We start from the raw sequence: 70389 nt of genomic DNA, 5'->3' as shown, positions 1-70389 counted from the left end.
AAGTGGTGGACTTCAGTTCCTAGAATTCCCCTGGCTGAAGAATTCTGGGAAATGAAATCCACCCGTCTTCAAGTTCCCAAGGTAGAAAAAAACTGATTTAATTGAAAACCCACTCCCTTTTTTAGCCAAGAGGACTAGAAACTTGAACCGGGGTGGTGCAGTGGTTAGAAAGCAGTACCGCAGACTAACTCTGCCCACCGCCAGGAGTTCGATCCTGACCAGCTCAAGGTTGACTCAGCCTTCTGTCCTTCCAAGGTCGGTAAAATGAGGACCCAGATTGTTGGGGGAAAAAGGCTGACTCGGCATATAAGTCTAAGTGCAAGGGAGGGAGGGAGGGAGGGAGGGAGGGAGGAAGGAAGGAAGGAAGGAAGGAAGGACGGACGGACGGACGGAAGGAAGGAAGGAAGGAAGGAAGGAAGGAAGGAAGGAAGGGCCATGGTGGCAGAGAGGATGCAGTGGCCTGAAGTTCTCCCATGTCATCATTGGGTCAAGTGGTCAGAAGACAGCTAGTCCTCAACTTATGGCTACAAATGGAGCCCATCGTTTTTATTTGGGAGTTTTGCCCAATTTTATGACCTTTCTTGCCACAGTTTGAAGGTTTGAAGGTTTTATTTGACTTGTATGCCGCCCTATTCCCGAGGGACTCAGGGCGGCTAACCAAACCAGTTGTTAAGTGGATCATGGCAGCTGATCCATGAATAACTCGGTTGTTAGTTGAAGCTGGCTTCCTCATTGGCTTTGCTTGTCGCAAAAAAAGGGCGCTGGGAGAAAAATCCAGATCCAGTCGCAAGCCGGGAATAAAATGAAAGAAAGAAAGTCTGTTTATGGATAAACAGAACCTCCAACAGCCTGTGGTTCTGGACAGTGGTGAAATTAAAAATTGTTTACTACTGGTTCTGTGGGCGTGGCTTGGTGGGTGTGGTGTGGTTGGGTGGGCGTGGCAGGGGAAGGATACTGCAAAATCCCCATTCCCTCCCCACTCGGGGGCCAGCCAGAGGTGGTATTTACCAGTTCTCCAAACTACTCAAAATTTCCGCTACCGGTTCTCCAGAATCTGTAAGAACCTGCTGATTTCACCCCTGGTTCTGGGGCAGCTGACAAATGAGCTTGATTATCACAGAGTTTCTTTTTTTTTTTTTAATATATATATTGTAGTGTTTATTCTCTTTTAGCATTACAAAAGAAAACACAATTATATTGTTCTGGTAGTTAAGTTTTTTTTTTTTTTTTAATGTATATTTTATTATGTTTTCATTCTATACAATCACATATTCACTGTGCTTGATCAGGGCATATAACATTGAATAATAAACACGGCCCTCACTTATATAGAAAATGCCCTCTACAATACAAACCCAGTATACCACCTTGGCCTGCCATACACCCTCTTTCAACCCCCTCCAACTTTCATTCTTCCTTCTCACACACCCCTCTACGCCTACTTCCCCTCCCCTTCTTTCTAACCCTATCACTCCCTCTCCATTCCCTCCCTCCCTTCTCCTCCTCCTCTCTCTCACCCTCTCCACCCTCCTTCTTCTTTCACTTGACTCTTTCCTTCGGTATCTATTACCTTCCAGTATATTCGGTTTGTACTATTTTCGCACTAACATTGAAAAGCCACAGTATACAAATACAATCATGGAATTTAACACATATTGTATTTCCCACCTCCCCCCTCCCCCTAATTCCCCACCTCCCTTCCCTCCCCCCGACTTCCCAAAGACCATACGTGGTATAATTTTTGAACAATCACAGTCTGAAATATCTCTACATTGAACTCAGCTTCTTACTGTTACCCAAATTTTAAACAATTTAAATTATTACTGATACTAAGCATAAGCTATCTGGAGTTTTTTAGTCCCATATTTACTTTTTATGTAATCAATCCACTTTTTCCAGTCTCTTTTGTATCTCTCGTTTGAATGTTCTTTGAGATATGCTGAGATTTTGGCCATTTCGGCTAAGTTCATAACTTTCAAAGTCCATTCTTGAATTGTGGGTAAATCTTTCTTCTTCCAATACTGCGCCACCAAGAGTCTTGCTGCCGTTATTAAATACAGGATCAAATTAGTCTCTGCTACTGTAAAATCAATGCATATACCCAGTAAAAACAGCTGGGGGGTAAATTTTATCCTTCTTTTAAAGATGTTTTGCAGGATCCACCATATTTTTATCCAAAATGCCTTAACATTACGACATGTCCACCATATATGAAAATATGTAGCATCACAAGAACCACATCTCCAACATTTAGGTTGAACATTTGGATACATAGAGGCAAGCTTTTTAGGATCTAGGTGCCATCTATAAAACATCTTATAAAAATTTTCTCTCAAGTTTTGTGCTTGTGTAAATTTCACATTTCTTACCCAGATTCTTTCCCATGTTTCAAGCATTATTGGTTCCTCGACATTCTGAGCCCATTTTATCATACAATCCTTAATCAGTTCCGTTTCAGAATCCATCTGTACTAATACATTATATATCCTCTTTATATGCATTGAGCTTTGATCTCTTATTTGTTTAAACAGATTATCCTCAACTTTTACAAAGCCAGTTTTTTGATCTGTTTTCCACCTAGCTTGTAGTTGACCATACTGAAACCACGTTTGAACTACCTTCTCTTCTTTAAGTACCTCTAAAGATTTTAGTTCCATCACCCCTCTTTCTGAGATAAGAAGTTGTCTATAGGTGGTTCTATCGTGTTTTTGTTCTACATTCATATTTTCAATTGCATGTCTAGGAATTGCCCACATGGGCACTTTATCATTTAGTTTATGTTGATATTTCTTCCAAACCCGCAATAAAGCATTTCTTAAGATGTGATTTTTAAATTTCTTATCCGTTTTTTTGTTAAATAACAGGTAAGCATGCCAACCATATAACAAATCATATCCCTCGATATTCAAAATTCTGTCATTAGTTAGATGAATCCAATCACTAATTGCAGATAATGCCACTGCGTCATAGTATAATTTTAAGTTAGGTAATTTCAATCCTCCTCTTTCACGTGCATCTTGCATTATTTTCATCTTTACCCTCGGCTTCTTTCCTGCCCACACAAATTTGTTGATACCCTTCTGCCATTCTAAAAGATTCGCATCTCTTTTAAGTATTGGTAACATTTGAAAAAGAAATAAAAATTTTGGTAAAATGTTCATTTTTACTGCCGCTATTCTACCCAGCAAGGACAAATGCAGTTTTTCATAGGTGGGAAAAATTGCAGAGGTGGGAAAAATTTTATTGAATAGTTCTCTGAGGGGTTCTACCATTTCTAACTGTAGATATTTATAATAAACAGCTGTTAAACCATCTGTGCCTGGTGCTTTCCCTAACTTTAATTGTTTAATTGCCTGCAAAATTTCCCCAGAGGTTATAGGTTGGTTCAGCTTATGCCTATGTTCTTCTCTGACTAGGGGGATTTTCTCTTTATCTAGGTATTTGTCTATATCTCCGTCCTTAATTTTATCCCCTTTATACAACTCTGTAAAAAATTCCCGAAATACCTTTTGAATCTCTTCCTGTTGAAACACTTCCGATTATCACAGAGTTTCTGAAAGGCTGCTGGGGATTGTGTAATGTCTGAAATGCCCTAAGGAGATTAGGCAATGTAGTGAGCTCTATGTCTTCTGCTAAATGGTAGTGGGTTAATCCTTGTTCCGTCCGGAAGGCTCATGTCCTGTTCTTAGAATTTGGGTGGAAGACAATATAGATTTTAATCCCATCCCTGGAGGTAAAGGTGTTCGGTTTTGTGAATAGGCCGGCCCAATCTTTCTTAAGGGGCACAAATTAAGAAAGACTACTTTCTGTCTTGAAAAGCAAGCCTACTGCAATGCACTCTACATGGGGCAGCCCTTGAAGAGTATTCAGAGACTTCAACTCGTCCAGAATGCAGCCGCGCGAGCGATTGTGGGTGCACCTCGGTACACCCACGTTACACCTATCCTCCGCGAGCTGCGCTGGTTGCTGATCGGTCTCCGGATACGCTTCAAGGTGCTAGTTGTTACTTATAAACCCCTTCGTGGTATTGGACCTGGGTACTTGAGAGACCGCCTGCTGCCAATTACCTCCCAAAGACCCATTAGATCGCACAGGGTTGGTCTCCTCCGGGTTCCGTCTACTAGCCAATGTCATCTGGCTATTACCCGGGGGAGGGCCTTCTCTGTGGCAGCTCTGGCCCTTTGGAACGAACTCCCCGCAGAGATTCGGACCGTCACCTCTCTCCAGGCCTTCCGAAAAGCTGTCAAAACCTGGCTGTGTCGGCAGGCCTGGGGTTGATGAGTTCCCTTCCCCTCTTGACTCGTGTGGTTGTTGCTATTTTAAATGTTTGTCTTGTACTTGTGTTCCCTTTCCCCTTTTGAGTTGTTCGCCGCCCTGAGTCCCTCTGGGAATAGGGCAGCATATAAATAAAACAAATCTCAATCTCAATCTCAATGTTTCTTCATTTCTCTTTTGGGGAAATATAATATTCTGCCTTTTAATATTCCCAAAATATTTTATTCTTCTAGTGGGGGAGGGGGATCCCCACAAGGGGATCGCCTGACTCTGGGACACTACTGCAACTGTCATAAGTGTGAATCAGTTGCCAAGTGCCCTGATGATGAACACGTGATCGTGATGGGGGATGGGGCCATGGTCCGGTGGTGGCTTCCGGATCCCGTTACAACCGGTATTCTGCAACGGGGCCAGGCGCCCACCACTTGCAACCGCGGATCCGTACCCACCGTCTGCGATGCTCCAGCTGCTCAGCGGAGCGTCGCACAGGCGCCGTACACTCCGTGCAAGTGCGCAAATGGCCCAATCAGATCAAATAGCGGTAAGGAGACCAAGTGGGTAGGTGGGCCCTCTGGAGCCCATACCGGGGCGTACCGGTCGTATCCCACCAGGGCCGTGGTCGTATCTGTGGAAAACGGTCCCTTTTCATTGCAACATTGAACCGTCACTAAATGGTTGTAAGTCGAGGAGTACCTGCAGGCGAAGGGAGAGGAAACAGAGTAGAAACAGGCCTGTAAGGATATCCGCACTTACCTCTAAGCGTCCTCACCACTCCCAGGTTGTTTAAAAGAGGGTGGGAATTATCGCAAATCCCAGGCCGATGAAGGCCAGAGCTTGGGAGGGGTGGAGGGGTAAGGATGCCAGGCCAGAAGGAAGAAAGACTCGGCTGAGGGAGGGAGGGAGGGTAAGGATGGGCACAGCGAGCGCAAAGAGGCAGCCCCCCCCCGCCCCCATCTTCCAAAGCATGCACAGCAAAAACAATAATTTTTTTTTTTTTAAATCATTGTCCTGACATGCCAGCATAAAGACGGGGCTGTTGCAGCCTCAATGGGTCCTTTGTGAGGCAGGACAAATGGCAATCGATTGCATAAAGAGTGGCGGCTCTGGATCCGTGCCTAAAAATATATATATTGCATTAGCCAGGAGGGGGGGGGAAGGTGGGGCAGGAGAAAATGACACAAAAATGTTCAAGGATAACATGACCTCTTAATACCCCCTGCCAGGCACCTCCAGGCCTTTTTCTCTTCCGTTTCAAGAGGGGATCCCTGTCCCCCCCCCACTTCCCCCCCAGCCTCTGAGCACCCCCAGGACAGGCACTGCGAGTGGGGAGAAAGCCCGAAGGCTTCCTTTGACAGTCCTTGCTTTTCCTGCGAAAGGGCTTGTAAAGCAACACCCGAGCTGGGATTTCAGTTTATTTTAAAATTTTAAAAGTTAATCTTCTTTCCTTTCTCTCCCTCCTTCCCTTTCCTTTTTCTTTCATTTCTTTCCTTCCATCTCCTTCCTTCCCTTCTTTTTCTCCATTTTTCTTTCTCTCCTGCTCCATCTGTTTTCTCTCCCTCTCCTCTTATCCCTGTTTCTTCCTTCCTTTCTTTTTCTCTTTCCTTTTCTTCCTTCCTTTCTATATCTATCTATCTATCATTGATCTATCTATCATCTATCTATCTATCTATCTATCTATCTATCTATCTATCATCTATCTATCTATCATCTATCTATCTATCTATCTATCCATCCATCCATCCATCCATCCATCCATCCATCCATCCATCCATCCATCCATCTATCTATCATTGGCTGGCCGCCAATTCCATCACGACTCCGGGTAGCCTCCAGGGGTGGATTCTAGCTGCTAATAGTGCTGGTTCGCTCAGGGACATTTGCGTGCACTTGATGCATGCTATGCGCGCATGCACAGTAGTGAAAAAAAATGCTTTCCCCCCCTTCAGAACTGGACTGCGCATGTGGTGGGGGAACATGCAGGCAGGCACAGCTCCATTCGCAGGAGCAGAAGACACTTGTCCTCGCGGGTGAAACTCCACTTACGTGAGAGGTGGGCACTTGTGTGCAAATATCGATTTGTTTGAGCAGCCGGTGTGCATGTTATGCTCTCACATAAGCGGAGCTGTGCATATGGCCATGCACGCTTACCATTCACAAGAAGCAATCTCCTCTCCCCACCCCCACCCCCGTCCCCCTATACACACCAGACCACCAAGCCAGAAATGTGTGGGACCATTGCCTTAGACAACAGAGTTGGAAGGGACCATGGAGGCCTTCTAGTCCAACCCCCTGGTCAAGTAGGAGCCCCTATATACCATTTTAGACAACTGGTTGACCAATCTAAAGCAACACAAACGAGGTCATTTTTACAGGAACCACACTGGGGAAGGAGCATCTCATTAACAGAATATCAGAGAGTTGGAAGGGACCTTGTAGGTCATCTAGTCCAACCCTCCCTCAAGGAGGAGACCCTGCAATGTTCCTGACAGAGGGCAGTCCAGCCTCTTCTTGAAAGCCTCCAGGGATGAAGCTCTCACAACTTCCGAAGGCAACTTCTCTTCCATCGGTTGATTGTTCTCACTGTCAGAAAATTCCTCCTTATTTCCAGGTTGAATCTCTCTCCTTGGTCACTTTCCATCCATTCTTCCTTCTCTGGCCTTTGGGTGCTTTGGAAAAATATCTTGACCGACTCCTCTCTGTGGCAGCCACTCAAATATTGGAAGACTGCTCTCATGTCTCCCCTGGTCCTTCTCTTCACTAGACTAGCCATGCCCACTTCCTGCAACCCCTCTTGATATGTTCGTCGCCATCATCTGCTGTCCTTTTATCCTTCAGAGCAGAGTGATCGTGGCATTTGAAATCTAAACAGCTAATCAACTCCAGAAGATGCAGGGAGGGAGAACCACACTTTTAAACATTTGCAGGTGTTCAGTACGGCAAATGGCTATTGCGTGCAGCAGACAAGAGTGCCGTACACCATGTCACAAAAAGAAAAGCTAAAACAGGACTCCGGGCATGGGGAGGGGCGCTAAGGGAATCGGGGGGGAGCTGGTCGGGGTAAACACACCTGGACTCAATACAAATGTAGGTCTGAACCAGAATGCACACATTGGGGGAAGCTCGGAAAGGTTTGCGTTTCATTCCTTCCGCGGCTTTCGACAACATTGTGTGGGAAAGAATGAGTGTTGTTGCCATCTGGGAAATTCTTTGGTTAATTTTGCCTTGTTCTGAAGGTGCACTCAGGGCAACTTTGCTCCCATGTCAAATTATTCATCCCTACCGACAGCAGTCGGGGATGTAACAGTGTAAAACAAGAGAGTTACACAACAAGGCTGAAGGTCGCCCCGGCACCAACTGGATTAAAGGAAATATTTGGGGGATTCCCGGCCCAGAACAAAGCCTGCCATTGCCAGCAGGATCCTGCCCCTCACCAGCCCAAGAAATGTCCCTGCAGATCTGAAGAATGGAGCATCCTAATACACGGAAAGTTTTTCCCAGTCGGTCCACACCTGGAGTTTTGGAAATGGTAAAATCCTACGCTACCAACCCCCCTCCCCAGGGGGAAGCAGGTAGGACCTTTTCTGACCCACAAATCCTGTTAAAAGGTAGAAGCTAACACTGACAAAAACGTCTACCCTGTTTCCCCGAAAATAAGACCTCCCCAGATAATAAGACTAATCGGGCATTTGAGTGCATGCGCTAAAATAAGCCCTCCTCACAAAATAACCCCTCCCCAAAATATTGCAACACAGCAGCAGCCATGAGGTGATCACACTCGTCGGCTCCTGCACCTCAAAAATAACAAGATCTCCCCAAAAATAAGACCAAGCACTTATTTTGGGGGGGGGGCATCAACAGAAAATAAGACTCTGTCTTATTTTTGGGGAGACATGGTACTTTTTAAAATGAAATGTTGATGGCAATTATGAAAGGATCTCCCAGGTTGCCGGTGCCTTAGACGGAGTGGCTTGATGGGCGACATGTAAATATAATAAATAAATATAAATAATGCATCTCTCAGGATTCTTAGCAAGGGGGATCTGGAGCTACGCTGGCTGGGCATCTGGAAGTTGTAGTCCCAATACTGCTGGAAGGCCTAAGTATTAAAACGTTAAATGGTGCTATAAAAAAAATTGAAGAGGGTAAAAAGCTTCTCACTGTGGCCTTCTTCAGCCCACACTAATTTACTGAGCCTCAGACATTTGACACAGAAAACTAGGTTCCGGCACTGTACAAGATAACATTGAGAGTTTGGGCCTGCTAGAAACCAGGAGACAGTGAGGTCTAGTCCCGCCTTAGGCACAAAAGCCAGCTGGGTGTCTTTGGGCCAGTGACAGGAGATGGTGAGTTCTAGTTTCGTCTCAGGCATGAAAGTCAGTTGGGTGTCTTTGGGCCAATCACCAGGAGACGGTGAGTTCTAGTTTCATCTCAGGCATGAATGCCGGCTGGGTGATTTGAGGCCAGTCACCTTCTCTCAGCCCAGCTCACCTCATGGGGCGACTATTGTGGGGAAAATAGGAGTAGGAAGGAGTAGATACGTTTGCCACCTTGAGTTATTTATAAAAATAATAAAGGTAGCATAAGAAAATCGAAATTATTCTTTCTTGAAAAAGAAACAGATTGTGGCATGAATGGCTCCTCCCTTGATCCTTTCTTTCCACCGTGATCTCTTCCAATGTCACCTTTTGGCTTCCATCCATCTCCTTCTACATGAGGCTCAGAGGAAGCCACTCCGGCAGCCCAGCAGGAATCACAATGCCACCAAAACCTGTGGCACAGAAGCCACTGCACTGAAACTAGGCTTGGTTGGCAAGCAACTCTAAAACTCTATCTGTTTCGGTGATCAACATACAGTACTTTCTAGCCAGACGCCACTGGAAAATCATCTCCTCTTTTATGAGTTTCTTTTTCCTAGTAGGGAGCACCTTAAGACATGAGGAGGAAGGTTCAGATTCTGCTTTTCACTTAGTGGGAGGACTGGTTGACAATGAACATTTTATTTAAACATCACATTGTATGAATGGATTATAAGAGGAGTCTCTCTTTACAAGCACCTTGGTCCAAACTCCTAAAGGCTTAATTGCAGAATAATTATTTCACAAGCCACCAGCTTACTCTCTCTTCATACTTTTTCCCCCCTTTGTCCAGTTGCCCAGTGCCTCTCTCCTCTCTTAAGTCATCACAGTTTCTCTTAATTTTCCATAGTGGTCTTTGGCCTTAATAAAGATCTGAATGGATTGGATCCCTTAGCTTTCTGCACGTGTTCCCCAGAAGGAAGGGCGCTTTTCCTCTTTTACTTTAGGAGGAAATGCCTCCTAAAGGATCCAGTAAACTGACATCGCACCTCTTGATCCAAATAGGATTAGAAATGAGCTAAACTGGAGTCAAGTCACCATGAAGGACTTGCTTCGCCGACTGAGAACTTCGCTGCAAAAAATCATTCCAGCCACCATCTTGCTGCAAATGTTCCTTCTGAGACTTTGTCACTTGTTAGTTTCCAGAAAGCTGCTAAAAACAGAAATGTCAGTCTTTCCAAGAGTTCATGCAGACTCATCTATCGTTTCCTTTTATATTTATATGGTGTTTTTTAGGCTGAAGTTTATTTTTAATCAAAGTCTATATGTTTTATATTTTTTTGTACAACCTATCACATAACCTGCTGAGGCTCATTGGACTGAGGGGATACAAACGCAGGGAGTAAATAAATGTACCAAAAAAGGCCAGGAGTGACTCACTGCAAAATCTCGCATGGCACAACAGTGCCTCCTACAGTATCTGATAAAGTGATTTCTTGCTGAGGTCTGACAAATGGAATCTTTATTTTTCCAAAACCTGTGACAGCCTAGGCATCCAAAGGTGCAACTGATGTTAAAATTGCAATTCATCCAGCTTCTTGGATGAGAAGCTAAATGTCTTCAAAGAAAAATCAGAAAGTCACCTCATTTCCTCTTGAAAAAGCATATTTGGGTTAAGATTGCACCATTATTTCCACTAGATTGAACAGGAAGACAAATTAAGCTTCCCAAAAACTTTCTGATTTCAATGGTCTACAAGGAAAAAGCCTCGGAAATGAAAGTAGCTTAATTTTAGCAGAATTGGGTCACTAATAAAGGAAAGTTTAAGCCCTAAGTATTAAATTGGCTCATATCCAAGATACAGCTTCAGGTCAAAACTGCATTAAAATAATTCAAAACTACAAGGTGTGTGTGCAATTATGCTCCATACCTTTTCTGCAAAATGTGATATATAGCAATCTGAATGGTGCCACACTATCATCATAACTTTCCATTCATTTATTGGTTTTTCATGTAACCTTTTCATGTTTTTTGCATGAAAAACTGACAAGGTCCAACATCAGATCAAACACGGTTCTCTATTCGGTCTCTAAACCACATTTTTTGGCGTTTCTCTTGTGAAGTGCAGTAGGATCATCCCTGGGGAGATTCTAACAATAATTGGCAAGCATGGACTCCATTTCCCTTGGTATCTTTTCTCCATGCCTGTGATCCTGGTTGATTCTCTTCCACATGCTCATTCCCACTTCGGGGGAAAAGGGCGGCATACAAATGAAATAAACATTCAAACTTCCTGTCCCAGAATTCAACAGGAAGTAGTCAAAATGCGAGTGCAAGAAGTGAATTTTCAGTGACATGTTTGCAACAAGTGCTTTATAGGACCTAACGGTTAGGTCCAAATTTTCCACATTTTTCCAGTCATCGGCCTTGCTGTTCCCAAGAAACTGTTGCCACAGACTTGAAGGCTTCCCATGCTTTCCTTTCCTTGCCGCACAACGGACAATCCAGCTTGTCATCTTTGCAAGAGGTTCCACTGTTGTAATCCGAAGCCCGCTAGCTCTACCTTACTCTCAGGCAATTACAAATACCTGACCAGGTCATTTAGTTCACTCTGTGAAATGAGATGTGGTTCAGGAGCAGCATATGGTGGGCTACAGTTTGGTCCACTGACCAATGTCCAGATCGGGCCCAGATGGGCTGCATCCTGCTCATTGTCTTTATCATCATCTGAGTCTAGAGAGTAGGATTCTGGTGGGTCTGGAATTGGCAAATCCTCCCCGTGGGGTACAGACGCAGGGCGGATGGAATGTTTGGATATTCCACGGGCCCCTTCTTTCTTGAGATCCCTTTTGCAATTCAGGGAGCCATGCAGAAATAGCAATACTATGATTGGTGGGTTCCCTCCACACCATCGGGACTGCGAAAGGCATGGATTTTTTTTCTTCCTGTTTAGCCAATGACACAGATAGGTTGCACATATAATGCAACAATAATGAGGGGTCCAACTCTTGTCCTGATCCCCTATTTTGCTCCCAAAATATAAGTGGTAGGCCATTTTTAACCACTGCTGTTAAATTGCACTTTGGGGATGCAAATGTAACCTCACCACAAACATAACAGAAGTTATCTTCATTGTTTATAGTTTTGAGGCATGTTGGCTTGTGAGGAAAAATATCACGTAATTGTTCCTTGGAAATATTAGGCAATAACTCTTTCACAAGCCACCAGATGTGTTTGATGCTTAGATCTGACAAAAACAAATGTACCTTGCAATAAAAGAATAAATTACAGTTAAGTAGTAATCTTTAATCTCAAAGTGAAGACAGATTTATGCGCTTCCATGTGGCATAATTAGACAGCTCCCTCCCTTGTAGGCAAATACAGTGGGGCAAAAAAGTATTTAGTCAGCCACCAATTATGCAAGTTCTCCCACTTAAAATGGTGAGAGAGGCCTTTAATTGACATCATAGGTAGAGCTCAACTGTGAGAGGCGAAATGAGAAAACAAATCCAGACAATCACATTGTCTGATTTGGAAAGAATTTTTTTTGCAAATTATGGTGGAAAATAAGTATTTGGTCAATATCAAAAGTTCATCTCAATACTTTGTTATATATCCTTTGTTGGCAATGACAGAGGTAAAATTGGTCTGTAAGTCTTCACAAGGTTTACACACACTGTTGCTGGCATGTTGGCCCATTCCTCCATGCAGATCTCCTCTAGAGCAGTGATGTTTTGGGGCTGTTGCTGGGCAACGCGGACTTTCAACTCCCTCCAAAGGTTTTCTATGGGTTTGAGATCTGGAGACTGGCTAGGCCACTCCAGGACCTTGAAATGCTTATGAAGCCACTCCGTTGCCCGGGGGGGGGGGGTGTTTGGGATCATTGTCATGCTGAAAGACCCAGCCACGTTTCATCTTCAATGCCCTTGCTGATGGAAGGAGGTTTGCACTCAAAATCTCACGATACATGGCCCCATTCATTCTTTCCTGTACACGGATCAGTCGTCCTGGTCCCTTTGCAGAGAAACAAAGCATGATGTTGCCACCCCCGTGCTTCACAGTAGGTATGGCGTAATTTGGATGCAACTCAGCATTCTCTCTCCTCCAAACACGACGAGTTGTGTTTCTACCAAACAGTTCTACTTTGGTTTCATCTGACCATATGACATTCTCCCAATCCTCTTCTGGATCATCCAAATGCTCTCTAGCAAACTTCAGATGGGCCCGGACATGTACTGGCTTAAGCACGTCTGGCACTGCAGGATCTGAGTCCTTGGCGGTGTAGTGTTACTGCTGGTAGCTTTTGTTACGTTGGTCCCAGCTCTCTGCAGGTCATTCACTAGGTCCACCTGTGTGGTTCTGGGATTTTTGCTCAACGTTCTTGTGATCATTTTGACCCCACAGGGTGAGATCTTGCGTGGAGCCCCAGATCAAGGAAGATTATCAGTGGTCTTATGTGTCTTCCATTTTCTAATTATTGTTCCCACAATAGATTTCTTCACATCAAGCTGCTTGCCTATTGCAGATTCAGTCTTCCGAGCCTGGTGCAGGTCTACAATTTTGTTTCTGGTGTCCTTCCACAGCTCTTTGGTCTTCACCATAGTGGAGTTTGGAGTGTGACTGTTTGAGGTTGTGGACAGGTGTCTTTTATACTGCTAACAAGTTCAAACAGGTGCCATTAATACAGGTAATGAGTGGAGAACAGAGGAGCCTCTTTAAGAAAAAGTTACAGGTCTGAGAGCCAGAAATTTTGCTTGTTTGTAGATGACCAAATACTTATTTTCCACCATTATTTGCAAAAAAAATTCTTTCCAAATCAGACAATGTGATTGTCTGGATTTGTTTTCTCACTTTGTCTCTCATAGTTGAAGTCTACCTATGATGTCAATTACAGGCCTCTTTCATCTTTTTAAGTGGGAGAACTTGCACAATTGGTGGCTAAATACTTTTTTGCCCCACTGTACACTTACCTGTGTATAAATGTTCATTGTGATATATCTTGAAAACTTTAGCCAACCAGCACCATTATCATCTGTTTTCTAATACATGTACTCAAAATATAGAAGAATACATTTTATCTGAGGTCAATTATTTCTCAAAATTTGCAGACCAGTGTAATCAGTGGAACGACTTGATTCCAGAAGTTGTGAGTGCTTCATCACTGGAGGCTTTTAAGAAGAAACTGGACAGTCCTTTGTCTCAAATGGTTATAGGGTCTCTTACTCGAGCAGGGGGTTGAACTTGAAGATCTCCAAGGTTCCTGTAAGGACTTGCCTCTTCTCTCTCTTCAAGAAAGCAGAACTCTTCAAACAGGCATTATTTCAAATGGACCAGAGGAATGCTGTTGATATAGTTTACTTGGACTTCAGCAAGGCATTTGATAAGGTAGACCATAACCTACTACTAGATAAAGTAAAAGAATGTGGGTTAGACAGCATCACCACCAGATGGATTCGTAACTGGGTGACCAACCGCACTCAACGTGTAGTCCTTAATGGGACCACATCTACATGGAGGGAAGTATGCAGCGGAGTACCCCAAGGCTCTGTTTTAGGCCCAGCATTCTCCAACATCTTCATCAATTATTTGGATGAGGGAATAAATGGGGAACTCATCAAATTTGTAGATGACACCAAGCTGGCAGGAATAGCCAATGCTCCAGAAGACAGGCTTAAAATACAGAAGGATCTGGACAAACTTGAACATTGGACACTATCTAATAAAATGAAATTCAATGGTGAAAAGAGTAAGGTTTAGGCAAGAAAAACGAAATGCACAGGTACAGTATAGGTGGTACCTTGCTCAATAGTAGTAACTGTGAGTAGGATCTTGGGAGTCCTAGTGGACAACCATTTAAATAGGAGCCAGCAGTGTACAGTAGCTGCGAAAAAAAGCCAACACAGTTCTAGGTTACATAAACAGAAGTATAGAATCAAGATCACGCTGCTCTGCCCATTCCTCTGAACCTGAGACAAAACAGATAGCTCCAGGCCAATTCCTCCCTTTCCCAAGCGGTACATCAGTGACAGGAAGACCAGAAACAGGAAAGAGGTTGTAAAGGAACATCCAGGACCACCTCCCCACCAGAATGGCAGCGTCCCAATAGGGACCTGATAGTCCCTTTGAATTCTGTTATTCTATGGCAGCTTTACCAGCTGTGGTCTTCAATTCCCAGAATTCCTGAGGCAACCATGCTAGCTCAGGAATTCTGGGAGATATCAATCAATCAATTAGAAGAGAGTTCCATGATTAGTTTTCATCCATTGTTTCTTGTCCTGCTTTCTGGTGCTTTGGAAAATAAATTTGACCCCCCCCCTCTTCTTTGGGGCAGCCCCTCAAATACTGGAAGATGCTCTCATGTCCCCCCCTGGTCCTTCTCTTCACTAGATTAGCCATGCCCAGTTCCTGCCGCCGTTCTTCATATGTTTGAGCCTCCAGTCCCCTCATCATCCTGGTTGCTCTTCTCTGCACTCTTTCTAGAGTCTCAACTTCTTTTTTTATATCGTGATAGCCAAAAACCGGACGCAGGATTCAGTTTGGTGGAGAGATGAATACCAGCTGCTCAGGCAGGAGACCCTATAAGCCAAATGGCTGTCCAGCCTCTTCTTAAAAACCTCCAATGTTGTGGAGCGCCCACAACTTCGATTTGTTCACACTGTTGGGACTCTCAGGTCATAAAATTGCCGTAGTTGTCTTCGGCTTGGCGTCCACTGACACACGAAGCCGTTCTCTTGTAAACAAACACACATACACGTTGCAGGAAGAGCCTTGCTAAGACGAGTTCCCCCAGGCGGGGAGGGCAAGACCCCCTCTCCAGCAGAAGCAAAAGGGGGGACTGTTTTTCAGTCTAGGCCGCTTTAAGATGGGTGGACTCCCCCTTTCCCCGGCTAGCTGGAGAATTCTGAGAGCAGAAGTGGGAAAACAGCTGAGTAAGGAATTATGGGAGTGGGAGTCCACCCATCTTAAAGCTGGCCAGGCTGAGGGGGAGGAAAGGAAAAAAAATCGCTGATCCAAAAGGCTGCTTCATTGGGCATCCCTGCTTGCTTTGGCCGCCCCTTAGGGAAGACGGGTTCTCCCTCCACGCTGACTCCGCTGCGGTCTTTAAATGCGGAGTCAAGTCTCCAGCGCTCATGTTCCTAAGTTCAGGATTAGCGAGGCGCCTTCGAGGCGTCGCGAGCTAGAGTTTACCTCAAAAAAAAAGTTTGGCGCCTTTTTACCGACTTCCGGTAGGAGTCCCGCCCTCCTTGCCGCACGGTGCTCACATCCGGCGGGTCTTGTCCCCCGTCCCCCCGATTGGCTGAAAAGGGAATCAATCGAGGCGGGGCCTGAGGGGGGGGGGGACGAAGCCGTGAGAGCTATTTCTTTCTACGGAGAAAATATTGGCTCCCTTTTCTTCTTTTGTGGCTAATTAGATGTTAATTTGAATGAATTAAATTTAGTTGCTGAAGAAACGTGTGTTTCCCCGCGCTGAAGCGGGGGGCGGGGTGAGGCGCCCTCCCGCGCTTTTCCAGCCTCGGAAGCCCCGCCCGCGGCCACCGTTATCCCGGAATCCAATTCCTAGAACGGCGCCTTGGTGAACATCCGGGGGAGGCGCTCTAGGCTTCTTCCCAGGAGCAGCGGCGCTTCCGGATAGGTCGGGAAGGCCAGGCAGGCAGGCCAGTCATGGAGGCGGCCGGAGTGGCCCCCATCCGAGCCCAGTGAGTACGAGAGCCCCGGGGCTTTGGCCTACCTCTCCGACCGGGCCGAGGTCCACAGAGGCTCAGCCTTTTTTCCTTCGCAGCTTTAGGAGGCCCCCCCTGGGCAGCTCCTCAGAGTTACGACCTGCGGGAGGAGGGCAGGCCTTGGTGGAGCCCTTCCCGGCCTTGCGGTTGGGTGTGGCGGGTCAAGGAAGCCCCCTGCCCCTCTTTACCAGAGCCCTATGGAACTGCCTCCACGAGTGGATGGGGTGGACTAAATAGAAGGGCTCTTAAGGTCCCTTCCCATGAGTGGGGGGTGGGGTGGGGTGCGGTAGAGGTCTTCTAGTCGAGCCCCCTGCTCAAGCAGGAGAGCCTATCCCATTTCAGACAAGCGGCTGTCCAGTCTCTTCTTGAAAACCTCCACTGATGAAGTACCTATTACATCTGGTGGCAAGCAGTTCCACTGGCTAATTGTCTTCACTATTAGGAAACTCCTCCTTAATTCCAAGTTGCTTCTCTCCTTGATTAGTTTCCACCCATTGCTTCTTGTTCTGCCCTCAGGTGCCTTGGAGAACAGCTTGACTCCCTCTTCTTTGGGGCAACCCCTGAGATATTGGAAGACTCCCATCATGTCTCCCCTGGTCCTTCTTTTCATAAAACTAGACACACCCAGTTCCTGCAAACCTTATTTAGTCTGTTTTAGTCTCCAGGCCTTTAATCATCTTTGTTGCTCTTCTCTGCAGTCTCAGGCGGCCAAACTTTCTCTTCTCACCCAAGGAGCTTCTTCAATTCAATCTTCAAAGCTGAAGAAGAAGCTTCTTCGATGAGAAATGAAACACCTACAAAGAAAAACGAAGTCCAGTTGCCTTTCGAAAAAGCACCTTTGGGACAGTCACGCACAAAACCTAACCGTAAAATTTAAAAAATCCTTGGGATTTGCCCGCTTGATAGATTGGGGGGGGGGGGGAGGGATGGAGACTGGATGGAATATAAACTGGCAAAAGGCATTTAAAACCCTCCAATTAATAGAGCTTGGATGCAGTGGCTCAGTGGCTAAGATGCTGAGCTTGTTGATCAGAAACGGCCGTTCGGCGATTCAAATCCCCAGCGCCGCTTTAACGGAGTGAGCTCCCGTGACTTGTCCCAGCTTCTGCCAACCTAGCAGTTCAAAAGCACGTTAAAAATGCAAGTAGGAAAATAGGGACCACCTTTGGTGGAAAGGGAACAGCGTTCTGTGCGCCTTTGGGCGTTGAGTCATGCCGGCCACATGACCACGGAGACGTCTTCAGACAGTGCTGGCTCTTCGGCTTTGAAACGGAGATGAGCACCGCCCCTTAGAGTCAGGAACGACTAGCACGTATGCACGAGGGGAACCTTTACCTTTAATTAACAGAGGTGTTACAACCTTTCTCCCTTGAGATACCGCTGCACGAAGGAGGACTTCCATGCCCACCTTGAGAAGGAAGAGAAGCCGAGGAAAGATCCAGATGGAGCCAAGAATGCTCTTCAGGGTGCTGAGCGAGGGGAGCCGCCTGTCAAGCTGCAGAAGCTGGAACTTGATGGGGCCCGGGAAGAGAAGCCTGCGGAAGTGGCCGTTGCCGGTGAGAGAACCCCAGAGCCTCCGGGACGGAAGAGACAGCGAGGGCAAAACAAGAACCGTCATTGCATGAAGCCGGCTCACTACGAGAAGCAGCGCTTGTGCCCCTCCATAGTTCAGGTAAAGTTGTCTACATGTGACGCACACCTGAAGATGAGTCCAATTGCCGGGCCTTGAAACGGCTTAGCACTTACGTTCTTTGGGTGGTTTCGAAACAGACAAAGGGGTTCGGTTGTAATGGCTACATAGAGGTAGTCCTCACTTAACAACCAGTCACAAATATTCTCTATAGTCCTCGGCTTAACAACCCATTCATGTATTGATTGTTCAAAGTGACAAGTGTCAGGAACCCAGTCAAAAAGGGAAATGCACAAAGCCCATCTTCGAAAACAAATTTCGGTAGACATCAAATGGGCAAAGTCTGTTGTAATTCCGGATCTGAGACAAACCGGAATGACACCACATAATATTGTAAGTTAGAAATGTCCCTCAAAAGTCACACTCTCCAATAAACACTCCATCCACATTGATCGGTGTCTTCAAACTCCACCTTCCGTTCTCACCAAGAGCATCCTCTGTTCCTACAGGAAGGAAGGTCCCCTATCCAAAACAATCCTCACTATCCATTCGCTCCTCCCCCACTCTCACCACCACCTTAAGAATGTGGCGAGCTCGAAAAAAAACCCTTACATAGTAAAGAGAAAGAAAAGGGAATAAATGAGTACAATAGAGAGCTAAATAAAATGGCTACACATATGTCAAATTCGGGCTCGACAACAAGAAGCTTAAAATTGACTTGTGGCCATTTTTCACACTTATGACCATGGCAGCCATCTCCATGTGATCCCACCTTGCCACTTATGACACCTGGCAAGTGGTGTGTATCTAGGAGGGTTGCAGTGTCCCAGGGTCATGTGATCATTTTTTGCACCCTTCTGAGGGGAAACCATATTTACTTGCCGTATTTTTCGGAGTATTTATTTATTTATTTATTTATTTATTTGTCTTGTATGCCGCCCACTCCCGGAGGACTCCGGGCGGCTCACAAAAGACAAGGGAAAGGGGGGAACGAGACAAAGACAACACATTAAAAACAAAACCAACATTCACAATTTCCGTGGAGGCAGATGCTTCTCAGCTCCCCCCAGCCTGCTGGAACAGCCAGGACTTGGTGGCTTTGCGGAAGGCCGGGAGGGTAGTAAGGGTCCGGATCTCGACAGGGAGCTCGTTCCAGAGGGCTGGAGCTGCAACGGAGAAGGCCCTCCCCCGGGGAGTTGCCAGCCGACATTGGCTGGCAGATGGAATCCAGAGGAGACCCAGCCTGTGCGATCTAATTGGTCTGAGAGAGGTAATTGGCAGGAGGCGGTCTCTCAGGTACCCAGGTCCGATGCCATGTAGAGCTTTATAGGTAGCGACCAGGACCTTGAAGCGGATTCGGAGACTAATAGGTAGCCAGTGCAGCTCGCGGAGGATAGGTGTACCTTGGTGCACCCACAATCGCTCGCGCGGCTGCATTCTGGACTAATTGGAGTCTTCGAACACTCTTCAAGGGCAGCCCCATGTAGAGCGCATTACAATAATCCAGTCTTGAGGTCACAAGGGCATGAGTGACTGTCTGAAGGGCCTCCCGATCCAGGAGTATAAGACATACCAAGATTTTGAAGAGGTAAAAAGAAAAGTTTTTGCACTCTGCAGGCCTCCCAAACCCTCTGCACGCCTCATTTTTTGTGTGAAAAACGGGGCATGCAGAAAGTTTGAGAGGCCTGCAAAGTGCGGCGAGGGGAGGTGGCAAAAATGAGCAAACAATGGCCCATTTTTTGCAAAAACGGCCCTTTTTTGCCCAAAAAGGAGCATGCATACCCTTTAGGAGGCTTGTAGAGTGCTCCTGGGGGCTGGAGAGGGCAAAAAGGAGAAAACGACTCGTTTTTGCCCTCCCCAGCCCCCAGGGACACTTTACAGACCTCCTAAACCCTCTGTGCATCCATTTTTGCGAAGAGGGTGGGGTTTCGAGAGGCCCAAAATTCAGTGTATAAGACGCATCCAGATTTTCAACCTCTTTTGGGGGGGGGAAGGTGCGTCTTATACTCTGTAAAATATGGTAACCCTGCTCAAGCAGGAGGGCCTGTACCAGTGACGGCAAACCTTTTTTGCCTGGCATGCCAAAAGCGGGGGGAGCACAGAAGGGTTGTGCACAGGTGTGCCACACTCACAATGCTATGTGCCCGTGTGCATGCGCACAATCAGCAACCCAGCCACCCACCCCGCCGCTTTTGCCACGGTTTTTTCACCTTTCCCCAGGCTACAGAGGCTTTCTGGTGCCTCCGAGTGCCTGAATGACCCCCTAAAAAGGATGCAAATGACCAGCTGTCTGCAAGGAGTATCAATCCTTCCCTTCCCCCAATGAATGTCAGAGCTGAAGAAGCTTCTTGGAGGAGAAGCGAAACGTCCTCCAAAGAAAAACAATAAAAGTCCAGTTGCCTCCTGAAAAAAGCAGCTTTGGGACTATAAAATTTAAAAAGTTCTTAAATAGAAGGAAAAAAAACCCTTAGTTTCCGCCAGTTTTCCCCATCCCCTCTCTTTTTTCTCCCCAAAGGAACGGCTGGAGAAATGCTTCTACGGCTCCAGCTGCCGCTTCCTGCACGACCTTAAGGAGTACATGGCCGCCAAGCCCCCAGACCTCGGGGGCCGCTGCCTGCTGTTCGAGACCTTCGGCCGGTGCATCTACGGGGCCACCTGCCGATTCGCAGGAGCCCACCTGGGAGAAGACTACAAGAACCTGGTGAACGCCGAGCTCCTGAAGCAGTGGGAAGGGAGACTGGCGGTGAGAAACGGCCTCAGCAAGGAAATCCAGCGACAGCTGCGCAAGAAGAAAATGACCTTCGCCAGAGCCGGCGAGTACCTCCGTTCCCTGGGCAAGAGCCACCCGGCCAGAAGGCCCGACACCCAGGCTCCACCGGTGGCGGAGACGGGGATCTCGGACTGCTCCGCTTCTGGAGGGGCAAAGGATCCTGGAACGGCCAGGTTGGAGGCACCAAACGGTTCTAACCCACCAACAGAAGGAGTTGGTTCTGCTTCGGAAACCACGAGTCCAATTCCTCCAGCAGAACCGGCTCCGGCACGAGTGGGTGCGGTGACGGATGAAGACACGGTGAAACTGAGGCCGTCTGAGAAACCCAAGGTATGCCCAGGAAGTGAGCTAGGCTGAAAACAGGAGAGGGATCTGTCGGTCCATTTACTATTTATTTAGCCAATCCATTTATTTACTTCCCATCATTTATCTATTCTGTCTTTTGGTCAATCTGTCTGTCTATCCCGTCTCTCTATCATCTATCATCTAACTTTTATCTATGTATATCTGTTCTGACCACACACACCCCCCTTGGCCCACACCAAAATACTCCGAGCCAAAGATACTTTATGGAATTTATTAACAGACAGACAGGTCCTTGGCAGCAATCCAGCACAGATAAGGCTTGGCAGCAATCCAGCCTGCCAAGCTCACAATACTGTTCTCCAACATTAGTTAATGCGTTGACTTCTGCAAAAGGGGTGTGTGCACAAGCAGTCCTTTTATAGTCTGGAGAGGAGCCTAATTACCACCAGCTGAGTGCAATTACCTCCTGTAACTGCGTAACTGTTCTTTACGCTTATTAGCTCTCCGGTGCCGGGCATCCAGGACCAACTCCCTTGTCTCCTCCCCCCTGCTCCAATGCATGACGTCAGGATCACACTCCCTTGTTTCCTCCTCACTGGTCCAAGACTCAGGCGCCTCCTGGTGGCCAACCAGCCTCTCTGCGCCCTGCTCGCAGTCGGAACCCTGTCCAGGGTCCTCCACATCCTCCAGAGCCGACTCATAGAGCCCCTCGCTGTCGGAGTCTGGTGGCAGCTCCAACGGCTCCTGCTGGGTCACAACATATATCTATGCCTATTGTCTCACTTATCTATCTTCTAGATGACTGTCTCTATCATTTATTATCTAACTTTATCTCTCTGTCCGTATCATGTCTATTATCTGTCATTTAACTTTTATCTGTCATCTAGGTCTGTCTGTCTATGTGCCTCATCTGTCGTTTAACTAATCTGTCTCACCTCTATTATCTCTTAGATGATAGATAAAAGATCTGTTATCTACCAGTCTCTGTAACCTATTCTCTATCTAGCTATATCTCTATTATCTCTCTATTTAACTTCTATCATCTCTCTTTGTCTCATCTCTATTATCTGTCTGTCTGCCTAATCTATCTATTGTTTAACTTACCTATCTGTTTCATCTCCATTATCTAACAGATGATAGATAAAAGATAGATAAGATTATCTGTCTCTATCTATTGTATATCTAGCTTTATCTCTATTATCTCTCTATTATTTAACTTTTATCATCTATCTCTGTTTATGTCTCATCTCTTATCATAGGTTATAGGTTATAGGTTTATTCAACTTGTATGCCGCCCTATTCCCGAGGGACTCAGGGCGGCTAACAAACCTGGAGGGAAGGAACATCATACAAAAGGGGAAGAACAAAGACAAACAACAATACAAAACAGTTTTAAAAGGTCTTAACTAGCACTCGAATTCCAGAGGGGATGGAACTCAGCAACCCCAGGCCTGCTGGAACAGCCAGGTCTTAACGGCGATATGGAAAGCATGAAGGGTGGTGAGGGTCCGAATCTCGACGGGGAGATCGTTCCAGAGGGCCGGAGCAACCACATTTCTATCTATCCATCCATCCGTCCATGTAATTTAGAAACTGCCCACTTCCCTCACCGAGAGTTTTAATTAAGTTTAGACTTAGCTTTGTTGAGTAGGAAGCAGATGCTCCACAATGTGCAATTTGGTCTTCACGTGTTTCTCTTTTCCCGTGTTTCTCTTCCAGCTGGATCTGCGTGGCAAGCTCTACTTGGCCCCTCTGACCACGGTAAGGAGGTGTGGAAGTTTGCCAGCACAAACGCTAGAAAGCTCGGGGTGTGAGCTCAGGTTGACGTGTTTATGGGGAAGCCGAGAGAGAGGAGGAAGCAGGAGTCCCAAAGGTGTTTTTTTTTTCCAAGAAGCAACTGGACTTTCTGGTTGTTTCTTTGAAGACGTTTCGCCTCTCTCTCCCAAGAAGCTTCTTCAGCTCTGACTGGATGGTGGGGAAGGGAAGGATTTGCAGACAAAGCTGGTCATTTGCATCCTTTTTAGAGAGTCGTTGAGGCCACCTGGAGATTTACCTGTGTCCTCGGGGTCACCTGAGTGGTGCAGATAGAGGTGGAGCCTTCTTGGAATTGCTGATGACCATTCTCTATCTCCAGTCTACAACACGGTCCATTCAGCAGTTCCAGGGTAACCTAGAGCAGTGTTTCTCAAGCTTGGCCACTTGAAGATGTCTGGACTTCAATTCCCAGAATTCCCCAGCCAGCGAATGCTGGCTGGGGAATTCTGGGAGTTGAAGTCCAGACATCTTCAAGTGGCCAAGCTTGAGAAACACTGACCTAGAGGACACAGCTAAACCTCCAAGTGGCTTCAACAACTCCCTCGAAGGATGCAAATGACCAGCCTAATTAATTAAACCATATTTAAGTCACTCTCTCAGCTTTATTGATATCCATGATGTGAATCCCTCCTGGCTTGCCTTAACCTCCCTCCCTCTGCCTTTCCGTCTCAGTGCGGCAACCTTCCCTTCCGTCGGGTGTGCAAAGGCTACGGGGCGGACGTCACCTGCGGAGAGATGGCGGTGTGCACCAACCTCCTTCAGGGACAGTCTTCCGAATGGGCGTTGCTGAAGCGCCACGAGACCGAGGATCTCTTTGGGGTTCAGGTAAAGCTTCCTGGCACAGGATGGGGACTGGAGGGGGTGGGGGGTGGCGAGAGAGAGCATTGGCTCAGGTTGAAGCTCAACCTGCTTCTGGCAGAAGACGCCTTAAGCCTGAAAAAGGGAGAGCAGCAGAAACGGAGGGTCCCCTTGGAGACGGTTGCAGGAATTGGGTCTGGTCTATTTTGATAACAAGAAGGACAGGGGAGGGGAGGGGGGGGAGAGCTGACTGCTAGGATCTCCTGCTTGAGCTAGCGGGTGGACTAGAAGATCTCCGAGGTCCCTTCCAACTTGGTTAATGTGTTTAGGGGCTGCCTGCTGCTGTCAGCATTCCAAATAGCAGCTGAAATTAAATCAGAGTCCGAGGCAAAGGATTCCTCAAAGTTACAGTTTATTAAGAGAGCCATGTTGGCACATCTGGGAAAACCCGAATCTGAAAGCTTCCCGGTTTCCCCCACCCAGTTGGAAGCTCAAGATCTCCCCCCCGCCACACCCACAAGTTCCACCCCATGGTCCAATCTCCCACTGCCACGCTGGCAGCTTCCACCCATCCAGTTCCGGTCAGGTGCAGAGATGCAGAGACAAAGGATGACCTTGGCTTTCTAGAAAGAATGTTGTTATGGCTACATGGCATCTAACTCCGTACAATCCCATTTCCCCACCATAGAAAAGGCATGGCAGAATAATAGAAAGCGTGGGAGGCCAAAGACCCGAAAGGAAAGATGGCCGCAGGCCTGGGAGGCCCCTGGCTAACTTTTGGCGTCTCCTCTCTTTGCAGGTGGAAGGAGCCTTCCCAGACACCATGACTAAATGCGCCGAACTCCTCAACCAAACCATCGAGGTGGACTTCGTGGATATCAACGTGGGATGCCCAATTGACCTGGTCTATAACAAGGTAAAGTGGTCATTTTGGACCCATGTAACGGCTGCCTTTTATGGGCTGGCTTTTAAAAAGCCATCCCGGCGGGATGGACGTGAAAGAGGATTCATCTACTTTCCAATTTGGGCTTCTTCGTTTCTTGACTCCCTCAGGAAGTAGAATGGAAATCAGTTTTTTTCTTTTTTTAAAGGAAGCATCGGTACCTGTGCTTCTGCGTAGGTTGAGGTTGCAGCATAAAGGCCACGGTGGGCAATGCTTTTTTATGCCGCCGTAACTCCGTATCTTGAAACCTCGAGAAGAACGGCAAAACGGCTGCCAAGGAGAAGGGTTTCCAAAACGGCTGCCTCGCAGACAGCAGTCACCCAGTACTGTGCCAGCGTTCCAAATATCATGCAGAATTAAATCAGAGTCCAAGGCAAAGCTATCCTTAAAGTTCCAATTTAATAAGAGAGACATGTTGGCAATGTTCTGTGTAAATCCCAATTCTGGAAATGACATCAGAATCCCACCCAGTTAAAAGTTCATGATCTTGTCCCCACACCCACAAATCCATCACATGGTCCAATCGTCCTTCTTCCACGCTGACGTCTCCACCCAGCTTCTTCTGGTCAGGTGTGAAAGTGCGGAGACAAAAGATGACCTTGGCTTCTAGTAAAGAATGACAACAATACATTCCACAATCCTACTCCTTTCTATTCCCCCCTCCCATCAACTATACTAAAGAAACAGCATAATGAAATAAGAGAAAGTGTGGCAGGCCAAAGATCCTAACAGGAATATAATTGCAGGCCTGACATCCTGTTTGCCAGGCGCATTATACCATCAGAAGAGGAAAACTCTGGGCTTCTTGGTGCTCTCTGAGCTTGGTGGTTTTTTGCCAGACGTTTCGTGACCCCACTAGGGAATATCATCAGTGCTCGGGGAGGGTGGATTATTGAATGGAGGAGGAGAAGGAGAGGGAGAAGAGGGGGGGGGAGGACTGTGGGGTCCTTGGTGTTCTCTGAGCTTGGTGGTTTTCTTGCAGACGTTTCCTGACCCAGTTAAGTAACATCATCAGTGCTGGAAGGAAGGGGATTTGGTTTATATATTATTGGCTTCTCCTGTCCTCCCACGGCCAGGGTCCTTCGGCAAAGTCAACAGGGGGGAGCCAGAACCACTTAACCGTGTTGCTAACAACTTCAGTGGTCCGCTTAACATCCGTGGCAGGAAAGGTCGTAAAATGGGGCAAAACTCACTCAACAGTGGTGTATGCAGGATGGGAATCTGACTCTGCCCACTGCCAGGAGTTCGATCCTGACCGGCTCAAGGTTGACTCAGACTTCCATCCGCCCGAGGTCAATAAAGTGAGGAGCCAGATGGTTGGGGGGTGAGAGGCTAACCCCATAAACCGCTTAGGGGGGCTGTAAAAGCCTTGTGGATAAGTCTTAAGTGCTCAGGGCTATTGTTATTAACAACTGTGTGGCTTAGCAACTGTTGGGCTCAATTGTGGTCATAAGTCGAGGACTACCTGCATTAGAAAGTGGGAGAGGCTGGATTCTGTTCCCAGCTGAGCCACGAAAGGCAGCAGGCTGACCTTGAGCCAATCCCTCGCTCGCTCGCTCTCGCTCTCCGTCCAGCTCAGCTCACAGGGGGCCGGTTGGGGATGGGAAACAGGAAATAAATCCTATTTATTAATCAATAAATACTCTAGGTTCACTGCCTTGAATGGTTGATAAGAAAGGATAGAGGAAGCTTAGCAAATAAATGAATCGCCCTCCTCTCCTTTCCCTCCCCAGGGCGGCGGATGTGCCCTGATGACCCGCACCAATAAGTTTGAGCAAATCATCCGCGGCATGAACTCCGTAAGTCAGCGGCCATCTCTCCGGCCGATTCCCTCATCCTGTCTGCTTTCCCTAAACCCTTGAAAATCAATCAATCTCCCACCTCTCCCTCTCTATCTCCTTTCCTCTCTCTCTCTCCCTCCCCCTCTCTCTCCCTCTCTCTTCCTCTCTATCTCCTTCCCTCTCTCCCTCTCTGTCTCCCCCTCTTCTGTCTCCATCCCTCTCTCCCTCCTACCCACTCTCCCTCCCTCTCCTTCTCTATCTCCTTCCCTCTCTCTCCCTCCCTCCCTCCCTCCCCCCTCTCTCTCCATCCCTCTCTCCCCCTTCCCTCTCTCTCTCTCCCTCCCTCCTACCTCCCTCTCCCTCCCTCTCTCTTCCTTCCCTCTCTCCCTCTCTCTCCCTCTCTCCATCCCTCTCCCTCTCTATCTCCTTCCCTCTCTCCCTCTCTCTGTCTCCCCCTCTTCTGTGTCCTTCCCTCTCTCCCTCCTACCCACTCTCCCTCCCTCCCTCTCCTTCTCTATCTCCTTCTCTATCTCCCTCCCTCCCCCTCTCTCTCCGTCCCTCTCTCCCCCTTCCCTCTCTCTGTCTCCCTCCTACCTCCCTCTCCCTCCCTCTCTCTTCCTTCCCTCTCTCCCTCTCTCTCTCTCTCTTTGTGCATGTTAAAGTATTTACACATCAGTCAAATAATCAAAGTTCTCTCCTGTCTAACAAAATGAAATTCAGTGGTGAAAAAAATGCACAGGAACACTATATGTCAGTGATGGCGAACCTTTTCGGCACCAAGGGCCCAAACCGGAATGCCCGTATGCGCGCTGCAGCACCGCAAACACAAAGACAAGCTGGCCGGTGCACATGCGGGCGCCAACCAGCTGGGCTTCAAATTTCTGGTGCGCACATGCGTGCTGGCCAGTTGGTCTTTGGATTTCTGGCGAGCTGGCTGGTCCCAGTAAGCCACTGTTACATGGGGGAGTGTGTGTGAGTGGGACAGTAACCCCGTCTCAATTTTTCCCTCTTCTTTTTCTCTCCCAGGTCCTGGATGTTCCCCTGACGGTTAAGATCAGGACGGGCGTGCAAGAGAAAATGAACCTGGCTCATAAACTGATCCCCCACCTCCGAGAATGGGGAGCCTCGTTGGTCACGGTATAGGAAGCCTTGTTTTCCTTAACTCCGGTTGGGATGGAGGCCTGGTTACTCGGCAAATCCGAGTGCTGGTTCTCCTTCGGCTGTTCCCCGTCCGGGGGTGGGGGGGGCTCAGAGAGGAAGAGGGAGGTAGAATTCCTATCCCGTTCTTCCTCTTCCTGGGGGTTTCCTCTAGCAAAAGTTCGGAGAGGCAGAGAGAGAAGCGGGGGGGGGTGTCTCCCAGCTTGGCAGCTTTTAAGACCTGTGGACTTCAGTTCCCAGAATTCCCCAGCCGAGCAGGCTTGAAGGCATCCGAGGCTTGCTCTGTTTGTTTTCATTCGTAGCAACTGCACCTTTTTCTGCCCCCCATTAGCTCCACGGCCGATCGAGAGAGCAGAGGTACACAAAGATGGCAGACTGGGGCTACATAGCGGAGTGTGTCCAAGTGGCCAGCCCCATGCCCCTCTTCGGTAAGTGGCAGGGGCCAATCCTAGGGTTTCCTAGTCCTTCTGGGCCGACCCTGGGAGGATGCTTCAATACGCGTTGTTTTCAGAATGGCCTTGACTGCTTCCCTTGAATTAGTCAAGACTCTTCTGCCTGTGTCTCTCAATCATCCATCCATACGTCCATCAATATCTATCTATCTATATCTATCTTCATCAATATCTATCTCATCTATCTATATCTTTATCAATATCTATATCTATCTTCATCAATATCTATCTCATCTATCTATATCTTCATCATTATCTATCTATATCTATCTTCATCAATATCTATCTCATCTATCTATATCTTTATCAATATCTATATCTATCTTCATCAATATCTATCTCATCTATCTATATCTTCATCATTATCTATCTATCTATATCTATCTTCATCAATATCTATCTCATCTGTTAGGAAAGCTCCCTGTTGGGAGAGCGAGTACGTTCAGAGAAGCGTTGTGAGAGTTGTGTTGGAGAACACACAAACCAGCATACAGAGACACTGCAGTTTAAATAGGCTTTTACTTTCGTGGAAAATAGAGGTATCAGAGTCCATCAAACAGTCCAAGTCATACACGGATAAGACAGTCAGTCATCAACGTCTTTCAGTTAAGGGATAATCCAAATAACATACTGTAGTCCAATATCCATATGATCAGTCCGGTAATCAAAGCTTTGCTAGCAGTTGCAAAACTTAACAATAGCTCACGGCACTTTCTAACAGCCAGCTTCCAAAACACTCAGATCAGATCAGCCCAGCATCTAACTGAACAGAGAGCTAATAGTCGTTCTGGCTCCCTCTTATGGCCGATAGAGGAAATAGCAACCAATCACATTTTACAGTATGATTTAAAGAAACAGGTACAACATTGTTACATGATTTATATATTGCCAACCCAACCGTTAGATTATATTCCTAACATAATCTATCCACCCATCCATCCATCCATGAATACCTGGCAGGATACTTCAACATGTGTTGTTTTCAGAATGGCTTTGACTGCTTCCCTTGAATGACTTCACAAGACATCTTCTCCAGCTGTCTGTCAGTCTCTGTCTGTCTGTCATATTTCTTTGCCTTCCATCTTGCCACCAGGTGACTCTGGGAGGCTTACTTTAAAATGAAGCCACAAATGAATGAATAAATGTTATATACACACACCCAAATGTTTATACTGTATATAATTCAACTTACAACAGTACATTTAGTGGCCTTTTAAAGTTACAACGGCACTAAAAATGGACTTATGACTGTTTCTCAAACTTAGGACCGTTTCAGCATCCCCATGGTCACTTGATCACAATTTATGTGCTTGGCAACTGACTCATAGTTATGACGGTCACAGCACCCCGCGTATCGTGTGATCTCCTTTTGCGACCTTCTGGCAAGCAAAAGCCAATGGGGGAAACCAGATTCACTTAACAACTGTGTTACCAATTCAGCGACTGCAGCGATTCACTTAACGATGGCAAGAAAGGTCAATATTCACTTAACAACTGTCTCGCTTGGCAACAGGAATTTGGGGCTCAGTTGTGGTCGCACGTCGAGGACTACCTGTACATGTCTTTTCCCACAGAAACGAGGATTCGGAACCCGTGCCTTTACGACCTTGCCCCACACAGTTGTTAAGTGAATCACCGTGGTTAAGTTAGCAACGGAGAGGTGAAGGGGATCTAGCTTCCCGTTTTCTTGGTGGGTCAGAAGGCCACACGACCCTCGGGACCCTGCATCCCTCACACCATCTCTTCATTTATGTATTTTCCCTTTAACTTTTCATATATATGTATGTATGTATGTATTGTGTCACAACCCCTGGTATGCGAAAATAGGGAGGTAGCATACTGCTTCCCTTTTCTGTCTATCGGCTCACTCTGGGAGCCATCCAAGCAGAAAGCCGTTTTTTTTATGGAACCTTGTTACATTTGTGTTGCATTTGTGCTGATAAAGTCTCCCTTTATTTATTTACCAGCACAAATGCAACATGATATATATAGTGTATTTAGTGTCACAACCCATTTACTGTTCCTCCCATATTTGGGCATACCAGGAGTTGTGACACTAAATGCATACCTATTTCCCTGGCTCAGCTGATAAAGGAGGAGAACCTTGTGGCTTAGTGGTTAACACATCTGCCTAATATGTAATATGTAATACAGCCCAGGCTCGAATCCCGGCAAGGGTATGGCTAGCTGATGAGAGCTAAATAGCTTGAAATAGATCTATACTAGTTTCCCTTTATTTATTTATCAGCACAAATACAACACAAATGTAACAAAAAAGCAACAGTAAAAATATTGGGTTTCTGTCTGGATGGCCTCTTGGGATGAGCCGATAGACAGAGAAAGGAAGCAGTAGGCCTCCTCCCATATTTGGGGCATACCAGGGGTTGTGATATTTTATATTTTATATATATATTATATATATATATATATATATATATATATATATATATATATATATGTGTATGTGTATGTGTATGTGTATGTGTATGTGTATGTGTATGTGTATGTGTATGTGTATGTGTATATGTATATGTATATGTATATGTATAAAAATATATACATTTTCTTGCGGCGCAGGAAACGGCGATATTTTTTCTTTCGAAGACGCTAACCGAGCCCTGCAGAGCGGAGTTTCAGGGGTCATGATTGCCCGGTAAACAGCTTCTCTTCTTCCTTTCCTCTTCATATGAAAATAAAAACGAAAGCAAAAAAAAACGCCCATTGCTCAATGGAGAATTCAGAGCGGCTTCCCTTGCCCCTCCCTCCAGCTGATCTCCTCCCTCCCATATATGTGCGGCTGGGGAAGACCACTGTCTCCAGCCCTCGTAGAAACTGTACCAGCTCACAACCAGAAACACACACACACACACACACACCCTTTTGACGCGCTCCGCAGATTTTGACCGCTGTCCTCCTTGGTCACAGGGGAGCCCTCATCAAACCCTGGATCTTCACCGAGATCAAAGAGCAGCGGCACTGGGACATCTCCTCCCAGGAAAGGCTGGGCATCCTCCAGGACTACACGAACTACGGCCTGGAACACTGGGGCTCGGACACCCAAGGCGTGGAGAAGACCAGGAAGTTCTTGCTGGAGTGGCTTTCCTTCCTCTGCAGGTGAGCAAACCCTCTTCATACGGGCTCTGCTGGATGACCCCGGTGGGCAGGGCAGTCCTTCTTCGCAGGAGAGAGAACCGGACCGATTTGAGAGAACTGGAATTAAGACAGTAAAGCGCTCAAAGGTGCTTTTCCAAGAGGCAACTGGGTTTTCTCTTTGAAGACATTTTGCTCCTCATCCAAGAAGCTTCTTCAGCTCTGACTGGGTTGGTGGTGGAACTGAAGGATTTATACTGCTTGGAGACAAAGCTGGTCATTTGCATCCCTTTAGAGGGTCATTGAGGCCACCTGGAGGTTCCTCTGTGTCTTCAGGGTCACCCGAGTGGGGCAAATGGGGGGTGGAGCCTTCTTGGAACTGCTGATGACCTCTATCTCTGGTCTGCAACACAGCAGTTCCAAGGTGACCCCAAGGACACAGGTAAACTCCCAAGTGGCCTCATGATTCCCTAAAAAGGATGCAAATGACCAGCTTTGTCTGCAAGGAGTGCGATTCCTTGCATTCTCCAGCCAGAGCTGAAGATGCTTCTGGGAGGAGAAGTGAAACGTCTTCAAGAGAAAAACCAGTTGCCTCTTGAAAAGCACTTTTGGGGAATGGGAGGATATATGTTTCTTACCGACAGCTCATTTGCGTCCTTTGGAGAGAGTCATTGGGGCCACTTGGAGCTCACCTGTGTCCTCAGGGGTCACTTCGGAACTGCTGGCTCTTCTTTTGGACTGGCGATAAATGCCGTCCCATTTGCACCACTCAGGTGACCCAAGTGGCCTCAAAGGACCCTCTAAAAAGGATGCAAGTGACCAGCTGTCTGCAAGGAGTATCAATCCTCCCATCCACTCAGAGCTGAAGAAGCTGTTGTTTTATCGTTGGCATTCACCACCAACAAGATCGGCTAAATGTACCCAAACCTGAAGCCGACCTGCTGGAAGTGTAAAAAAGTACAAGGGACTTTTTATCACATATGATGGACCTGCTTGGAAACACAAAAATATTGAACAAAAATTTCTCCAACTACAATCGAGATACAAAAAAAGATGTAAAAGAATATGGAATATACACAGAATTACAACAAATAGATAAAATTTTAATTGGCCCGGGAAATAAATTCATAACGAAAATTTACAAATATTTATTAGAAGTAACATTAGAAGAAGAAAAAGTTAAAGGTTGCATGACAGCAGGGACCAAAAATTTTGGCTACAACGTAGATCTAGTGGATTGGGAAAGAATTTGGAACACAAATTATAAACTAACACCATCAGCAGCACTTAAAGAAAATATGTTTTATCGTTGGCATTTATCACCAAGATTGGCTAAAATGTACCCAAACCTGAAGCTGACCTGCTGGAAGTGTAAAAAAGTACAAGGGACTTTTTATCACATATGGTGGACCTGCCCGGAAACACAAAAATATTGGAAAAAAATTTGGAAGTGTGTGCAAGAAATTACAGGAGAACAGATAAAATACAAACCCGAAATCTTTCTCCTGGGAATAATCACAGGGAAATATACAAAGAAAATTAAGTACATATTAACTCATCTGCTAACTACAGCTAGAATAGCATTTGCCCAATGCTGGAAACAAAATAATATCCCCCCTCGGATGAATTAGTGATAAAAAAAAACCGCGATTGTGCAGAGATGGACAAATTAACACTGAAATTAAAAGATAAAGAAGAGTCAGAATATTATGAAATTTGGAACAATTGGTAACAAATGGCTGCAAAACAAGAATAAAATTAATTAAGCCGAAAAACAATACATATAAATATATATATAGAACTGTGTATAAAGGTGTGTAAATCTAGAAGCGAAATAGTCTATACATGTACTGGTATGATGACATAACAATGTTGATGTAATGACTGTTTTTTTTAGCAAAAAATCTGCTAAAAATAATAATAATAAAAAGAGCTGAAGAAGCTTCTTGGAGGAGAGGGGAAATGTCTTCAAAGAAAAAAGCACCTTTGGGCTGAGAATCTCCTTCCCAGCTGTTTATTTTTCCCCAGATACATCCCCGTCGGCTTGCTTGAGCGCCTGCCGCAGCGGATCAACGAAAGGCCCCCTTACTACGTGGGCCGGGACTACTTGGAGACCCTGATGGCTAGCCAAAACGTGGACGACTGGGTGAAGATCAGGTAGGAGGCAGAGCCCGGCCCTGGCCTGGACGCACCTTTGGAATTCCTCACATCCTCAATAATCCCAAGTTTCCTTTTTTCTTCTTCCAGCGAGATGCTGCTGGGCCCCGTTCCTGCCAACTTCTCTTTCCTGCCAAAACACAAAGCGAATTCTTACAAATAGGGCGGCCGGAGGAGAAGCACCGGACGTCTTCCGCCTGCTGCCGCTCACCTGTCTTCTGTTTATTTGAATCAATAAAATAAATGTTCTTTTTTTAAAATAAAAACCACCCGACTGCTGGCTACGTTCATTGCTTTCCCCCCCCCCCCCCACAATCTGTGTATTTGGGTGGGTGGCTCAACTCAACTTCTGCTCTCTTGCCCGGCGGCTTCCTTGGGACGCCCCCATTCCCACATTCACAGGTAGTCCTCGACTTAACGACCACAATTGAGATGGAGATTTTTTTCACTGCTGAGTAAAGACGGTTGCTAAAAAAAGCTTTGCAATCGTGTTTTGCAATCTTTCTTTCCACGGTTGTTAAAGGGAATCACTGCGGTCCTTCGTCAACACGGTTCTCAAGGGAATCTGGCTTTTTGGATCGCGTCATTCCCCCCGGGACACTGTGACCGTCGTAAGTACGGAGTCCGTTGCCAAGAATTCCGTTGATGTGATCGTGGGGAGACTGCAAGTGTGAGGAAAGGTCATAAGGTGCTTTTTTTCCGGGTGCCCGTGGCAACACCGAAGGAGTGGGTGGCAAGACAAGAGCCACTCGCATTTATGTCCTGTCCTTTTTATTATTATTTTTATTATTATTATTTAATAAATAATTCAAGGCAGGAAACATACTTAAGTATACGTAGTCCCCAACTTTCCATTTAGTGACCGTTCACGTCACTTGCGGTCATTTTTCGCACTTCTGACCCCTGCTGCATCTCTTCCTGCCACGTGATTAGAATTCAGATGCTTGGCAAATGGCTCGTACTTACGACGGCTGCAGTTTGTCTCTCTGTGTGTGTGTGTGTGAGAGAGAGAGAGAGAGAGAAGTGATTCCCCTTTTGTGACCCGATGAGCAGTCAAGGAGGGGAAGATTCACTCATTTAAGAATGGCAGTGATTTACTTAATGACGGCAGCAAAAGAAAGTCATAAAACGGGGCAGAACTCGCCAAAGTGTCTTCCCTTAGCCACATAAATGTTGGGGTTCCCGTTGTGGTCATAACTTGAGGACTCCCTGCTACTGTTTCCCAGGTTCCCATGGTTTGCGGAGGCCAAACTTGGGGCAAATCTCTGTGCCCAGTCAACGCACTCCCACCCGACATGACAAAAGTTATGGGAGGGGGAATCTCACCCCAACCTCCACCTCAAAGTCTCCCTCTCTTGAGAGTGTCCACCCTGTCTTCTCCCACCTCTGGTCTCTCCACAAGCTAAGCGAGTCTCGCATCCGCGACCATAGGTGCCTCAATGAGGACTAGCCGCCTTCGGGGTCTTTTCCCTCCCTCTCTCTGGCAGCGCTCCGCCGTCTCCCTGGCAACGCGCCCCCCCCGCGCGCGCGCTCCCATTGGCCGCCGCTATTCCCGCCCTCCCCGCAGCGCTCCCATTGGCGGGCGCCGAGAGGCGCCGAAGCGAGCGCTCCCATAGGCCGGGGCGGCTGCCCGTCTCGCGCGGGGCCGGAGGGGCGGGGGTTCCGGTTCCGGTGTGGAGGCGGCAGCAGCAGCAGCAGCAGCAGAAGCAGCGCTGGCGGCCAAGCGAGCGTCGGAGGGGGCCGGGCCCAGCGCGGCGAGGACAACACGCCAGGCCCGCTCCCGCCCGGCAGGCAGCCCGCCATGAGGCGGCGTCGGCGGGAGCAGCAGCATCAGCCGCCCCTCGAGCCCTGAAGGCAGCCGAGCGCCGTAGGCCCCGACCCGCCTGAGGGGGAGCCGGCCCAGCCATGGACAACCAGGTGAGGAGGAGCAGGAATAGGAGGAGGCCCCGCCCTTTCCCCCCTCCCCGGGAATGGGCGGGGCCGGCCTTCATTGGGCGCGCGGCGGCCACGCCCACCCCCTTCGGAAAGGGGCGGGGTTTGGGCAGCGAGCCACGAGGCTGGCCACGCCCACCAAGGTCCTCATGCATCCCCTCCTCCCCCCGCCTGCCTTTTGTTTGGGGGGCGGCGGCGGGGGGGGAGATGAATAGGGTGCCCTCCCCTTTGAAAGATGGGGAAGGGGGGAAGCACCTGCCCCGGTGGGAGGAGAGGGGAGGGGCCTGCCCACCTGAAGGGGCGTGGCTTCCTCAAGGCAGGGAAAGAAGAATAGATAGAATAGAAATAGAATTGAATAGGATAATAAGAGACCCTAACAAGAATAGAATAGAGAAGAAGAATGGGGGATGGAATAGAAATAGAACAGGAGCAGAGTTGGAAGGGGCCTTGGAGGTCATCTAGTCCAACCCTTTGCTCAGGCAGGAGGCCTGTACTAGGGATTCGAACCACCGAACTGCTGACCTTTCTGATCGGCAAGCGCGGTGTCTTGTCCACTGAGCCACATAACAATAAGAGACTATAATTAGAAAAGAGAAGAGAAGGAGGATAGGGAATGGAATAGAAAGGTGGCGCAGTGGTTAAATGCAGCACTGCAGGCTACTGCTAAATCAGCAGGTCAGCGGTTCAAATCTCACCGGCTCAGGGTTGACTCAGCCTTCCATCCTTCCGAGGTGGGTAAAATGAGGACCCAGATTGTTGGGGGCAATATGCTGACTCTCTGTAAACCGCTTAGAGAGGCCTGAAAGGCCTATGAAGCGGTATATAAGTCTACTGCTATTACTGCTATAAATAGAAAAATAAACAGTAACAGAGTTAGAAGGGAGCTTGGAGGTCATCTAGTCCCACCCCATACTCAGGCAGGAGGCCTGTACTAGGGATTCGAACTGCCAACCTTTCTGATTGACAAGTTCAGAGTCACAGAGCCACCTAATAATAATAGATTATAATAAGAATAGAATAGGGAAGAGAAGAAGAATAGGGAATAGAAATTAAACAGTACAGAGCTGGAAGGGAACTCGGAGGTCATCTAGTCCGACCCCCTGCTCAAGCAGGAGGGCTGTAGTAGTGATTCGAACTGCCGACCTTTCTGATCGACAGGCTCAGCATCTTAGGCACTGAGACACCTATTAAGAATAATAACTATAATCAGAATAGAACAGATTATAAAATAACCTGGAAGGGACCTTGGAGGTCCTCTAGTCCAGCTCCCTGCTCAAGGGGAGGGAGGGGAGCAGAGGCTCTTCCACTCATTCACCACCACCACCCCCATATTGCCTGCAGCTTCCTTCCCCTCCCATTGCATTTGGGGATGGCTGCCCACTCACCCACCCACTCATTCTGCACATCAGTCCCGGCATCTGCAGCCAGCCCTAGGCCGATCCTGATGTTCCCTTGCAACCTGGTGCAGCTGGGTGAGAGTAGGTGTGTCTGACGTGAAGGCTTTTGCATCAAGAGCCCATGAGGCTTCAGGACGCTGAGAAAAAGTGCAGAGAAGAGCAACTGAGAGGATTAAAGGCCCCCGAGACGACAGAGTAGAGCCCAGTCTGTGGACAGAGACTGGTCTGAAGCATGCTGTCAATGGGTCAGTGCCAACACGCGGAGCCTTGTCCATGGGATGCAGGCAATATGTAAAACCCTCCGGTCTACAGGAAAACCTTTCTCCATGGAGCCAGTCCCTGGTGCCCAAAAGGTTGCAGTCACTGGTGTGGAGAAAATAAGGACTAGAGGGAACATGACAGCAATATTCCAATATCTGAGGGGCTGCCCCAAAGAGGAAGGGGTCATCGTATTCTCCAGAGCACCAGAAGGCAAGAAGCCACGGGTGGAAACTCACCCAAAAAAGAAGCAATCTGGAACTAAGGAGAAACATCTTAACAGTGAGAACAATTAACCAGTGGAACAGCTTGCCACCAGAAGTCATGCTCTGCCACTGGAGGCTTTCAAGAAGAGACTGGACAGCCATTTGTCTGAAATGGTCCAGGGTCTCCTGCTTGAGCAGGGGGTTGGATTAGATGACCTCCAAGGTCCCTTCCAGCTCTCTTCTGATTGATTGATTGATTCAAGTAGTCCTCGACTTACAACCACAACGCAGCCTCAAATTTCTGTTGTTACGTGGACGTTTGTTCAGTGAGTTTTGCCCCGTTTTACAACTTTCCTTGCCACAGTAAGTCAATCACCGCAGTTGACAAGTTACTAACCTGGCCGTTAAGTTGTTCCGGCTCCTCCTATTAACTTTGCGGTTCAGAAGGTCGCAGAAGGGGGTCACCCGATCCCGGGATGCAGGGAAGGTGATAAACATGGACCAGTGGCCGAGCATCTGAATCCTGGGGGAGGCTGTAAAAGTCGTAACGATGAAAAAACAGCCCTAAGTTACCTTTTTTTGAGCCCCGCTGTAACTTTGAAGGGCCACCAGACGAACTGTCGTTAAGTCGAGGACTGCCTGTAGTAGGACCACGCTGACTTAACTGCCGCTGTTGTTGGGTGAGTCCCGGGATCGCCATTTGCGATCTCCCGCCAGCTTCCCCATTGGTCACCGTGCTGATTGCCCAGCACCTGAATGGCAATCGCGTATTGCTGGGCAATGCTACAATGGGCCACAACTTCAAGTTGTCGCTCCACAGTTCAGTGCGGCACCTTCAGGTCAGGGGTGAAATCCCAGTGGGTTGTGAGCGGTTCTGGAGAACCAGTAGCGGAAACTTTGATTAGTTCGGAGGACCGGCAAATGCCACTCCGGCTGAGAGTGGGCAGGGAATGGGGATTTTGCAGTATCCTTCCCCCTGCCACGCCCACCCTCCAAGCCCCGCCTCTAGAACCGGTAGTAAAAAATAATAATGAATTTCACTACTGCTTCAGATGGTCACTAAACAAGGGGTCGTCGTCGTCCCCCTTGCAAAAGTGGGGAGCAGGTAACTCTGGTAAGACATATAAACTCTACACAGTTGCAATTTGTGCCAATTTGATCAGCTCGACATGTATGGTTGTGCGACTGTTGTCTACTTTTATTATTTGTATTTTGTCTTTTATGTTCCCCCCTTTTTTTCCCTCTTGTTCGCCGCCCTGAGTCCTCCCGGAGAAGGGCGGCATACAAATAATAAAATAACAAATAACAAGCTGCAAATAATGGCTTGTAAGCAGCCCTGGGTTTACCTATCACAGTGTTTCTCAACCTTGGTGACTTTAAGTCCTGTGGACGTCAACTCCCAGAATTCCCCAGCCAGCAGAGCTGGCTGGGGAATTCTGGGAGTTGAAGTCCACAGGACTTAAAGTCACCAAGGTTGAGAAACACTGACCTATCATAACAAAGGAGGTTAGGGTATTGCGGGAACCTCAAGAGCTTAGAATAGCAGAGTTGGAAGGGCCCTTGTGGGCCATCTTGTCCTAGCCCTCTGCTGAAGCAGGAAACCCTCACCCATTCCAGACCATTAGTTTTCCAGTCTCTTCTTAAAATCCTGCAGTGCTGAAGCAACCACAACTTCTGGTGGCAAGCTGTTCCGCTGGTTGATCGTTCTCACTGTCAGGAAGTTTCGCCTTAATTCCAGGTTTCTTTTTCTCCATCAGTTCCCATCCGCTGTTCCTTGTCTGGCCTTGGAGAACAGCTTGACCCCCTTCCTCCTCTCTGTGGCAGCCCCTCAAGTATTGGAAGATGCTCTCCTGTCTCCCCTGGTCCTTCTCTTCTTCCCTAGACTAGCCAGGCCCAGTTCCTGCATCCTAGGTTTTAGCCTCTAATCCTCTTGGTTGCTCTTCTCTGCACTCTTTCTAGAGTCTCAAACTCTTTTTATAGTGTGGGGACCAAAACTGGATGCAGTTATTCCACATGTGGCCTTACTAAGGCTTCATAGAGTGGTATTAGTACCTCCCTTGATCTTGATTGCATCCCTCAGTTAATACATTTTAGGATTGCGTTGGCTTTTTTGGCTGCCGCCGCACATGGCTGGCTCGTGTTTTAAGGGACTGCCCTCTAGGACTGCAGCCTAGGCCAAATCAAGGAACGATGGTCATTGGAAGGAGAAACAGTACGCCCCTCAGACAGGGTCCGCAACTTGGGAGTCCTCCTGGACCCACAGCTGACTTTTGAACACCACTTGTCGGCTGTGACCAGGGGGGCATTTGCCCAGGTTCGCCTGGTGCACCAGTTGCGTCCCTACCTGAACCAGGAGGCCCTCACAACAGTCACTCGCGCCCTTGTGACCTCTAGACTGGACTACTGCAACGTGCTCTACATGGGGCAGCCCTTGAAGAGTATTCGGAGACTTCAGCTTGTCCAGAATGCAGCCGCGCGAGCAATCGTGGGTGTACCTCGGTTCACCCACGTAACACCTATCCTCCGCAAGCTGCACTGGCTGCCTATTGGTCTCCGGATACGCTTCAAGGCGCTAGTCATCACTTATAAAGCCCTTCATGGTATTGGACCTGGGTACTTGAGAGACCGCCTGCTGCCAATTACCTCCACTAGACCGATTAGATCCCACAGATTAGGCCTCCTCCGAATTCCATCCACTGGCCAATGCCGGCTGGCGACTACTCGGAGGAGAGCCTTCTCTGTGGCTGCTCCAACCCTCTGGAACGAACTCCCCGTGGAGATTCGAACCCTCACCACCCTCCAGGCCTTCCGCAAGGCCCTTAAAACCTGGCTGTTCCGACAGGCCTGGGGCTAAAGAGCTGTTGCCCCCGTCTCGAATGGTATGACTGTTGTATGTTTTTAAATTATGTATTGTTATGCTTTGTTTTTTTTTAATTTTTGTCTGTATTCCCCTTCCCTGGCTGAGTTGTGAGCTGCCCTGAGTCCCCTTCGGGGGGGAAAAGGGCGGCATATAAATGTAATAAACTGAACTGAACTGAGAGAGAGTTGAGCCTGCTGGTTACTGTAATGAAGAAGAGAAGTTATTTAGCTGCGTATCGATTGTATTTGTGCCGTTCCTTCCAACTTTTATAAGCACCTGGGGCATCTCGGATCTGCGAAACGAGGGAAAGGTTGCATCAACATTCAAACTCTTAAGCATTTGGGTATGCAAGATAGATATTTATAAAAGTTGAAGCATGGGATCTTTGTCGGACATCCAAAGCTAGAATTTGGGCTATCCGTGTGGGAGCCAAAAAAACCCCACAAATTGAGGGGCCTACAGCGAAAGGCCAGCCGATGATATTAAAGTCAGCTGTGAAGACACCGGGGCCCATCCTCCTTTTTTTTTTTTTAACCGTTCCACCAATATTCGTGCCAGAAAACCTCTTAGCAGTTGTGCAACATCTGTTCTCACCCTTCTATACGTGCCTGGCCGGCTTTTGAGTTGAGTTCGTATCTTCCACCTGACAGCCGAGTGTTGGTTTCATGTCAGTTTATCCTACTGCCCCACCACGGGGGCAGTTCAGGAGCAGGGACCTCAGATCATCCTCACCTTACGAGCACAAAAGTTTTGGTTGCCAAGCCAGGCGGTCGTTAAAGTCAGCTTTATCCCATGTCACGACCTCTCTTGCCACCACCGGTCTTAAGTGAACCGCTGCCGCTGTTAAGTTAGTAAAACGGTTGTAAAGCGAATCCGAAGGTCGCAGAAGGTGGTGACGTTAATTCTGCAACCTTCGTAGACACGAATCTGTTTTCGTGGCTGTTGTAACCACGAACAAGTCCCTTAACCTGAGGCCTACTTGTATTTCTCAACAGACCATCCACTCCTAAACTCTTTTTTTTTATTACTGTATTTTTTGGAGTATAAGACGCATCTTTTTGTCTCAAAAAAAAAGGCTGAAAATCTGGGTGCGTCTTATACATCAAAAGACAGCATTTTTTGCCTCCCGAAGCCACGCCCCTTCACCAAAATGGCCGTGCATACCCTTATGGAGGCTTTCAGAGAGTTCCTGGGGGCTGGGGAGGGCTGTTTCCCCCCCCCCCCCCCGCCCCCAGCAGCACTCGATAAGCCTCCATAAGACTATGCATGCCATTTTTTTTTACAAAAAACCCCGTTTTCACACAAAAGACTGTTTTTTGCTCTTCCCCCCCCCCAGCACTCTGCAAGCCCCCCAAAGGCTATTCATGCCTTTTTTTTAAAAAAATGGCCATTTTTTGGATATTTGCAGAGTGCAAAAACTTTTTTTTTCCTTTTGGAAAGCTCTTTAACTGATTGATGAGAGTTACGTGGATCAAGTGCTGTGCCAGCAGAAACAGTCTTAGGTGCTGCAGATTGTCAGCGATTTCCTTCTCCAGCACATGGATAAAATACACCTGGAAACATCTAACTACCTACCTACTCTCTCTGTCTCCCTACGTACCTTCTGTATGTCTCTCTCTCTGTGTCTCTATTTCTCTCTCTCTCCCTACCGACCTACTGTATTTCTCTCTCTTTCTGTCTCTACTTACCTACCAATCTACCTACTCTCTCTCTCCCTACCTATCTACTGTATTTCTCTATCTCTTTCTATTTCTCTCTCTCTATCCCTCTACCTACACCCTCTCTCTCTTTCTGTCTATCTACCTACTGTATCTCTCTATCTCTATTTCTCTCTCTCTCTCTATCCCTTTATCTACCTCCCTAACTACTCTCTCTCTCTTCCTACCTACCTGCTTTTAGGCATCTATTTTCTCAGGTGAGGAAATGGTTTAGTCCCTGGGCTGCAAAGGGCCCTCCTGAGGCTATCTGCTCTGGGCTAATCTCTCCGTTCCCGCAAACTCGTGGTAACATATCCCCAAAGTGGCAAAAAGACTTTAACAACTTGAAGAGGAAGAATGTGGGCGTAGTCGGTTTGTTGTTGTTGTTTTTTGTGCTGCTTTGCTGTGCTGCTAGAAGAGCTAAGAAAACCCAAGGTGCCCCTTTGACTCCCAACCACACGGTGTGTGTTTGTGTGTGTGTTGTAAATAGTCCCATTTCACAGTTGGAAGAGGGTACGCCTTCAGGCACTGGATCTGTCCTCTGGACGGAGCCCTTTGCTGGGAGCTCGACCTGGAGTTTGTCCGTGAGAAATTAATGTGCAGTAGGCTTTCTATCTTTCCAATAATTGAGTGGGGCCCAGATCCTGAATGTTAGGTTCTCAAATCAGTTGTTTTTTTCCTGAAGGAGCATCCTTCGGCTAAGCTGTCGCGTGAGCCGCCGAGCTCCCAGCCAGTTGGAAAAAGCTAGTTTTAAGCCAAGGAATTGAATCGTCTTTCTTGTCTTTCCTGAACTATAGACCAGCGGTCACCAACTGGTGGTTCGTGAGGAAACGTCGGTGGTCCGCAGAAGAATTATTTGCATTTTTTATATTGCATTAAATCAGGGGCCCTCAAACTACGGCCCCTGGGACGGATACGTGCAATGAACGCTTATGTTGCTGCAGAGAGTCTCCCCCTTCGGGGTCTCTTGGGGCGGGTCGGAGGAAGGCAGAAATTCCGACTTAGCATCTGCTTCGGCCTCCTGGTGAAGAGTTGGAGGGCCTCGTTCCAGTGGGACTGCATCATGGCCTGGAACTGGCTGACCATCTCAGCCCCGCTGAGCCTCCAGGCACTGGCACCCAGCCTTGCACTCCCACAGGTCTTCCCTCTGCTTGGGAAGGACTATGCTCCTAGTCCTCAGTGAGGTGCTTCTACTCTGTCAGATCCAATCTGAACCCAGCTGTTTTTGCCAATTCTTTCTCCTGGTGGCTGCTTAGCTCCAGCAACTGCTTCCTGTTGGGGCCCTAAGGAGCTCGGGTGGGCAGGCGAGGGGCGAGGAGAGGCCGGAGAGGCGCCCCTTGACGTGAGTGACATCGAATTAGCCACACTCACCCAGTCACATGACCACCTAACCACGCGCACCCAGCCGGTCATTAGGCAGATCGTATTGGTGGTCCGCGGGGTTTTAAAAAGAAAGTCACCGTTGCAGTTCACCAGCTGGATCTGTTGATTTTATTTTATTTTTTTATGTTGATTTTATTTATATGGATCTAACAGTCTAGGTGTTTTTGCCTCCCTCCCTCCCTCCCTCCCTCTCTTCCTTTGCCCCTCCCCTCCCACACCCCCTTCCCCCTTCCCAGTGTACAGTCCAGGTGAAGTTGGAGCTCGGACACCGTGCCCAGCTGCGCAAGAAGCCCACCACAGAGGGCTTCACCCACGACTGGATGGTGTTCGTACGAGGCCCGGAACAGTTTGAGATTCAGCACTTTGTGGAGAGGGTGGTCTTCCGTCTCCATCAGAGCTTCCCTAAACCAAAACGTGGTGAGTGAATAGCAATAGCAATAGCAATAGCAGTAGACTTATATACCGCTTCCTAGGCCTTACAGGCCTCTCTAAGCGGTTTACAGAGAGTCAGCATATTGCCCCCAACAATCTGGGTCCTCATTTTACCCACCTCGGAAGGATGGAAGGCTGAGTCAACCCTGAGCCGGTGAGATTTGAACCGCTGACCTGCTGATCTAGCAGTAGCCTGCAGTGCTGCATTTAACCACTGCGCCACCTTGGCTCTTGCGAGCAAGCAAGCGAGGCTGCCCAGGGGGGGTCCCAAGCGGCAACCTAGAAGTAAGGAGGGATTTTTTCCTGGCCGTGAGAACCATCAACCCATGGAAGAGAAGTTGCCTCCGGAGGTTGTGGGAGCTCCTGGAGGCTTTCAAGGGGAGACTGGGCTGCCCTCGGTCAGAAATGGCGTAAGACGGTGAACCTATGGCAGGTAGGCCACAGGTGGCACGCGGAGCCATTGGTTAGGGCACGCGAGGTGTTGCCCTGTCAGCTCCAGCGTGCATGTATGCGCCAGCCACCTGACTTTGGCCTTCATTTTCGGACGTTTTTCGCCCTCTGAAGCCTCCGGAGGGTGAAAAACAACCCAACGTGCAAACCGGAAGTTCGGGAGCTGATTTCCGTTTGCGCATTGGGCCGTTTTTCTCCCGTCATAGAAAGCCTCTGGAGCCTAGGGAGGGCAGAAAAGGGGGATCCATCGCGTGCCAAAAGCGGGGGGAGGGTAGAGGTCGCATGCGTAGGGCCAGGGGTTGCTCACACATGCGGTGGGGTGGGCACGCCCCACATGATCATCCTCTGCTCCCCTGGCTTTCGGCACGCAATGGGGAAAAGGTTAGCCATCACTGGTGTAGGGTCTCCCGCTGGGCAGGAGGACTAGATGACCTTTAAAGTCCCTTCTGTACTCTGTAGAAACAGTTTGTGGCTTCCCTCCAGAAGCTCAAACACTGGAAGTTTTTCAAGAAGAGGCTGGAGTGCCCTCTGTCCGGTCTTTTCTGACTCTGTTGATGTGAGGGCGAACCATTTGGGCACCAAGTGGCACCGAAAAGGGAGTACCGTATTTTTCAGAGTATAAGACGCACCTTTCCCCCCCCTTAAAAGAAGGTGAAAATTTGGGTGTGTCATACACTGAATGTAGCCCCACCCACCGCCCTCCCCCCCCCCCTTTGGCCTCTGCCTCCCAGCAATTTACCTCCTTGCACCAAACGGGGAAAATGGGGATTGGGGAGGCTGAAATTGAAAGTGAAACTTGCTGTTTGCTCCAAGGAGGCAAATTGTCTGGGAGGCAGAGCCAGATTTTTTTTTTCCTTGCGCTAATCAGGATGTTTACTGCAAGGAGGTAAGTCAATAACTATAAATGCCTGTAGAAGGTTCAAATGATTAGACTTATTTTTCAAAGACTGCTTTATTATTATTATTATGGGTACTTGAGAGACCACCTGCTGCCAATTACCTCCCACAGACCCATTAGATCTCACAGGGTTGGCCTCCTCCGGGTGCCATCTACCAGCCAATGCCACCTGGCTATTACCCGGGGGAGGGCCTTCTCTGTGGCAGCTCCGGCCCTCTGGAACGAACTCCCCGCAGGGATTCGGACCCTCACCTCTCTCCAGGCCTTCCGAAAAGCCGTCAAAACCTGGCTTTGCCGGCAGGCCTGGGGGTGATGAGTTCCCTCCCCTCTCGACATGTATGGTTGTGCGACTGTTGTTTACTTTTATTATTTGTATTTTGTTTTATTTATGGTCCCCTTTTTTCCCCCTTGAATTGTTCGCCGCCCTGAGTCCTCCCGGAGAAGGGCGGCATACAAATAATAAAATTCTATTCTATTATTATCCCAGACAACTTAACAAAACGAAGAAGCTTTTTTAAAACAAAATGCTTGATCTGAAGAGGCCCCTGTGTTCTTTTTCCTTCTTTTAAATAGCAGAGAATGAGTTTCCGGTGCATGCACGCACGCCAGCCAGCAGGGTTCCCAGCTACTGCCTCACATGCACACGTGCGGCTCAGCTGGCCGGTGCGCATGCTCACACTGGAAAACAGAAGACCAGGTCTTCCATTTCCGGCACTGCCGGACACACACAGGCCACCTGATCTTCCCCTGCGCGACAGAAACCCAGAAGAGGAAGGGGCGATGCTGCGCATGCCAGGCAACATGCCTCCCTGTGCCGTGTGTTTACGACCTTTCTCGCCAGTCGTTAAGTGAATCACTGCAGTGGTTAAGTTAGCCACACGTTAAGTGAACCTGGCAACTGTCATAAGTGCGAGCCCAGTTGCCCAGGGTCTGGATTTGAGTCGAGTGACGATGGGGATGCTGCGAGCGTCGTAGGTTGTGGGAAACGGTCATAAGTAACTTTTTTTTCAGAGCCCTCAAACCGTCACTAAGTGAACTGCCGGGTATTTGCCTGCAGCTCCTTATTATGGGTAGTAAGAGTGTGGCGCTTTGGCCCCACCGTTGTGATTCTCCTGCCTGCCGTTCTCCTGCTTTTTTACTCGGTGCTGCTGGGGAGGTTTGATAACGCTCCTTTTTTGCTTCTCTCTCTCTTCTCTCCCCCCCCCCCCCAGTTTGCAAAGAGCCCCCTTACAAAGTGGAGGAGTCCGGCTACGCGGGGTTCATTATGCCCATTGAGGTCTACTTCAAGAATAAGGTATCCTTTTATTTACTTCCCCCTCCTCCTCCTCCTCCTCCCTGCATTTCATCCCCTGGCCAACCCCCGGGAACCCCTGTCACCTTCCTGTTTCATGTCCTTTACGCCCATTTCTTGCCTTCTAAATCCGAGGCAAGATGCGGATGGACAGAAAACATCCTCTTTTTTTCCCCTAAGACGTCTGTTTAGGCCAGAGGGTCGGCAACCTGCAGCTCTGGAGCCGCAGGTGGCTCTTTCTTTCTTTTTTTAAAATATATTTTTATTCTTTTTTAAGCGAAACAACACAAAACAAAGCAAGAGCAGAACAAAGAGCAACTTTCCTCCCTTTCATCCAGCATGTCGTTTGGTTACAGGTTTCAGTTTAGGACTAACATCACTGGTTTACATTAGACGTAACTGGATATTTCGCTGTCATTGGACATTATGTATTCAAATTACCATTAATATTCTTTCATTTGTAACAATCCTTGTTTCCTTGGATTCATAATTATCTATCAAATAACAATAAGTCTTTAAAGTATTATAGTGTCACCTATCTCTAAGGAGGAAGCAAGTGGCTCTTTCATCCCTCTGTTGCGGCTCCACAATTGGCTTTGGGTTAGGGAAGGTAGGGGGAAAAGGACGCCACTCTAGGAGGAGACTCTATGGTGGGGGAACCAGACTTCCGCTCAGCTCCAGGATTGAACTAGGGGAGGGGGCTTCCAGTTAGGACCTTTGTGGCTCTTTGGGTGTTTTTAAGGTCGCCAATAGCAATAGCATTTAGACTTACGTACCGCTTCATAGGGCTTTCAGCCCTCTCTAAGCGGTTTACAGAGTCAGCATATCGCCCCCAACAACAGTCCGGTTCCTCATTTTACCCACCTCAGAAGGATGGAAGGCTGAGTCAACCTTGAGCCGGTGAGATTTGAACCGCCGAACTGCAGATAACAGTCAGCTGAAGTGGCCTGCAGTGCTGCACCCTAACCACTGCGCAACCTCGGCTCCTGGTTTAGGCATTCCAGCTCTGATCTCCCCACCCCCCCAGTGCAGATCATTCTGGAAGGAGATAGGATCCTTTGTTCTTTCTCACCCCAAATTCATGACCTTCTGTTTTCTCCCTGCCTTTCGTTCTCTCCTGCTTTTGGGGGGAAGGGAGGGTTGGACTAGATGACCTACAAGGTCCCTTCCAACTCTCTTAATCTGAATATTTCCTTCTGGCCAACCCCGGGAACCAATTTCACCTTCCAAGTCAAGATACGGATGAACAGGAAACTTTGCCCTTTTCCTAAAACCATCATGACTACCGTGTGTCCCCCCTCCCCCCCAAAAAATAAGACCCAGCTGGAAAATAAGCCCTGGCATGATTTTTTTCAGGATGCTTGTAATATAAGCCCTACCCCCAAAAATAAGCCCCAGTTACGATTGTCAGCCAGATGGATGCATTTAGGTACCCTACTTTCCTGAAACTAAGACCTACCTGGAAAATAAACCTTAATACATGTCTTTTGGAGCAAAAAAATAATATAAGATCCGGTCTTATTTTGGGGGAAACCCTGGTGTGTATGATTAGTTCATTCCAGCTCTGATCGATCCCACCTGTGCTGATCATTCTGGATCATTCTTTCCCACCCCAAATTAATTAATGTGCCTCTGGGAAAATAGCAATAGCACTTAGACTTCTATACTGCCTCACAGTCTCCACAGCCCTCTCCAGCAGTTTACAGAGTCAGCCACTTGCTCCTTCCTTCCTTCCTTCCTTCGCACTTAGAATTATATATTATATGCACAGAATTATAATTATATTTCCAGCCCCCTCTAAGTGGTTTATAGTCAGCCTCTTCTTCCTTCCTTTCTTCCTTCCCTCACTTCTTCCTTCCCTCCCTCCCTCCCTCCCTCCTTCCTTCACACTTAGATTTATATACCACTTCATAGTGCTTTCCAGTTCTGGTTTGTACTCAGCCCCTTCCTTCCTTCCTTCCTTCCTTCCTTCCTTCCTTCCTTCCTTCCTTCCTTCCTTCCCACTTAGACTTCTATACTGCTTCACAGTGCTTCACAGCCCTCTCTAAGTGGTTTACAGAGCCAGCCTCTTACCACCACCCCAACAATCTAAGTCCTCCTTTTACTGGACTTGGACGGAAGGCCGAGTCAACCTGGAGCCTGGTGAGATTCAATCTGCCCAACTGCTGGCAGCCGGTGATCAGCAGAAGCAGCCTGCAGTACTGCACTCTGACCACTGGGCCACCCGGGCTCATTAGCTGAGCCCTTAACCCTTAAAGCTCGTGTCCGAAATGTTTTGGGCAAGCGAGTTTTAAAAGAAAGAAGCAACGCCCTGTGTCCTTTCGAAGACCGTCTCTGCCAGCACTCAGCATGGCATGGTGACAGCTAAGGTGATGCCAGGTCTGCCCTGCACGACTCGGCCCAGGCAGGATTTTGCCACATCCTAGCCAAGATTTTGTTGATATATCTGGATGCTCCCATCCTGTACTTCGACCCTGAATGTTGACAGGGCCCCGTCCAATCCCCAGAAGGATTTGCCAACGATGTGGTGGAGTTCGGAGTGAGATTTCTTTCCCCCGGTTACCCACTCCTCCTCCTCCTCCTCCTCCTCCTCCTCCTCCTCCTCCTCCTCCTCCTCCTCCGGCTGTTTTAGCTGCCCGGACACGGAGAGAGAGAGAGCAGGAGGGGGGGAAACCCTTGGGCACCTCTTGAGATTTTGGCCTCTTCCTTTCAGGAGGAACCGAAGAAAGTGTGCTTCACCTACGACCTTTTCCTCAACCTGGAAGGAAACCCGCCGGTGAATCACCTGCGCTGCGAGAAACTCACCTTCAACAACCCCACCAAGGAATTCCGTCACAAGCTCATCAAAGCCGGAGGGGTGAGTGATTAAGGGGCAGGTAGCCCTTCCTAGGGACTAGGATCGTGACGGAGAACCTATGGCACGCGTGTTGTCGTGTTGTCCATCTTCGAAGGGGGCATCTTTTTTCCCCTCTGGCCGTGGAAACGTTTGACTCTCAATCCGGGTTTTTTCCTGCAGGAGATGAAACGATTGTTTCTCCAGTCAACTTAAAAGACATTATGAACGTTTTAAATTTGGTTCAGGCTTTCATCGTTGTAAGCCGCCCTGAGTCCCCTCAGGGAAAAGGGCGGCATATAAATTTTCAATAAAATAACAAAAAAAAATAAAAATAAAAATAAAAAAATTAAGGGGCGGCTCAGTGGCTAAGACGCTGAGCTTCTCGATCAGAAAAGTTCAACAGTTTGAATCCCTAGCGCCACATAATAGAGTGAGCTCCCGTTGCTTGTCCCAGCTTAGCAGTTCGAAAGCGGGTAAAAAAGGCAAGTAGAAAAATAGGAACCACCTTTGGCGTTGAGTCATGCCGGCCACATGACCACGGAGAGGTCTTCGGACAGCGCTGGCTCTCTGGCTTTGAAACGGCGATGAGCACTGCCCCCTAGAGTCAGAAACGGCTAGCACATATGCGCGAAGGAAACCTTCGCCTTTTAAGTAGGACAATTATTTCATAATTGCCGTTTTTATGCCGTTTCGATTTGCTTGATTTTAATTCTCTTAAAAAGTTCACACGCTGCACTTGGGTTAATCTTGGTGGCAACGAAGTGACTGACAAGAAATATCAGTAAATCCAAATTAATTTAAAAAGTATTGTGATGGGTTGCTGCCCTTTGCTTTTTGATATTGATTCTTTGAGGCTGAAGAATAAGGCTAGAAAAGGTGTGGGGGAAAAAACATAGTCCCTTTCGCTCTTTGTAACAGAACTACAGCCGGGACTCGCACAGGCAGTCCTCGAATTAACGACCGCAATTGAGCCCCAAAATTTCTGTTGCTAAGTGAGTCTTGCCCCATTTTACGACATTCCTAGCACTGTTGTTAAGTGAATCGCTGCAGTTGTTAACTTAGGAACACGGCTATTAAGCGGAACTGGTTTCCCCCGTTGACTTGTTGCTTGTCGGAAGGTTGCAAAAGGGAATCATGTGACATCCCCCCCCCCGACACTGCGACCGTCATTAATACAAGTCAGTTGCCAAATATCTGAATTTCGATCCTCTGACCGTCGGAATGCTGCAGTGGTCCTAAGTGTGGAAACTGGTCACAAGTCATTTTTCCCCCCCCCCCAGTGCCGTTGTAACTTTGAACAGTCCCTAAAAGAAGCGTTGTAAGTTAAGGACTACGTGTGAAATGGACGAACGGCGGATAAAAAAGCGAACACTTTAAACTCCAGTGGAGGAGATGGATTTGTAGCTGGGAGTTGAAATGAGGGCATCCTTGCGGCTCTCTGAGATTGCCGGGTTCCTTGCAGGCGTTTCGTTACCCAACTAGGAAACATCATCAGTTCTAGAAGGGAGGAGGAGGGCTGTGGGCCCTTGGTGTGCTCTCTGAGCTTGGTGGTTTCCTTGCAGACGTTTCGTAACCCCAGCAGGTAACATCTTCAGTGCTGTTCCCAAAGGAGCTTTTTTTTTCAAGAGGCAACTGGACTTCCTGGTTTTTCTTGTGAAGACGTTTCACTCCTCATCCAAGAAGCTTCTTCAGCTCTGTTGCTTCGTTGGCTAAGGAAACATCTGCGATAAAACAACCAAGCTCAGAGGCCACCAAGGATCCCACAATCCCCCTCCTCCTCCTCACCTCGAACCCCACTGTCCTGACCTGGGCTTCCCCCCAAAAAAGTAGGAGGCAGAGTCCTAATCCCGACAAAACCCCTTTTATTAAACGAATGTGAATTTTTCTCCTTCACCTTCAGCAAAGAGTCTTTCAAAGGAGTATTTAGGACCACAGACCTTATCTATCTTGGAAAGCTGCCATGGAACTATTTTCCAAAGGAGGCGCTGTGCAAGGAAAGGCTGGGCACAGAGTCCCTGAGATTCATGGACAGATCTACACACTCCTGAAACGAATCTAACGGCCGGATGGATGAATTGTCTCCTGCAAAATCCCTCTTCCCTTTCCCTCCTCTTTTATGTCCTATGGGAGGGGCCATTCACCGTCCATCTGCGGCTTTACTCCCAAGTCCACCCTGATTTCTCAGTTATTCTTTTCTTCTGGCAGCTCTGCGCATGCGGACACTGGGAACAGGCTCCCGCTGTTCTTCTGCCTCACTACTGCCAGACAGCCTCGGCCCCCTCTCTGCCTCCGACGCAGAGCTCTCGTCCGAGCCTTCCCCAACCTCCAGGACTGGCCCACGCTCCTCCCCAACCTCCTCACTGACCGACTCTGCTGCTAACTCTGCTGGCGGGCCACAACACCCACTCCCTTCTAGCACTGATGACGTTCCTTAGTTGGGTCATGAAATGTTTGCAAGAAAACAGCCAAGCTCAGAGAGCCCCAAGGACTGCACTATCTTCTCTTCCTCCTCACCCCCTTCTAGCACTGATGATGTTCCCTAGTTGGGTAATAAAACACCAGGGGCCCCTTACTCTAAACTCCTCCAGAATTCTCACAGAGTAAATCTATAGTTACGCAGGTGGTTGGTTCAGTCTGATAAGATTCTGCCTGTAAGATGAACAGCAACAAAGAAACTACTCCGAAGTACCGTATTTCTCTTGAGTATAAGATGCACCTTTTCCCATCCCCTCAAAAGAGGGTGAAAATCTGGGCGCGTCTTATACACTGAATACAGCATTTTTGGACTCCCGAAACCCCGACCCCTTCTCAAAAATGGACGTGCAGAGGGTTTGGGAGGCCTGCAAAGTGCTCCAGGGCCTTGGGGAGGGCAAAAAATGAGCCGTTTCCCCCTCCCCAGCCCCCAGGAGCACTCTACAAGCCTCCCAAAGCTCTGTATGTCCTTTTATTTTGCAAAACGCGAGGCGTGCAGAGGGTTTGGGAGATGTGCAGAGTGCAACAACTTTTTTAAACAATTTACCTCTTTAAAATCATGGTGCGTCTGATACGCCGAAAAATACGGTAACTCCGTGTGTCTTTTTTCTGACTGGCTGGGGAATTCTGGGAGTTGAAGTCCACAGGTTTTAAATTCGCCAGGTTTGGAGATCAAACCGTTGATCTGGACTCTTGACCGATGAGAAGCAGGCGGAGCATTTCCAAGATTGATGGCCGTTTTCTCCCCCAGGTGATGGTCATGCCAGAAGGTGCTGAAACCGTCTCCAGGCCGAGTCCTGACTACCCCATGCTTCCTACCATCCCCCTCTCGGCCTTCTCTGATCCTAAGAAGTCCAAGCCATCTCATGGGTCAAAGGTGAGTCGCTTTGGAATACACAGAGTCCGCAATGGAGCCCGAAATGCCTGTGGTTAACTGAAAGTCGTGCGACGTGAGTTTTGCCCGCATTTTACACCTTTTCTTGCCATCGTCGTTAAGTGAATCACCGCAGCTGTTAACATTTAGTAATGTGGTTATGTGAATCTGGCTTCTCCATTGACTGCTGGTCAGAAGGTCGTAAACGAGGATCAGGTGACTCCGGGGACACTGCGATGGTCATAAGTATGAGTCTGTTGCCAAACAGTTTGAACATGTGACCACAGGGGTGCTGCGATGGTCCTAAGTGTGAAAAACCTTCATAAGTCACTTTTTTTCAATCCCGTTGTAACTTCGGTCCCTAATGAAAGCTATTAACAGAGGCACACATATGTATAAATGTTTTTCAGCATTAAAAAAGGGGGAAAATTGGAAATTATAATCCTAAAATATATCCATCAAGTGTAATCGTTGTGGGGATTCTCCGTCCTCCTGATTGTGGTGCTTTTTTTTTGCAAGAGAAAACTGGGCTTTCTTCCTTTTTCTTGGAAGACGTTTCGCTTCTCATCCAAGAAGCTTCTTCAGCTTCAGAGCGGAGAAAATCCAGTTGCCTCTTTTGGGGGGGGGGACAACAACAGCCCCCTTTGGCCCTTGGAATGGCTAGTTCTTCAAGACCGCTTCTAACGAGGACTAGAATGTCCATTTAATTAATAACCTAACGTCCCGAAGAGAAGAGAGTTCCGGAAACTGCTTCAGTGAGAAAAAGAGAGAGAGATAATTTACCGTGGGAAATAGGAAATCGGGGAAAACCACAGTCTGGCCGTTTCCTTCCAATTAAAAAATCCTGACGTGGAAAACACATCCGGCTTTTTATTCTCGTTCCAAAGGGCAGAATGAATTTCTTAATAATTGGAGTTGTTCAACACTGCCGGTTGAGCAGGAGGCAGCCTCCGGTGACACCAAATTGCTAAAGATTTTTCACACTTAACGACCGTTGCAGCATCCCCACGGTCACGCGACCATAATTTCCGACGGTGGGCAAACTGGTTCACATTTACGACGGTCGCAGCGTCTCGGGAGGGGGGAGGGGGGAGTATCATGCCATCCCCTTTTGCAACCTCCTGCGACGAGCAGAGCCCACCGGGAAACTGGATTCACTTAACAACCATGCTACTGGCTTACTAACTGCAGGGTTTCGCGTAACAGCTAGAAAGGTCGTAAAATGGGATGGAACTCATTTTGGCTGTCTTGCTTACTTAGAGACAGACATTTCGGGCTCAGTTAGGCGGTCGTAACTCGAGAACTACCAATATTAAAGCAAAATTGTCCTTAATGAGGCAGCTCAAGGTGCACGCTATGTTTCCCGGTGGTGTAGTTGCTACCCATAAAAACCAGCGTTATCCACACCAAGGTGATTATTCTGTAAGTAATGATTTCGTCTTCCTGGAAGGGTCTTTCTCGGCCCACCCAGGAACCGTACAAAGTTTTTGTTTTGTCCCCCAAAGTTAACTGGGGTCGATGTGACTTTTGTGCCCCTGCAGGAACTGGGCGTGTCTGGTTTAATGGAAGGAGGGACTAGGGGGAGACACAATGGCCGCCTCCCAATATTTGAGGAGCTGCCATAAAGAGGAGGGGGGCCAAGCTGTTCTCCAAGGGCCCCCGAAGGCAGGGGAAGAAGCAACGGGTGGAAACTAATCCGTAGATCAACCATGATGAACCTTTTTCGCCTCGGGTGTCAAAAGCACGCTCTGTCGCACTCGCTTGTCCACCCCCATAATTTAATGCCCCAGCGCACACTGTGCCCCCTGCGCATGCGCGCTTGACACACACACACACACACACACACACACACACCCTCCCCAGAGGCCGGAAACAGCTCATATTCTGACTTCTGGTGGGCACGATAGGCCCGTTTTTCACCCTCCAGAGGTTTTCTAGGAGCCTGGGGAGGGCGGAAAAACGGCCCCACACGCAAACCGGATGTTTGGGAACATACTTCCGGGTTGCCCGTTGGGCCGTTTTTTCTCGTGGCATGACAAAACCGCGCTCGTCAAAATAGCGGTGATTAAACCGTGTCGCTAAAGCCGCAACGTCATCACTGCCGTGACAACAGCGCAGCGACAGAAGGGTGTTCTACATGCTTCGTTCCTTGCCTCCAAAGGTAGCCCTCCTCCCCCAGCTGACAGCGGAAGTGGGCACGGGGCAAAGTGGGCTGCCCAGCAGCAGCAGCCCGCGGGAAGGGTCCAGCTCAGCCGCGGGGGGCAGCAGGAAGCCCGCGGGGGGGCCGGCAGCAGCGGCTGAGGCTGTCACGGGGCCGGCGAAGCGGGCTTGCCCGGCGGCAGCGGCCGCCCGTCCAAGGAGATGTTGTTGAGGAAGAAGAGGGCGGCCTGCCTCTGCCGGGCAAGCCCGCTTCGCCGGCCCCGGGAGACCCTCAGCCGCCGCCGCTGCCGGGCCCCCCGCAGCTGAGCTGGACCCTTCCCGCAGGCTGCTGCTGCTGGGCAGCCCACTTTGCCCCATGCCCACTGCCGCTGTCAGCTGGAGGAGGAGGGCTACCTTTGGAGGTACAGAGGCAAAGAACGAAGCATGTAGAACGCCCTTCTGTCGCCGCGCTGTTGTCGCAGCGGTAGGGTCGTGTTTTTCTTAGCGCTTCGGACGCCGCGGATTTGCCTCTGCACTTATGTCGGCACAGATAAGGGCTTTGCGGTTTTGTGGTGGAACCGTTTTTTCTACCTCCGGAGGCTTCCATAAATCCTCCAGAAGGCAGAAAACAGCCAAAAATCAAGGCCGAAAATCAGCTGGCCAGAGTGTGCATGCTTGCTGGAGCTGACAGGGCAACACCTTGCGTGCCCTCAGAAATGGCTCTGCGTGTCACCTGTGGCATATGTGCCAGCGGTTCGCCATCACGGCCATAGATTATAGACTAGGGAAAAACCAGGTTTAATGGCAGTAACCGTGAGAGGGATCTCGGAATCTTAGTGGACAATCAATAGGAGCCAGCTGTGTGGGGCGGCAGCCAAAAAAGCCACTGCAAGACCCACTAGAAACAGGAAATAGTTTAATGCGAGAACTAGGAAAATATGGAGATGTAGCAGGGTTAAAGATTAATAGAGAAAAGCCTAAAATGATAATTAAAAATTTGAAGGAAGAACAAAATAAAGAATTAGAAAGAATAATAGGACTCCAAGTGACAAAGTTAAATATCTTGGAATATAGCTAACTGCAAAGTAGATTTGTAGATTTATTTATTTATAGGCCGCCCTTTTCCCTGAGGGGACTCAGGGCGGCTTACAATCAAAAAAGGAAGGGGAGTGTAGGACAATACCAAAAAGAAATGTGCACAGTAAATTAGACAGTAAAACTCAACATTCACTCAGCATCAAAGTGCTCAAAATTATACAAAATTAGTGCAACAAATAAAAAAAGACCTAGAACTATGGGGGAAACTACAACTAACATTATTAGGGAGAATAGCAGCGATAAAAATGAATGTAGTACCCAGACTATTATACCTATTTCAAACAATCCCCATAAAATTAGGATATTTTTTCTTTACTGAATTGAATAAGATTATATTAAAATTGATATGGCAAGGGAAGAAAGCCAGGATAAAGTTGAAAGCTCTACAGGATGACAGAAGCAAAGGTGGTATGGGACTCCCTGACTGGGAGCTTTATTACAAAGCAGCAGCACTAACATGGATCAGGGATTGGATAACTTTAAAAAATAAAAGAATACTAACATTAGAGGGCCACGATTCGCAAATGGGATGGCATTTTTTCCTATAGGAAGAGGGTAAAAAGGAACAAAAATACTTTCACAGACACTATATTAGAGATGCACTGATACAGGTCTGGAATAAAATTGGAGAAAAACATGAAAATACCGACATGGCTTTCCACTATGGAAGCCATGACCCATCCCAATACACTGGATCTATCGAAAATGGTTAGATATAGTGAAATTTTAGACAGCCAGAGGAATTTGAAAACAAATCCAGAATTAAAGGAGCAGAATATAAATATAGATTGGTGGCCATATCTCCAACTACAATCGAGATACAAAAAAGATGTAAAAGAATATGGAATATACACAGAATTACAACAAATAGATAAAATTTTAATTGGCCCGGAAAATAAATTCATAACGAAAATTTACAAATATTTATTAGAAGTAACATTAGAAGAAGAAAAAGTTAAAGGTTGCATGATAGCGTGGACCAAAAACTTTGGCTACAACGTAGATCGAGTGGATTGGGAAAGAATTTGGAACACAAATTATAAATTAACACGATCAGTAGTACTTAAAGAAAATATGTAGAAAATATTTTATCGTTGGCATTTATCACCAACAAGATTGGCTAAAATGTACCCGAACATGAAGCCGACCTGCTGGAAGTGTAAAAAAGTATAAGGGACTTTTTATCACATATGGTGGACCTGCCCGGAAACACAAAAATATTGAACAAAAATTTGGAAGTGGGTGCAAGAAATTACAGGAGAACAGATAAAATACAAACCCGAAATCTTTCTGCTGGGAATAATCAAAGGGAAATATACAAAGAAAATTAAGTACATATTAACACATCTGCTAACTACAGCTAGAATAGCATTTGCCCAATGCTGGAAACAAAATAATGCCCCCTCGGATGAATTAGTGATAAAAAAAAAACTTTGGATTGTGCAGAGATGGACAAATTAACACTGAAATTCAAAGATAAAGAAGAGTCGGAATATTATGAAATTTGGAACAATTGGTAACAAATGGCTGCAAAACAAGAATAAAATTAATTAAGCCGAAAAACAATATATATATAAATATATATAGAACTGTGTATAAAGGTGTATAAATATAGAAGCGAAATATTATATACATGTACTGATATGATGACATAACAATGTTGATATAATGACTGTAAGATGTTGTAGAAGGGAAAAAATAACAAACATCTGCTAAAAAAAAAAGAGGGATATAATCAAGATCAAAGGAGGTACTAATACCACTCTGTAAAGCTTTAGTAAGATCCCAGCTAGAGTCCTGCACCCAGTTCTGGTTACCGCACTGTTGTGGCCCAGCAGGAGGCGTTGGAGCTGCCACCAGACTCTGACAGCGAGGGGCCCTCTGAGTCGGCTCTGGAGGATGTGGAGGACCCTGGACAGGGTTCCGACTCTGAGCAGGGCGCAGAGAGGCTGGTTGGCCACCAGGAGGCACCTGAGCCAGTGTGGAGGAGACAAGGGAGAGTGAGCCGTAGGCCAGTAGTGAGTTGTTCCTGGATGCACGCCATCGAAGAGCTACTAGGCGTCAGGAACAATTATGCAATTACAGGAGATGATTGTACTCAGCTGGTGGTCATTAGGCTCCTCTCCAGACTATAAAAAGACTCCTTGTGCACATGCCCCTCTTTGCAGAAGTCAACGCAGGAACGAATGTCGGAGAACATTGTTATGAGCTTGGCAGGCTGGATTGCTGCCAAGCCTTATCTGTGTTTATCCCTGCCCAAGCTTGTCTGTGCCGGTTTGCTGCCAAGGACCTGTCTGTCTGTTAATTAAATGCCGTAACTTATCTCTGGCTCAGAGTGTGTGTTGGTGTGGGAGGAGGGGGGTCAGAACACTGCACTATACAAAAAGATGCTGAGACTCTGGAAAGAGGGCAGAGAAGAGCAACCAGGGTGATCAGGGAACTGGAGGCTGAAACATTAAATAAGGAAGCTGTGGGAGTTTCATCCCTGGAAGCTTTCAAGAAGAAACTGGACAGCCATTTGTCAGAAATGGTGTAGGGTCTTCTTAGGCAGAGGGTTGGACTAGATGACCTACAAGGTCCCTTCCAGCAATGTGATTCTGTTCTGTCTTTTTTCCTCCGATGTCTAGGAGGTGAACAAAGAGGGGGGCAAACTCCCCAAGTCCCACAAAGTCACCCGGGAGCACCGGGAGAGGCCCCGGAAAGACTCGGAGAGCAAAGGCTCCTCACGAGACCCAGAGCGGGAAGCCAGCAAGGCCGCCAAGGAGCCCTCCAAGAAACACGCCACCGAGAACAAAGGCCCGAAGGAGGAGAAGCCCCTCCCCAAGGCCGCCCTCAAGGAGGCCAAGCTGGCCCTGAAGGAGCACAAGCTGGAGAACGCCTCGCCCAAGGTGGGGGCGCCCCCGGCCCCCGAAGGGAAGCCCTTGGCCAAGCGGCCCCTGGCGGTGGAGTCGCCCAAGCCCATGGCCAAGAAGCCCAAGAAGAACAGCTCCAAGGGAGCCAAGACCCTCCCCACCAACGCCCACCGGACCACCACCACCACCACCACCACCTCCTCCTCCTCTGCCTCCTACGCGGAGAAGAAGCTGCCCAAGGAGAAGGGGCCCAGCGCCAAAGCCGAGAAGGCCAAGCCGGAGAGCGAAGCCAAGGCCATGAAGAAGCCCGTGGAGGTGACAGTGGCCGAGGAGTCCAACTCGGAGGACGAGGTCTCGCTCAAGTCCGAGGTGAGGGCCGGCCAGGAAAGAGGGCTCCCTTCTGCCCACTTGGGGAGGGAGGGGGGGGTTGCCCGGGGCATTCGGGTAGTCCTCGACTTAACGACCGTTCGTTTAGTGACCGTTCAAAGCTGCACTCGCACTGAGAAAAGGGTCTCTGGTTTCCACACTTAGCGGCCGTTGCATCATTCGCACGGCCACATGATTTATACACGGGCCCTTGGTAGCCGACCCATGTTTAAGACGGTCGCTGGCATCCCCGGGGGTGTTGCGTGATCCCGCTTTTGCGACCCCCTGACAACCAAAGTCCAGGGGGGGGTGGGGAGGGGCCGATTCACTTCCCGTGTGACGGAGCGAACGCTTTCAGGGATTTGCTGAACAAAAGTGGCGAGGGAAGTTCGTAAAAATTGGATCAAAGTCACTTAGCGACATACATTTTGGGCTCAATTCTGGTTGTAAGTCGAGGACTACCTGTACAAAATATATATATTATAAACCTCATGCTGCCCAGAGTCACTGATGGGTGAGTGGATGGATGGATGAGTAGTGGGTGGATGGGTGAGTGGATGGATGGGTGAGTGGTTAGTTGATGAATGAGTGGGTGGGTGAGTGACAGTGGGTGAGTGGATGGATGCGTGAGTGGTGGATGGGTGAGTGAGTGGATGGATGGATGGATGGATGAGTAGTGGGGGGATGGGTGAGTGGTTAGTTGATGAATGAGTGGGTGGGTGAGTGACAGTGGGTGAGTGGATGGATGCGTGAATGGTGGATGGGTGAGTGAGTGGATGGATGGATGGATGGATGAGTAGTGGGGGGATGGGTGAGTGGTTAGTTGATGAATGAGTGGGTGGATGGGTGACAGTGGGTGAGTGGATGCATGCGTGAGTGGTGGATGGATGCATGGATGGATGAGAGGGGATGGGTGAGTGGATGGATGAGTGGTTTGTTAATGAGTGAGTGGTGGATGGATGGGTGAGTAGTGGGTGGATGGGTGAGTGAATGAGTGAGTGGATGGGTGACAGTGGATGAGTGGATGGATGGGTGAGTGGTTGACGAGTGAGTGGTGGATGGATAGGTGAGTGGATTGGTGACAGAGGGTGAGTAGATGGATGGGTGAGTGAAAGTGAGTGAGTGGTGGATGGGTGACAGTAGGTGAGCGAGTGGATGAGTAGATTGATGGGTGGAGGGGTGGTGGGTGGTTGAATGAATGATGGGTCTGAGGAGGGCGTGGTGGGGGCAGGAGGGGGCTCCTCTCTTTTATTGACATTCTTCTCTCTTCTTCGTCCTTTTCTGGGGGCGGCAAAGTCTGCCGTTTCCAGTCCTTCCAACTCCAGTTCCAGTTCCGACTCCAGCTCCGACTCAGATTTCGAGCCCTCTCAGAACCACAGTCAAGGTAGGAGGCCCCCCCTGCCCCCCACTCCATGGAGGCTTGCACTCAGCCTCCCCACACACAGCCCGGCCACCTCCGGGTGCTGGAAGGGGCTGCCCAGGGTTGCTATGATGAAGGGCCCTCCAAAGACCCCCAGCTTCGTCCGGTGGGTTGGTGCCGCAGCCTCTGCCCTGCAGCTGGGACCCTGGTCCTCCCGCAGAGCCCTTTGGCCCCTGGACCCCTCGGCTCAGAATCTCTCAACCGTGGCCACTTTAAGAGGGCTGGACTCCAACTCCCAGAATCCCCCAGCCAGCACGGGGAATTCAGCCCAGGTTGAGCAGATGGGTACCCAGTGAAGTTGGCGGGGCAGGGCTGTGTAATAGGGGCCACCCTCGGGCCCCCTCCCCAAAGATGGCTCTCGGGCCCACACCGGGCTCCAGCCGAAAGTTTCCGAACAGACTTCAAGGGTGGCCCCGCGAAGAGGGTTGTCCCCACGCTTGTGCCAGGCCGCCTCACCAGGGGACAGGAGGACGCGAAGGCAGCCGGGCGCCCTGCACTCAACCCCTGAGAAGGCCCGCACTCCCACTGCCCCAATTCCTCCCAGCCCCTTCTCCAGCCCCCCCACCCTTTTTATTAAGCGCTGAGCTTCCTGCTCGCAGGGCCGCTGCGTTCCATGGTGGAGGACCTGCAGTCAGAAGAATCAGACGATGACGACACTTCCTCCGGAGAAGAGGTGGCCGTGAAGTCCACGCCCATCAGCAGAGAGGCCAGGTGAGAGCGGGAACACATTCCCCCCCCCCACACACACCCTCCCTCCTCCTTTTTTTGTGGGGGGGGTGGGTTCCTCCCAGCTGGCCTCTGTTCCTCTCTGCAACCCTTTGGGGTGAGGGGAGGGGAAAGGAAGGGGAGAGGACGAAGCTGCGATCCAGTTCAAGGGCCCTTTCTGGAACCCCACCCCCCACCCCCTCCCCAATAGATAGATGGATAACCTTTATTGTCATGCGTGCACAATGGCACACATTGAAAATGAGGTTGTGTTGCCTGCTCTTAAAAGAGTTCACATACATAACAAGCGAATGGAATGGAATAAGAGGATCAGGAATAGAATAGAAAATAGAGTAGAATAGAACAGAACAAATAAGGAATAAGGGTAGAAGAATAGAATAGAACAGATAAGGAATAAGGATAGAATAATAGAATAGAATAAATAAGAAATAAGGATAGAATAATAGAATGGAATAAATTAGGAGTAAGGGTAGAACAATAGAATGGAATAAAAATTAGGAGTAAGGGTAGAACAATAGAATAGAATAAATAAGGAATAAGGATAGAATAAGAATAAATAAGGAATAAGGGTAGAATAATAGAATACATAAGGAATAAGGATAGAATAATAGAATAGATAAGGAATAAGGATAGAATAATAGAATAGAATAGATAAGGAATAAGGATAGAATAGAATAATAGAATAGATAAGGAATAAGGATAGAATAATAGAATAGATAAGGAATAAGGATAGAATAATAGAATAGAACAGATAAAGAATGATAGAATAATACAATAAATAAGGAATAAGGGTAGAATAATAGAATAGAGTAAATAAGGATAGAATAATAGAATAAATGAGGAATAAGGATAGAATAATAGAATAGATAAGGAATAAAAATAGAATAGAATTAAGAAAGGCTAGAATAGAAAACAGAAGAATGAATTAGAATAGAATAGATAAGGAATAAGGATAGAATAATAGAATAGAATAAATAAGGAATAAGGATAGAATAATAGAATAGAATAAATAAGGAATAAGGATAGAATAATAGAATAGAATAAATAAGGAATAAGGATAGAATAATAGAATAAATAAGGAATAAGGGTAGAATAATAGATAAGGAATAAGAATAGAATAGAATTAAGAAAGGCTAGAATAGAAAACAGAAGAATGAATTAGAATAGAATAGATAAGGAATAAGGATAGAATAATAGAATAGAATAAATAAGGAATAAGGATAGAAAGGCAGGCGGGGGTCGTATCTATACGATTGAACAGGAGGCTGGACTGGAAGACCTCCAAGGTCTTCTATTCTATTCTTCTGCTCCTATTCTACTCGACTCTATATTCTTTTCTGTCTTCCTATTTCCTCTTCTATTTTCTCTTCTATTCTCTTTCTATTTTCTCCTCTCTTCTAATTCATTCTCCTCTATTTTCTATTCTCGCCTTATTCCTTAACTATTCTAATTCATTCTATTCTTTTCTATTCTATTATTCTCTCCTACTTGGACTGGGGGCTCCACCTTCCCCCACCCCCACTTCTCCCCTAACTCCCAGCCCCCCTGTTTTTCAGGCTCAGCCACAGCGACAGCGACACCGACAACAGCGCCGACTCCTGCCTGCCGAGTCGAGACACGCCCCCCAGGCAGAAGGGCCCCTCCGCCAACAATAAGGTCAGCCTCCTCCTCCCGCGCACGCAGCCTCCAGCCCTGGAAAGCAGCTCAGCTGTGCCAGGCGCCTCATCTGGAGCCCCTGGGGAGGGGGGGGATAAGAGGTGGGGGAGGGCACACCCAGCCACCCCTTGCCCAGACGGGGGCTGGGGGGTCCTTGGAGGGGGGCAGGAAAAGCAGCCTCCTCACCTGTTTCCAGGGCTGATTTAAGTTGGGAAGATGTGGGGGGGGGAGGGAGAGGGGGAGTCCACTGGGTCAGAGGAAAATCCCTCCGGCCCAAAGAGGAGGGGAGGAATTCATTAAGTGGGTTTTGCCCCATCTTACGACCCTTTTTTGGCATGGTCGTTAAGCGAATCTCTGCAGTTGTTAAGTTAGCAGCACGGTTGTTAAGCGATGGCTTGCCCGTTGATTTTGCTCGTCAGAAGGGTCGCAAAAGGGAGGGGGTCAGGTGACCCCGGGATACGGCGACCGTCATAAATATGAGCCAGTTTCTAAGCATCTGGATTTTGATCCTGTGACCTTGGGGATGCTGCAATGGTCATAAGTGTGAAAAAAAATGTCATTATCCTTTTTATCAGGGCCGTTGTAACTTTGAACGGTCGCTAAACGAACCGCCGTACGTCGAGGACTGCACTGTTTTTTATGGGGGAGGAGCGAAGAGGGAGGGGAGGGACTTCATTCCTCAGTAGGCCGGCTTCCAGGACTCAAATCCCAGCCACTTGTTTAGCGACCGTCGGAAGTCACAACAACTTTGAGAAAAATGACTGGTTTTTCACAGTTACGACCGTCGTAGCCTCCCCGCGGTAGCGTGATCGAAATGGGATGCTTGGCAACCGGTTCGTACTTACAACGGTCGCAGTGTGATCCCCTTTTGGGACCTTCTGAAAAGCAGAGCTGGGGTGGGGGATGCTGGGTTCCCTTAAGACCCTCAGGGAGTCGCCCCCACCACCCCCAAGGGAGGTCGTAAAACGAGACAAAATGTCCTTCGCTTAGCAGTGGAAACTCTGGGGCTCAGTTGTGGTCGTTAAGTCGAGGACTACCTGTACACAATGACCAGAATTGAGCCCAAAATTTCCGCTGCTGCACAAAGGACATTTCGTTAAGCGGATCCTGTCCCGCTTTACAACCTTTTTGCTGTGGTTGGTAAGCGAATCACTGCTGTTGATAGATTGGTCACACCGTTGTTAAGTTAATCTGGCTCCCCCCCCTCAACTTTGCTCATCAAAGGGGGATCTGGTGACCCCACCTCCAGTTTATGACCATGACCGTCATAAATACGAGCCACTTCAAATCCGATCACATAACCACGGTCGTAAGTGCGAATCACGGTCCAAAAAGTACCTTTTTTCCCCAACGCTGTTGGGACTTCAAATAGTCGCTAAACGAACGGTCACTAAACTGAGGACTGCCTGTGTTTGGGGCTGGGTTGCTTGGGAAATGAAACCTTTCTCCCCGATTCTTCTTCCCGCTTTCCGTCTCAGGTGTCCGGCAGGAAAAGTCCGGAGTCCTGCAATAAACCGGAGAAGATCTTAAAGAAAGGGACTTACGACAAGGTACCCCTCGCTCTCTTTTGGGGTCGGCTCCTTTGTGCCCCCCCTTTCCCCCCCCCCCCCCCCCCGGTCTCAGATGCTCTTTGGGGCCCTGAGCTTGCAGGCGTTTCGCCACCCAGCGAGGTAACACCCTCAGTCTAGCCCTGAAGGAAAACCCCCGGGGAGACCCTCCAGGGCCCCCCAGTTAGAGCCTCCTGGCTAACCTGGTCTCCCCCCCCCCCTCTATTCTCCCCCCCCCCTCCTCCTCCCCCCAGGCCTACACAGATGAGTTGGTGGAGCTTCACCGGCGGCTGATGGCTTTACGGGAGCGCAACGTCCTGCAGCAGGTGAGGGGGGGGTCTCCAGGGGCTCTGTCAGAGGGAGGGAGGGCTGCTTCAGAGGGCTTTTACAGAGTCAGCCTCCTTGCCCCTTCCTTCCTACCCTCCTTCCTTCCTTCCCTTCTTCCCTTCCTTCCCTTCTTCCCTTCCGTCCTTCCCTGCTTTCCTTCTTCCTTCCCTTTCTTTCCTTTCCCTCACTCCTTTCCTTCCTTCCCTTCCTTTCTTCCTTCCCTCCTTTCCTTCCTTTCTTCCCTTCCTTCCCTCCTTTCCTTCCTTTCTTCCTTCCCTTCCCTTCCTTCCTTCCCTCCTTTCTTCCTTCCCTTCTTCCCTTCCCTTCCTTCCTTCCCTCCTTTCTTCCTTCCCTTCTTCCCTTCCTTACTTCCCTCCTTTCCTTTCTTCCTTCCCTTTCTTTCCTTCCTTCCTTTCCTTTCCCTCCCTCCCTCCTTTCCTTCCTTCCCTCCTTTCCTTCCTTCTTTCTTTCCTTCCTTCCTTCCCTGCTTTCCTTTCTTCCTTCCCTTTCTTTCTTTCCTTTCCCTCCCTCCTTTCTTCCTTCCCTTCCTTTCTTCCTTCCCTTCTTCCTTCCCTCCTTTCCTTCCTTTCTTCCCTTCCTTCCCTCCTTTCCTTCCTTTCTTCCTTCCCTTCCCTTCCTTCCTTCCCTCCTTTCTTCCTTCCCTTCTTCCCTTCCTTACTTCCCTCCTTTCCTTTCTTCCTTCCCTTTCTTTCCTTCCTTCCTTTCCTTTCCCTCCCTCCCTCCTTTCCTTCCTTCCCTCCTTTCCTTCCTTCTTCCTTTCCTTCCTTACGTTCTTCCCTTCCTTCCTTCCCTCCTTTCCTTTCTTCCTTCCCTTTCTTTCCTTCCTTCCTTTCCTTTCCCTCCCTCCCTCCTTTCCTTCCTTCCCTCCTTTCCTTCCTTTCTTTCCTTCCTTCCTTCCCTCCTTTCCTTTCTTCCTTCCCTTTCTTTCCTTCCTTCCTTTCCTTTCCCTCCCTCCCTCCTTTCCTTCCTTCCCTTCTTTCCTTCCTTCTTCCTTTCCTTCCTTACGTTCTTCCCTTCCTTCCCTCCTTTCCTTTCTTCCTTTCCCTCCCTCCTTCCTTTCCTTTCCTTTCCCTCCCTCCTTTCCTTCCTTCCTTCCCTGCTTTCCTTTCTTCCTTCCCTTTCTTTCCCTCCCTCCTTTCCTTCCTTTCTTCCTTCCTTCCCTTCTTTCCTTCCCTCCCTCCTTTTCTTCCCTCCCCTTTCTTTCTTCCCTCCCTTTCCTTCCCTCCCTCCTTTCTTCCTTCCCTTCTTCTTTTCCTTCTTTCTTTTCCTTTCCTTCCTTCCATTCTTCCTTTTTTTCCTTCCTTCCTTCCCACTTAGCCCTTAGACTTATATACCACTTCCCAGTGCTTTCCAGCCCTCTCTAAGCGGTTTACAGAGTCAGCCTCTTGTTCCCCCCAACCATCTGGGTCCTCCTTTGACCGACCTCGGAAGGGAGGAGAGAATTCTGAGTCAACCGTGAGCCGGCCAAGGATCGAACTGCTGGCTGTGGGGCCAGAGCTTTTGTCTGCAACGCTTCAGTGCAACCCCTGCGCCACCAGGGGCCGCTAGAGAGCCTGGGAAGCATTGGGAAGCGGCACAGGAGCCCCCCTGCTTTGCTCTTAAAGCAACACTGCACCATTTGAAATAACCTCATGCTTCAGTCATTATATTCTTATAATTCCGAATTCCTCATGAGGCTCCGAAGGAGGCAGGTGCTGTCGAGAGCGGGAAAAGGGGGGGGGGAGCAGGAAGTCCTGGGACGTCTCGCAGCCTAACCCCAGAATGATGCCCCCCCCCTTTGCCAATGGGGATTTAGAATCCTCGAGTAGGAAGGGACCTTTGGGGTCATCTAGTCCAACCCCCTTGCTCCCTGCAGGACCCTCTGGCCGATGACCAGCCTGGCCTCTGCAGCCTCCCAGAATTCCTTGGACCAGCACAAACTGGGAATTTCGGGAAACTGGGAGGCAGGCGATGAATTGGTGCCCCCCCCCCCTCCAGCCCAATTCAGAGGGTTACGGCCACAATTCAGAGCGATTAATTTACCCAATGGAGAAATGGGTTCAGGGAGGAGGGGAGGCAGCTGCAGGCCGGTCTACATTTCAGCGTGTTGCGTTACGGCCTCCTATACATATTCCTCGATTTACGACCACGATTGAGCCCGAAATTTCAGTTGCTAAGTGGGGACGGTGGTTAAGAGAGTTTTTGCCCCCTTGTCACGACCCTTCTCGCCATGGTTGTTAACGTCCATATTCAGTTAGTGACCTGGTTGCTAAGTGAACCTGGCTTCCCCCTTGATTTTGCTTGCCCAGAAGATCGCAAACGAGGATCACGTGACCCCCAGGACGCTGTGGCCATCACAAATATGAGACAGTTGCCAAGCGCCCAAATTTGGATCACGTGATCAGTACGAGACGCTGCGGCAATCCTAAGTGCTGATAAAGGGGAATGTTTATAGCTCAGGATCCACCCAAGGAGACTTTGGTGCCCTCTGAGCTGGGTGGTTTCCTTGGAGGCGTTTCATGACCCAGCTAGGTAACATCATCAGTGATAGAAGGGAGTGAAGTTTGTGGGGAGGAGGACTATGAGGTCCTGGGTGCTCTCTGAGCTGGGTGGTTTTGCTTGCAGGCGTTTTATCACCCAACTAGGTAATAGCATCAATGCCAGTGATGATGATTGTGAGGATAGCACTGATGATGTTACCTAGTTGGGTCGTGAAACGTCCGCCAGAAAACCACCCAGCTCAGAGAGCACCAAGGACCCCCACAGTCCTCCTCTCCCTCCTCTCCACAAACCCCACTCCCTTCTCGCAATGATGACGTTACCTAGTGGGGCCACGAAACGTCCTCGAGAAATCCTCTTCAGCTCCCCAATCGCCCCTCGTGAAAAATATCCTTCCCAAGTTTGTCCCTTGGAACGGCGACTCGTCGAAGGGTGTGGCAAAGCCACAGCTACCTCTGAACGTCTCGCAGGGCAGAGTCTTTTAACACCCATGCCTTCCTCCTCCTCCTCTTCCTCAGATCGTCAACCTGATTGAAGAGACGGGCCACTTCAACGTCACCAACACCACCTTCGACTTTGACCTCTTCTCCCTGGACGAGACCACCGTCCGGAAGCTGCAGAGCTACCTGGAGGCGGTGGCCACGTGACCCTCGGCCTCGGGAGCAGGACCCGCCCGCTTCTCTTCGGTCTCTCTGGGATTAGGACAGGGGGCCCCGCACCCTGGACTGCGGCCGCTGCCTTACTCGCCCCTCTCGCCCGAAGCACTGCCTTAGGGATCAGCCATGCGCTAGGAAGAACCCTGCCTCCAACGCTGCCCCGGACTCCGTTTCTCTCCTTTCGGCCTTCCGCTGAGCGTTCGCCTCTGGCCACCGTCCTCTTGCCCCCCCACCCTCCCTTTGCTCTGGAGCCCCTCCCGGCGACAGCAGGATTTGATCCCAGCCGGCCTCCGTCTTCTCCTTCCAGCTGGTCGTTTTCAAGCAAGAGAGTTTTGGGGACGGGGGGGGGGGGTCGTTTTCAGAAACATATATACAGTATATATATATCTTATATATACACACAAACACACTTGGGGTCAGCCTGGAATGGACGCAGCGCTTGCTTCCGTTGGACTTGCAGCCTCTTCCCCCGGGAACGCCCGCGTGTGGATCTGTGCCGGCACCTGCCCTACGCGGCCATCGGTTGGCTCAAACGTCGGTCTTCCTGCAGCAATTATCGGTGGCCGGAAACTTCTGCCCCGCCGGCCGCCATGGGTGAAAGGAGCCAGCTTTGCGCTGCGGGCTGGCGACCCCGCTGGATGTGCCCACGCGGTGCGCTCGGATCGGGCAGAGTCCGGCACACCGAGGCTCTTCGGCGAAGGATTTCCGGCCGTTGTGCGGCTTCCCTGGAGTCTCTTAAGGCGCCGCCGTTCTCGGTTCCCGGTTCGTTCCAGTTTTTTTTGATGGGCTCGGACCGTAAGGACGACCTTAATTGTACGTTTGTCCGTTTTCCACGCATACCTACAGATAACCCGCTCGCTATCTGTACGTATGTCCCTATATGTATTTACGGTGTAAAGAAAAAAAAAAAGGAAAAAGGCCAGAAGGGGCCTTGGGGGGGTCTGGAAAGAGGGTGAGGGCGGGTCTGAAGGTTTCTTTTTTATAAAAAAGGAAAAGGTGAAATAGGGCTTTCGCGCTCCCTTCGGTCCGTTTGTTCAAGGGGGCGGGTTTTGTAGTGATTTAGAAGCGGGGTGTGTGTGGGAGGGAGTTGGGCCGAAGGCTCCCGCGGACTCCCTCTGTGCTGCGTTTGTCAGTCGGTTTCAATTCGTTATCTGTTCAAGGAACTTTTTTTTCTCTCTTTTTTTTTGGCCAAAATTGAGCCCCCCCCCCCTTTTCAACGTCTGCTCTGGGTTCCGCGCAGCCAGTTTGAAGCAAAAGAGGTCCTCAAAACGTGTTGTTATTATTTTTTCCCCCGTTTCCTTTTCTTCTATTGGAAAAGGCTCCTTTTGCGATTCCCCAGGGTTTGCGAAAACGGACTCTGGTCTTCTCAGACGAGCCGTGGGAATATTTGTACATATTCCTCACTCACCCAGCCACGGAGGGCCCTGCGGAGCGTATTAAGGCAAGGCCAGGCCCTAAAATCATGCGTATACACACACACACTCACGCACGAGTCCTCCCCACCCCCTTCCCTTCTTAGCATTTAGAGATGCGTCGAGACGCCTGCAAGAAAGTTGTGTGGGATCCTGTCCGGGCCTTGTGGGAACGAAGCCCCCTCCCCTCTCTCCTTCCGAGGCTGCCGATGGGAACCCTGGGGGGCAGGGGGGGGCAGGAGCTCCACCTTCGGCCGAACATGATCTGCTTGTGCGCCGGGGCAGAAAATGTTGCCGGCGGCTAAAATTTTCTATTTCGCCTTTCAGAGGGAATCGTCCCCCGTTTCCAGATCCTTCCTTCCCCATCGCTCCCCTCCAAGACTGACGTGGCAATAAGCCGATCCGAGTGAGGTCATGTTGACCCTGTTCCCAGGTGACCCCTTCCCGTCCCTTTTTATTTGGGGGGGGGGGGGTGTTGTTTTTTGCTGTCTCTCTGTGTACACAACGTTGTTTGCAAATGTTTTTGAGATGTCAGGTTGCCTCCAGCCGCCCCGGCTTTTTGGCGAGGCTTTGAGCCAGGTGGACATTTCCCAATCTGCCCAGCGGAGAAAGAGTGGACAAGCCCTGGCACAGGTCCAGCCGCTTGTCTCGGTGGCCTCCCACGGGGGCAGCCACGCTCTGCTCGGCCAGCAACACTACCGCTGGGGCCAGCCTCTCCCCACCCCAGCAGAACTGCTTGTGACCGCTGTAAAAATGAATCCCCCCCCCAAAGCAAGGGCTGAATTCCCCCCCCCCCATAAAAATCTCAAATCTCCCCATTTAGTCACAATCCCCCCCTCCCTCTCCGTAGCTTTGAAGCTGCTTGGCAGAGAAAGAGGCCCCCATGTGCTTCCAGAGGGCAGGGGGTCCTGGCACTTGGCCAGGGAAGTCAAAAGGGCTGGGCTGGGGTCCTCCTGAATTAATGCTCAGAGGCCCCTGCCGCAAAAAGGGAGGGGTCTCTTCCTCTGGAAGAAGGCCTTTGGAGAGCTGGCTAGGGAGAAAGATCCCCGCATCCCACCTCCCCAAAAGGCAGTGGCCTCCGGTCAGCGGTTCGTGTTTCTAGGGGGCCTGATTCAGGTCCCCAAATTACTTTTGTTTCTCTACCCCACCACTTGGCTCCCTCAAAGGTGGGTGTTTCGTGGTGGGGCAGTAGCCCCTCAAAACGGCTGGCTGACCAGAGGACCCGTCTTTTCCTCCCCCCCCCCCTTTCCCCGGTAGATGATTCTCTCTTAGGCGCGGCTGTGTTTGTGGGTGTGATGTGATTGTCTTGTGCGTCGTCCCCTCTGCCCCTTCGGACTTCCTGCTTTTATCTTCCCCCATCCGATGCTCACGTCAGGTGGGAGAATTCAAGAGCCGTTTCCACCCAGGCGGAGGGGACTCCAGTTGCAAAGGGTCACTTGAGCCTCACGCACCTTTTCCCCTAAACTAAGACCCAGCTGGAGAATAAGCCCTTGCGTGGTTTCTTTTCAGGATGC

At 48.7% G+C, this 70389-nt stretch overlaps 2 protein-coding genes across 2 annotated transcripts; both read left to right on the top strand.

Annotated features, from left to right (window-relative positions):
- The first annotated feature begins 16169 nt into the window (after positions 1–16169).
- DUS3L (dihydrouridine synthase 3 like) lies at positions 16170–33457 on the top strand. Its single transcript, XM_087703409.1, has 13 exons — positions 16170–16267; positions 17666–17963; positions 20437–21021; positions 22717–22758; positions 23485–23637; positions 24410–24526; positions 26287–26352; positions 27361–27471; positions 27824–27920; positions 30522–30597; positions 30870–31058; positions 33063–33191; positions 33282–33457. The coding sequence occupies exons 1-13, from the start codon at positions 16233–16235 to the stop codon at positions 33352–33354; spliced, it is 1971 nt and encodes a 656-aa protein (XP_087559535.1). The 5' UTR covers positions 16170–16232; the 3' UTR covers positions 33355–33457.
- Positions 33458–34856: 1399 nt separating this feature from the next.
- MLLT1 (MLLT1 super elongation complex subunit) lies at positions 34857–68947 on the top strand. Its single transcript, XM_087703408.1, has 12 exons — positions 34857–35108; positions 43161–43341; positions 45916–45998; positions 48709–48852; positions 52055–52180; positions 58042–58635; positions 59929–60016; positions 60652–60763; positions 62335–62434; positions 63913–63984; positions 64236–64307; positions 67326–68947. Exons 1-12 carry the CDS (start codon positions 35097–35099, stop codon positions 67452–67454), a joined length of 1713 nt encoding a protein of 570 aa, XP_087559534.1. The 5' UTR covers positions 34857–35096; the 3' UTR covers positions 67455–68947.
- Positions 68948–70389: the final 1442 nt, after the last annotated feature.

This window comes from Thamnophis sirtalis, unplaced genomic scaffold (genome assembly GCF_051295495.1).
Source record: "Thamnophis sirtalis isolate CommonGarterSnake01/CBP01778 unplaced genomic scaffold, rThaSir2_p1.2 scaffold_1, whole genome shotgun sequence".
NCBI classification, from domain to species: domain Eukaryota; kingdom Metazoa; phylum Chordata; class Lepidosauria; order Squamata; family Natricidae; genus Thamnophis; species Thamnophis sirtalis.
The sequence above is the reverse complement of the archived record's forward strand: the minus strand, read 5'-3'. Positions and strand labels throughout refer to the sequence as shown.

Bases quoted from the DNA above. Each gene is read 5' to 3' on its own strand.
- DUS3L (XM_087703409.1), top strand. From the start codon at position 16,233: ATGGAGGCGGCCGGAGTGGCCCCCATCCGAGCCCA. The intron at 16,268-17,665 runs GTGAGTACGAGA...TTCTCCCTTGAG, and splicing joins GTGGCCCCCATCCGAGCCCA to ATACCGCTGCACGAAGGAGG. The intron at 26,353-27,360 runs GTAAGTCAGCGG...TTTCTCTCCCAG, and splicing joins TCATCCGCGGCATGAACTCC to GTCCTGGATGTTCCCCTGAC.
- MLLT1 (XM_087703408.1), top strand. The intron at 52,181-58,041 runs GTGAGTCGCTTT...TCCGATGTCTAG, and splicing joins AGCCATCTCATGGGTCAAAG to GAGGTGAACAAAGAGGGGGG. The intron at 58,636-59,928 runs GTGAGGGCCGGC...GGGGCGGCAAAG, and splicing joins AGGTCTCGCTCAAGTCCGAG to TCTGCCGTTTCCAGTCCTTC.